Here is a 70,454-nt window from a genome sequence, read left to right on the forward strand (position 1 = left end):
CCAGGACGTGTCTAGCCCGTCTCAATCAGTTCCAATCAGCCAGACCCCAGCAGAAAGCTGACCTACCAGTCTGAATGTCTTGTCCCTGGTTGACAATGCATGTCATCGTGAGCAGTTGAGCAACCTTAGTATATCATTTGCATATTCTGCTTTGATTGGTTGAACAGATGACCAGTTGAGTGGACACTTCACATATTATGCTTTTATTATATAGGTTTTATTTCATACAGGAAGGGAGAGAGAAACATCAATGTTGAGAGAGAATCATACATCGGTTGCCTCCTGCACTCCTTCTACTGGCGATCGAGCTTCCAACCAGAGTGTGTGCCCTTGACCTTCAGAGTCCAGAGTCCAACCCTCTATCCAATGAGCAAAACAAGCTAGGGCTCATTGGTTAATACTTTTCTAGGCCCTGATCAGGAATCGAACCGTGATCTCCAGGTTCATAGGTCGTCCCTCAACCACTGAGAAACACCAGCTTGGCTCAAAATGCTTTTATTGATGTGAGAGAGAGGGAGACAGACAGCGAGACAAAGAGACAGAGAGAGAGAGAAAAAGGAGGAAGAAGAAGAACGACAAGAAGAATAAGAATAAGAACAAGAAGAGAGAGAGAGAGAGAGAGAGAGAGAGAGAGAGAGATTAATGTGCCCTCTCACCAGGGGGTGGCAGATAGAAGAGAAAAGCTTATTAAAATGGTGAACAGAACTATACTCGTTCCACCAGAAGGCCAGCAGGACTGGGGCTTAGGTTGACAAGAGCCAGGGACACCATCTCATGTCCTAGGAGTTGTTTATCAGCTCAAGCATCATTTCCTCCACTCCATCCACCTTGATGTGGTATATGATACGCCAGAACCGGCCCATGGTGTCCAGGTACTGGTTGCCAAGCTGGAGTGTCCACCTCGAAGGCATGGAGCTCGATATCTCCGGCCTGGTGGTGAATGCGATATGCCCACTCGGGATGTCTTCTTGGAGCAACCTTACTTGCAGGACACCTCCTTTCTCCAGGACAAAATGCAGCCACGTGCGATGCTTATCGTCCTTGTACAGCGAGGGCCCACGGATCCTCAGGAAGTTAGGGTGCAAGGTGAGGTGCACATTGGACGGGAGCTCGGCCATGACCCCTCCGTGGTCCAAGGAGCAACAGCCACAGCTTCTCAGAGCCTCTCACTACTTCGGTCCTGGTATGGAAAGACAGGAGATGGTATCTCCAAACGCATTTTACCTCGGCTTTTATCTTTATGGTTTTTACGGTTGTGTTTGTGGTTGCCTTTGGTTTATTTTGCAAATTTATAAATCTCAATTGTTCTTTCTTTTTAGTTTTAGATCTCTCTTCTCAAACACCATGTACAAAATGTACTTAATGTAAAATATGATTCTATGAATATAACATGGTTGTATGGAATTTTTAAACACTTTTGAAATGACAGTTGACATAGAAAATTAGGTTCATTTCAGGGGTACACCCCAATGATAAGACATTATATAATGGACTAAGAAATCATGCAATTAATGTCATACCCATCTGACATCATACACCGTTATTATAATAGTACTGGAGCCTCATTGCACCAATTTTATGGACTTAGGGGAGTACCGCAGCCAACCCTGCTGCCTCCCCCTGTCCAGGACCCCTTGAGGGCAGTCCAACTGACAGCTTAGGCCCACTACAGTGCTGCCGTGGAGGCTCCCACTCCCCCCCTGTGCTCATCAGCTGTGAGCCTGGCTTTGGCTGAGCAATGCTCCCCCTTTGGGAGCAGACTGACTACCGGTGGACAGCCTCTGCCATTTTTTGATTTGCATATTAGCCTTTTATTATATAGGATTGACTCAATGCTCGACTTGACTGTACCATGACTATTCCTTCGTTTTTTTCCAGTATAGTTTTACTGATTTCAGAGAGGAAGGGATAGGTAGAGAAAGTGAAAGATCAATGATGACAGAGAATCACGGATTGGTTAACTCCTGCATGCCCCCTACTGGGGATCAAGACTGTAACCTGAGCATGTGCCATCACTGGGAATCGAATCAACATCTCCTGGTTCCCAGGTTTAAGGTAAACAACTGAGCCATGCCACCCGGGCTCTTTTCATTTCTTTCCTTTTCTTTCCTTTCCTTTTTTTCTTCATTTCTTTCCTCTTATTTTTTCTTAATTAAAACTTTGTAGTTGGTTCAACTTTTCTTTTAGTCCTGACAACACCACCTTCTTTCTGATCATCTCAGAGGGAACTCACAAACCATAGAACAAGCCACCCCGACCATATAATATGCTTTACCTTTAACAGCTGGCAGAGGAACAAGGCTAAGGTCTGCGTCCAGCTGAGCTTCTTAACAGCGGTCTTGCTTCTCAAGTGCTGGTGAGAGAGGCAAGATCAAAATAATCAGGGAGAGACAGACACCTGGGATAGCTTGTCTGGAAAACAGGAAGCAGAATGAGAGGTGAAACAGCACGTAGGATTACTGAGGTCTCATGACATCACTTATAGAATGATCTCTCCCTTACCCAAACCTCAGCCATTCTCTTGGCAAGAGCTGTATGGTTTTGCTGCTAAACTCACTTCAGTCCACAAAGTCCAATTTCCTCCCTCAGATTAGACTCCATCCCCAATCCTTCCTCCTCCTCCTGCTCCTTCTCCTCTCATCCATCATTTTCTTACCTGCTCTTCTTGCTCTGAAGGCAAAGCACAGTTCTTGGCTCCTTTTTTCTGTGACCAGTCTCTGCTTCCCCCGGTCACCTGCAGAAGAAAGAACATGGCCATGATCCACCTCTTCCATGGAGTCCACGTCTAGGAATGTGTCCAGAAAAACAAGGTTCTCCTGACTCACACTCCAGAAACCAGACCCGTGATACAGGTGGTGGTGAGGAAGGAAAGAGGTTTATTCAGGAGCCAGCATGCTGAGAAGAAGGTGGAAGCTCGTCCCAAATCCTATCTGCAGATCTCAGTGCAGGTAGAGGCTTTTATAAGGAGTGAGAGGCCAAACAGAGCAAAGAGGTCAGTGGGCGTTGCTTGAGAATTTCCATACGTGCCCAGAGGCACAGTCTAATCTGATAAGGATCTTGCAAGTGGTCAGGTGTCGGTCCAGTGTACGTCATCCTATCCTTTGCCCTCCAGGTTCTACGGTTGAAGGTCAACAAATCTCCCAGAACTGGGAAGGGCAGAGTTCATATCTTGTAAAATTAGTTCCTTGGATTGTAATACAAACATGTTGTTTACCTACAAGCTTCATTATTAGTCAGAGTCTGCATTAACAGGAACAATGTGGTAAGAATGGTGAGGTGAGTTGTAAATGCCACTGTGTCGAATGCTGAGATGCTTGGTTCTTCGTCCAGGCATTTGAACACTTTGCAAAAGGCAAATTGGCTCTGGATAGTTTGGCTAAGTGGATAGAGTATTGCCCTGCGATTTGAAAGGTTCCGGGTTCAATTTCCTACAAGGGCACATGCCCATGTTGTGGACTTGATCCCTAGTGAGGGACTTGCAGTAGGCAGCCGATCCATGATTCTCTCATCATGGATGTTTCTAACTCTCTCCCTCTCCCTTCCTCTCTGAAATTAATGAAAATATATTTGAATAAAAAGGCCAACACTCTATCCACTGAGCCAAGCCAGCTCAGGGGCTAGTTCAAATTTTAATAGATTTCCCACCTGGTATGTTAAACAAAAAAATAGTAAACTGTTTTAAAACAATATGCATTTAATCTGGATCCAATACTTGCATATTATTTTTTCAATGTTTTTATTGACTCAGATAGGAAGGAAAAGTGAGAGTGAGAGAAACATCCATGATGAGAGAGAAGAACGGATCAGCCGCCTCCCACACACCCCCTACTGGCGATCAAGCATTCAACCCGGGCATGTGCCCTTGACGGGGAATCAAACCCTGATCTCCTGGTTCAAAGGTCTATGCTCAGCCACTCCACCACCCCGGATGGGCCCAAAGTGCAATATTTTGAATATGAGAAACACACCTTAGAAACACATTTTTCACGCTCCCCAGTCCTCAGCCTTAAAGGTCTGAATTTGCATTTGTAAACACTTTCCTGCAAGAGGAGAATTTATGTTTTTAAGAAATTTTTTAATTGTTTTTCTACAGAGGAAGGGAGAGGGAGAGAGAGTAAGGAACATCAATGAGAGAAAAACATCCATCAGCTGCCTCTTGCACACTCCCTACTGGGGATATGCCCACAGACAAGGTACATGCCCTTGACCGGAATCCAACCTGGACCATTCAGTCTGCATGCTGTCGCTCTATCCACTGAGTCAAACCAGTTAGGGCCTGCCAAAGGAGAATATAAATAGCAGTCAGGGATCTCTTTAATGCAACCATGGATGCCTTGAAATGGATTTCTGGGGCTCCCTCCAGCTCCCTCTCCAAGCCGCCTCTCTCTGGTGCGATGGTAGATGAATTTTATGATAACTGGGCTTTGTTTGGGGCTGCTCAGTGCTAAACTCAAATAGAAACCCAAATTCATTCAGAGCTAGATGCTATAGCCATACACAGAGCCGACTCGAGCCTTCAGGAGACGAGCCCAGGCATCCGTAGTAATTCCTCAAAGGAAAGAGATGATGAGCATAAATCACCAGTAATCCACAAACATTCGCTCCTCTTTTTTTTTGAGAGGGTCTTATAGGTTGATGAACCTCAGGAGATCAAAAAATGAGAATGCTGGTCATTGAAATGAAAACTATTTCCAGTGACGTCTTCGAGCCTTGTCTACCGAGGCTGGGCTAATATTTTCAGGCTTAAGGTCTTTTTCCTTTTCTTTGTCTGTTTAATATATTTTTTTCTAGGGGCCTGCTGCACGAATTCATGCACCAGGGTGGTGCCTTGGCCTGGCTTACGAGGATTGGCCGAAAGTGGCTCTCTGACATACTCCAAGGATTCCCAGATTATGGGAGGGCACAGGACAGACCAAGGGACACCACTGGTGCACTATCAGGTACAGGGTGGGATGAGGGAGTTTAGCCAGCTGAGGAGGGACCATGGGAGGGCTCCAGGATGTGTCGAGCCCGTCTCACTCAGTTCCAATCAGCCAGACCCCAGCAGAAAGCTGACCTACCAGTCTGACTGTCTTGCCCTGGTTGCCAATGCATGTCATGGCGAGCAGTTGAACAACCTTACTATATCATTTGCATATTCTGCTTTGATTGGTTGAACAGATGACCAGTTGAGTGGACACTTTGCATATTATGCTTTTATTATATAGGTTTTATTTCATACAGGAAGGGAGAGAGAAACATCAATGTTGAGAGAGAATCATACATCGGTTGCCTCCTGCACTCCTCCTACTGGCGATCGAGCTTCCAACCAGAGTGTGTGCCCTTGACCTTCAGAGTCCAGAGTCCAACCCTCTATCCAATGAGCCAAACAAGCTAGGGCTCATTGGTTAATTCTTGGGTGTGCCCTGACCAGGAATGGAACCCTGACCTCCATGTTCATAGGTCGTCCTTCAACCACTAAGAAACACCAGCTTGGCTCAAAATGCTTTTATTGATCTGAGAGAGAGGGAGACAGACAGCGAGACAAAGAGACAGAGAGAGAGAAAAAGGAGGAAGAAGAAGAACAAGAATAAGAATAAGAACAAGAACACAGAGAGAGAGAGAGAGAGAGAGAGAGAGAGAGAGACATCAATGTGCCCTCTCACCCAGGGCGTGGCAGATAGAACAGAAAAGCTTATTAAAATGGTGAACAGAACTATACTCGTCCCACCAGCAGGCCAGCAGGACTGGGGCTTAGGTTGACAAGAGCCAGGGACACCATCACATGTCCTAGGAGTTGTTTATCAGCTCAAGCAACATTTCCTCCACTCCATCCTCCTTGATGTGGTGTACGATGCACCAGAACTGGCCCATTGAATCCAGGTACCGGCTGCCAAGCTGGAGTGACCACCACGAAGGCATGGAGCTCAATGTCCGGGGGCTGATGGTGAGTGCGATATGCTCATTCGTGATGTCTTTCTGGAGCAACCGTACTTGCAGGACACCTCCTGTCCTCAGGACAAAATGCAGCCACATGCGCTGGTTATCATCCTTGTACACTGAGGGCCCACGGATATTCAGGTAGATAGGGTGCAAGGTAAGGTGCACCTTCGACGGGAGCTCGGCCATGACCCCTCCGTGGTCCAAGGAGCAAAAGCCACAGCTTCTCAGAGCCTCTCGCTACTTCGGTCCAGGTATCGAAAGACAGGAGATGGTATCTCCAAACGCATTTTACCTCGGCTTTTATCTTAATTGTTTTTACCGTTGTGTTTGTGGTTTCCTTTGGTTTATTTTACAAATTTATAAATCTCAATTCTTCTTTCTTTTTAGTTTTATAAGTACTGCACGGTAACCGATTGCACCACTGGAGCTCCTCTTTTTAGTTTTAGATCTCTCTTCTCAAACACCATGTACAAAATGTACTTAATGTAAAATATGATTCTATGAATATAACATGGTTGTATGGAATTTTTAAACACTTTTGAAATGACAGTTGTCGTAGAAAATTAGGTTCAATTCAGGGGTACACCACAATGATAAGACATTATATAATGGACTAAGAAATCATGCAATTAATGTCATACCCATCTGATATGTTACACCGTTATTATAATAGTACTAGAGCCTCATTGCACCAATTTTATGCACTTAGGGGAGTCCCACAGCCAACCCTGCTGCCTCCCCATGTCCAGGACCCCTTGAGGGATGTCCAACTGACGGCTTAGGCCCCCTTCAGTGCTGCCGTGGAGGCTCCCACTCCCCCCCCTGTGCTCATCAGCTGTGAGCCTGGCTTTTGGCTGAGCAATGCTCCCCCTTTGGGAGCGAACTGACCACCGGTGGACAGCTCCTGCCAGGAGAATCTTCTCCCAGTGGTCAGAGCGTGTCATAGCAATCAGTCGTTCTGCCATTTTTTGATTTGCATATTAGCCTTTTATTATATAGGATTGACTCAATGCTCTACTTGACTGTACCATGACTATTCTTTCCTTTTTTTTTAGTATAGTTTTACTGATTTCAGAGAGGAAGGGATAGGTAGAGAAAGTGAAAGATCAATGATGACAGAGAATCACGGATTGGTTAACTCCTGCATGCCCCCTACTGGGGATCCAGACTGTAACCCGGGCATGTTCCATCACTGGGAATCGAATCAACATCTCCTGGTTCCTAGGTTTAAGGTAAACAACTGAGCCATGCCACCCGGGCTCTTTTCATTTCTTTCCTTTTCTTTCCTTTCCTTTTCTCTTCATTTCTTTCCTCTTATTTTTTCTTAATTAAAACAGTGTAGTTGGTTCAACTTTTCTTTTTGTCCTGACAACACCACCTTCTTTCAGGTCATCTCAGAGGGAACTCACAAACCATAGAACAAGCCACCCCAAGCATATAATATGCTTTACCTTTAACAGCTGGCAGAGGAACAAGGCTAAGGTCTGCGTCCAGCTGAGCTTCTTAACAGCGGTCTTGCTTCTCAAGTGCTGGTGAGAGAGGCAAGACCAAAATAATCAGGGAGAGACAGACACCTGGGATAGCTTGTCGGGAAAACAGGAAGCAGAATGAGAGGTGAAACAGCACGTAGGATTACTGAGGTCTCATGACATCACTTATAGAATGATCTCTCCCTTACCCAAACCTCAGCCATGCTCTTGGCAAGAGCTGTATGGTTTTGCTGCTAAACTCACTTCAGTCCACAAAGTCCAAATTCCTCCCTCAGATTAGACTCCATACCCAATCCTTCCTCCTCCTCCTGCTCCTTCTCCTCTCATCCATCATTTTCTTACCTGTTCTTCTTCCTCTGAAGGCAAAGCACCGTTCTTCGCTCCTTTCCTCTGTGACCAGTCTCTGCTTCCCCCAGTCACCTGCAGAAGAAAGAACATGGCCATGATCCACCTCTTCCATGGAGTCCACGTATTAGGAATGTGTCCAGGAATACAAGGTTCTCCTGACTCACACCCCAGAAACCAGTCCCGTGATACAGGTGGTGGTGAGGAAGGAAAGAGGTTTATTCAGGTGCCGGCAAGCTGAGAAGAAGGAGGAAGCTCGTCCCAAATCCCATCTGCAGATCTCAGTGCAGGGAGAGGCTTTTATAAGGAGGGAGAAGCCAAACAGAGCAAAGAGGTCAGGGGGCGTTGCTTGAGAATTTCCATACGTGCCCTAAGGCACAGTTTAATCTGATAAGGATCTTGCAAGTGGTCAGGTGTCTGTCCAGTGTGCGTCATCCTATCCTTTGCCCTCCAGGTTCTACGGTTGAAGGTCAACAAATCTCCCAGAACTGGGAAGGTCAGAGTTCATATCTTGTAAAATTAGTTCCTTGGATTGTAATACAAACATGTTGTTTACCTACAAGCTTCATTATTAGTCAGAGTCTGCATTAACAGGAACAATGTGGTAAGAATGGTGAGGTGAGTTGTAAATGCCACTGTGTCGAATGCTGAGATGCTTGGTTCTTCTTCAAGGCATTTGAACACTTTGCAAAAGGCAAATTGGCTCTGGATAGTTTGGCTAAGTGGATAGAGTATTGGCCTGCGAATGGAAGGTTCCTGGGTTCAATTTCCTACAAGGGCACATGCCCATGTTGTGGACTTGATCCCTAGGGAGGGACTTGCAGTAGGCAGCCGATCCATGATTCTCTCATCATGGATGTTTCTAACTCTCTCTCTCTCCCTTCCTCTCTGAGATCAATAAAAATATATTTGAAAAAAGAAGCGCCGACACTCTATCCACTGAGGCAAACATGCTCGGGCTCTATGTCGTCTTTAAATGACTACCCACCTGGTATGTGAAACCAAAAAAAATAATAAACTATTTTAAAACCATGTGCATTTAATCTGAATGCCACACTTGCTTAATATTTTTAAAATGGTTTTATTGTCTCAGTGAGGAAGGAAAAGGAGAGGGAGAGAAGCATCAATGATGAGAGAGAATCACGGATAGGCCGTCACCCAACGCTGCCTACTGGGGATCGAACCCGCAACCTGGGCATGTGCCCTTGACCAGGAATCGAACCGTGACCTTCTGGTTAATAGGTCCACACTCAGCCACTGAACCACTCTGGCTGGGCTCGAAGTGCAATATTTTGAATATGAGAAACACACCTTAGGAACACAACCTTCACACTCCCCAGTCGTCAGGCTAAAAGGTCTCAATGTGCATTTGCAAACACTTTCTTGCAAGAGGAGAATTTAATCAGCAGTCAGTGATCTCTTTAATGCAAGCATGGGTGACCAGAGCCACCCTCCCACTTCCCATCTTGGGTGCAATGCTAGATAAATTATATGATCGCTGGGATTTGTTTGGGGATGTTTAGTGCTAAACACAATTAAAAACCCAAATGCATCCAGAACTAGACGCTAAAGCCACACATAGAGCCGGTTCGAGCCTTCAGGAGATGAGCCCTGTCATCCCTCATAATTCCTCAAAGGAAAGCGATGAAGAGCATAAAATACCCGTAATCCCCCAAACATTCTTTTTTTGGAGAGGGTAGTATCGGTTGATGAACCTCAGGAGATCAAACAATGAAAATGCTGGTCATTGAAATGAAAACTATTTCCTGTGATGTATTTGAGCCTTGCCTACTGGGGCTGGGCTATTATTTTCAAGCTAAAGGTCTTTTTATTTGTCTTTCCCTGTTTAATATATTTTTACAAGAAGCCCTGTGCACAAATTTGAGCACCAGTGTGGTGCCTGGGCTTGGCCTGCGTGGATCGGCTTAAAGTGGCACTCTGATATCCCCTGAGGTATCCCACAAAAAAAGAGGCCACAGGCCTGGCCAAGGGACCCCACTGGTGCAACATTAGATCTGGGAAGGGACTTGGGAGGTTGTCCAGCTGGGGAGGGATCTTGGGAGGGCTCCAGAGCATGTCCAGGCTGTCTCACGCAGTCTCGATTAGCCAGACCCCAGCAGCAAGTTCACCTACCAGTCTGAATGTCTTGTCCCTGGTGGTCAAAGCATTTCATAGTGAGCAATTGAGCAACATTAGTATATGATTTGCATATTATGCTTTGATTGGTTGAACAGATGACTGGTCGACTGGACACTTAGCATATTAGGCGTTTATGATATAGGATTGATTTCATAAAGGAAGGGAGCCTGAAACATCAATTATGAGAGAGAAGCATACATCGGGAGCCTCCTGAACACCCCCTACTGGGGATCGAGCCCACAACCAGAGCATGTGCCCTTGACCAGAATCGAACCTGGGACCTTCCAGAGTCCACAGTCTAACCCTCTATCCACTGAGACAAACAAGCTAAGGCTCATTGGTTAATTCTTTTCTACGCCCTGACCAGGAATCGAACCATGATCTCCAGGTTCATAGGTCCTCCCTCAAACACTGAGAAACACAAGCTCGGATGAAAATGCTTTTATTGATCTGAGAGAGAGTTAGAGAGACAGCGAGAAAAAGAGACAGAGAGAGAGAGAAAAAGGAGGAAGAAGAAGAAGAACGACAAGAAGAACAAGAATAAGAACAAGAATAAGAGCAAGAAGAGAGAGAGAGAGAGAGAGAGAGAGAGAGAGAGAGAGATCAATGTGCCGTCTCACCCAGGGCGTGGCAGATAGAACAGAAAAGCTTATTAAAATGGTGAACAGAACTATACTCATCCCACCAGCAGGCCAGCAGGACTGGGGCCAAGGTTGACAAGAGCCAGGGACACCATCACATGTCCTAGGAGTTGTTTATCAGCTCAAGCAACATTTCCTCCACTCCATCCTCCTTGATGTGGTGTACGATGCGCCAGAACCGGCCCATCGAATCCAGGTACCGGCTGCCAAGCTGGAGCGACCACCACGAAGGCATGGTGCTCGATGTCCAGGGGCTGATGGTGAGTGCGATATGCTCACTCGTGATGTCTTTCTGGAGCAACCGTAATTGCAGGACACCTCCTGTCCTCAGGACAAAATGCAGCCACGTGCGCTGGTTATCATCCTTGTACACTGAGGGCCCACGGATATTCAGGTAGATAGGGTGCGAGGTGAGGTGCACCTTCGCCGGGAGCTCGGCCATGACCCCTCCGTGGTCCAAGGAGCAACAGCCACAGCTTCTCAGAACCTCTCGCTACTTCGGTCCTGGTATGGAAAGACAGGATATGGTATCTCCAAACGCATTTTATCTCGGCTTTTATCGTTATGGTTTTTACGGTTGTGTTTGTGGTTGCCTTTGGTTTATTTTGCAAATTTTAAAATCTCAATTCTTCTTTCTTTTTAGTTTTATAAGTACCGCACGGTAACCGATTGCACCACTGGAGCTCCTCTTTTTAGTTTTAGATCTCTCTTCTCAAACACCATGTACAAAATGTACTTAATGTAAAATATGATTCTACGAATATAACATGGTTGTATGGAATTTTTAAACACTTTTGAAATGACAGTTGACATAGAAAATTAGGTTCATTTCAGGGGTACACCCCAATGATCAGACATTATATAATGGACTAAGAAATCATGCAATTAATGTCATAGCCATCTGACAAGATACACCATTATTATAATAGTACTAGAGCCTCATTGCACCAATTTTATGGACTTAGGGGAGTCCCACAGCCAACCCTGCTGCCTCCCCCTGTCCAGGACCCCTTGAGGGCAGTCCAACTGACAGCTTAGGCCCACTACAGTGCTGCTGTGGAGGCTCCCACTCCCCCCCTGTGCTCATCAGCTGTGAGCCTGGCTTTTGGCTGAGCAATGCTCCCCCTTTGGGAGCAGACTGACCACCGGTGGACAGCCTCTGCCATTTTTTGATTTGCATATTAGCCTTTTATTATATAGGATTGACTCAATGCTCTACTTGACTGTACCATGACTATTCTTTCAGTTTTTTTAGTATAGTTTTACTGATTTCAGAGAGGAAGGGATAGGTAGAGAAAGTGAAAGATCAATGATGACGGAGAATCACGGATTGGTTAACTCCTGCATGCCCCCTACTGGGGATCAAGACTGTAACCAGGGCATGTGCCATCACTGGGAATCGAATCAACATCTCCTGGTTCCCAGGTTTAAGGTAAACAACTGAGCCATGCCACCTGGGCTATTTTCATTTTTTTCCTTTTCTTTCCTTTCCTTTTTTCTTCATTTCTTTCCTCTTATTTTTTCTTAATTAAAACAGTGTAGTTGGTTCAACTTTTCTTTTTGTCCTGACAACACCACCTTCTTTCTGATCATCTCAGAGGGAACTCACAAACCATAGAACAAGCCACCCCGAGCATATAATATGCTTTACCTTTAACAGCTGGCAGAGGAACAAGGCTAAGGTCTGCGTCCAGCTGTGCTTCTTAACAGCGGTCTTGCTTCTCAAGTGCTGGTGAGAGAGGCAAGACCAAAATAATCAGGGAGAGACAGACATCTGGGATAGCTTGTCGGGAAAACAGGAAGCAGAATGAGAGGTGAAACAGCACTTAGGATTACTGAGGTCTCATGACATCACTTATAGAATGATCTCTCCCTTCCCCAAACCTCAGCCATTCTCTTGGCAAGAGCTGTATGGTTTTGCTGCTAAACTCACTTCAGTCCACAAAGTCCAAATTCCTCCCTCAGATCAGACTCCATCCCCAATCCTTCCTCCTCCTCCTGCTCCTTCTCCTCTCATCCGTCATTTTCTTACCTGTTCTTCTTGCTCTGAAGGCAAAGCACCGTTCTTCGCTCCTTTCCTCTGTGACCAGTCTCTGCTTCCCCCAGTCACCTGCAGGAGAAAGAACATGGCCATGATCCACCTCTTCCATGGAGTCCACGTATTAGGAATGTGTCCAGAAAAACAAGATTCTCCTGACTCACACTCCAGAAACCAGTCCCGTGATACAGGTGGTGGTGAGGAAGGAAAGAGGTTTATTCAGGAGCCTGCAGGCTGAGAAGATAGGGGAAGCTCGTCCCAAATCCTATCTGCAGATCTCAGTGCAGGCAGAGGCTTTTATAAGGAGTGAGAGGTCAAACAGAGCAAAGAGGTCAGTGGGCGTTGCTTGAGAATTTCCATACATGCCCACAGGCACAGTCTAATCTGATAAGGATCTTGCAAGTGGTCAGGTGTCGGTCCAGTGTACGTCATCCTATCCTTTGTCCTCCAGGTTCTATGGTTGAAGGTCAACAAATCTCCCAGAACTGGGAAGGGCAGAGTTCATATCTTGTAAAATTAGTTCCTTGGATTGTAATACAAACATGTTGTTTACCTACAAGCTTCATTATTAGTCAGAGTCTGCATTAACAGGAACAATGTGGTAAGAATGGTGAGGTGAGTTGTAAATGCCACTGTGTCGAATGCTGAGATGCTTGGTTCTTCTTCAAGGCATTTGAACACTTTGCAAAAGGCAAATTGGCTCTGGATATTTTGGATAAGTGGATAGAGTATTGCCCTGCGATTTGAAAGGTTCCGGGTTCAATTTCCTACAAGGGCACATGCCCATGTTGTGGACTTGATCCCTAGTGAGGGACTTGCAGTAGGCAGCCGATCCATGATTCTCTCATCATGGATGTTTCTAACTCTCTCCCTCTCCCTTCCTCTCTGAAATCAATGAAAATATATTTGAATAAAAAGGCCAACACTCTATCCACTGAGCCAAACCAGCTCAGGGGCTAGTTCAAATTTTAATAGATTTCCCACCTGGTATGTTAAACCAAAAAAATAATAAACTGTTTTAAAACAATATGCATTTAATCTGGATCCAATACTTGCATATTATTTTTCAATGTTTTTATTGACTCAGATAGGAAGGAAAAGTGAGAGTGAGAGAAACATCCATGATGAGAGAGAAGAACGGATCAGCCGCCTCCCACACACCCCCTACTGGCGATCAAGCATTCAACCCGGGCATGTGCCCTTGACGGGGAATCAAACCGTGATCTCCTGGTTCAAAGGTCTATGCTCAGCCACTCCACCACCCCGGATGGGCCCAAAGTGCAATATTTTGAATATGAGAAACACACCTTAGAAACACATTTTTCACGCTCCCCAGTCCTCAGCCTTAAAGGTCTGAATTTGCATTTGTAAACACTTTCCTGCAAGAGGAGAATTTATGTTTTTAAGAAATTTTTTAATTGTTTTTCTACAGAGGAAGGGAGAGGGAGAGAGAGTAAGGAACATCAATGAGAGAAAAACATCCATCAGCTGGCTCCTGGTCACTCCCTACTGGGGATATGCCCACAGACAAGGTACATGCCCTTGACCGGAATCCAACCTGGACCATTCAGTCTGCACGCCGTCGCTCTATCCACTGAGTCAAACCAGTAAGGGCCTGCCAAAGGAGAATATAAATAGCAGTCAGGGATCTCTTTAATGCAACCATGGATGCCTTGAAATGGATTTCTGGGGCTCCCTCCAGCTCCCTCTCCAAGCCGCCTCTCTCTGGTGCGATGGTAGATGAATTTTATGATAACTGGGCTTTGTTTGGGGCTGCTCAGTGCTAAACTCAAATAGAAACCCAAATTCATTCAGAGCTAGATGCTATAGCCATACACAGAGCCGACTCGAGCCTTCTGGAGACGAGCCCAGGCATCCCTAGTAATTCCTCAAAGGAAAGAGATGATGAGCATAAAACACCAGAAATCCCCCAAACATTCACTCTTTTTTTTTAGAGGGTCTTATAGCTTGATGAACCTCAGGAGATCAAAAAATGAGAATGCTGGTCATTGAAATGAAAACTATTTCCAGTGACGTCTTCGAGCCTTGTCTACCGAGGCTGGGCTAATATTTTCAGGCTTAAGGTCTTTTTCCTTTTCTTTGTCTGTTTAATATATTTTTTTCTACGGGCCTGCTGCACGTATTCATGCACCAGGGTGGTGCCTTGGCCTGGCTTACGAGGATTGGCCGAAAGTGGCTCTCTGACATACTCCAAGGATTCCCAGATTATGGGAGGGCACAGGACAGACCAAGGGACACCACTGGTGCACTATCAGGTACAGGGTGGGATGAGGGAGTTTAGCCAGCTGAGGAGGGACCATGGGAGGGCTCCAGGATGTGTCGAGCCCTTCTCACTCAGTTCCAATCAGCCAGACCCCAGCAGAAAGCTGACCTACCAGTCTGACTGTCTTGCCCTGGTTGCCAATGCATGTCATGGCGAGCAGTTGAACTACCTTACTATATCATTTGCATATTCTGCTTTGATTGGTTGAACAGATGACCAGTTGAGTGGACACTTCACATATTATACTTTTATTATATAGGTTTTATTTCATATAGGAAGGGAGAGAGAAACATCAATGTTGAGAGAGAATCATACATCGGTTGCCTCCTGCACTCCTCCTACTGGCGATCAAGCTTCCAACCAGAGTATGTGCCCTTGACCTTCAGAGTCCAGAGTCCAACCCTCTATCCAATGAGCCAAACAAGCTAGGGCTCATTGGTTAATTCTTGTGTGTGCCCTGACCAGGAATGGAACCCTGAACTCCATGTTCATAGGTCGTCCTTCAACCACTAAGAAACACCAGCTTGGCTCAAAATGCTTTTATTGATCTGAGAGAGAGGGAGACAGACAGCGAGACAAAGAGACAGAGAGAGAGAGAAAAAGGAGGAAGAAGAAGAACGACAAGAAGAACAAGAATAAGAATAAGAACAATAACAGAGAGAGAGAGAGAGAGAGAGAGAGAGAGAGAGAGAGAGACATCAATGTGCCCTCTCACCCAGGGCGTGGCAGATAGAACAGAAAAGCTTATTAAAATGGTGAACAGAACTATACTCGTCCCACCAGCAGGCCAGCAGGACTGGGGCTTAGGTTGACAAGAGCCAGGGACACCATCACATGTCCTAGGAGTTGTTTATCAGCTCAAGCAACATTTCCTCCACTCCATCCTCCTTGATGTGGTGTACGATGCGCCAGAACTGGCCCATTGAATCCAGGTACCGGCTGCCAAGCTGGAGTGACCACCACGAAGGCATGGAGCTCAATGTCCGGGGCCTGATTGTGAGTGCGATATGCTCATTCGTGATGTCGTTCTGGAGCAACCGTACTTGCAGGACACCTCCTGTCCTCAGGACAAAATGCAGCCACGTGCGCTGGTTATCATCCTTGTACACTGAGGGCCCACGGATATTCAGGTAGATAGGGTGCAAGGTGAGGTGCACCTTCGACGGGAGCTCGGCCATGACCCCTCCGTGGTCCAAGGAGCAAAACCCACAGCTTCTCAGAGCCTCTTGCTACTTCGGTCCTGGTATCGAGAAAGACAGGAGATGGTATCTCCAAACCCATTTTACCTCGGCTTTTATCTTAATTGTTTTTTACCGTTGTGTTTGTGGTTTCCTTTGGTTTATTTTACAAATTTATAAATCTCAATTCTTCTTTCTTTTTAGTTTTATAAGTACTGCACGGTAACCGATTGCACCACTGGAGCTCCTCTTTTTAGTTTTAGATCTCTCTTCTCAAACACCATGTACAAAATGTACTTAATGTAAAATATGATTCTATGAATATAACATGGTTGTATGGAATTTTTAAACACTTTTGAAATGACAGTTGTCGTAGAAAATTAGGTTCAATTCAGGGGTACACCACAATGATAAGACATTATATAATGGACTAAGAAATCATGAAATTAATGTCATACCCATCTGATATGTTACACCGTTATTATAATAGTACTGGAGCCTCATTGCACCAATTTTATGGACTTAGGGGAGTACCACAGCCAACCCTGCTGCCTCCCCCTGTCCAGGAGCCCTTGATGGATGTCCAACTGAGAGCTTAGGCCCACTTCAGTGCTGCCGTGGAGGCTCCCGCCCCCCCACGCCCCCGTGCTCATCAGCTGTGAGCCTGGCTTTTGGCTGAGCAATGCTCCCCCTTTGAGAGCGGACTGACCACCGGTGGACAGCCTCTGGCATGAGATCTGCCCCCAGTGGTCAGTGGGTGTCATAACTACCAGTCGCTCTGCCATTTTTTGATTTGCATATTAGCCTTTTATTATATAGGATTGACTCAATGCTCTACTTGATTGTACCATGACTATTCTTTCCTTTTTTTTTAGTATAGTTTTACTGATTTCAGAGAGGAAGGGATAGGTAGAGAAAGTGAAAGATCAATGATGACAGAGAATCACGGATTGGTTAACTCCTGCATGCCCCCTACTGGGGATCAAGACTGTAACCCGGGTATGTGCCATCACTGGGAATCGAATCAACATCTCCTGGTTCCTAGGTTTAAGGTAAACAACTGAGCCATGCCACCCGGGCTCTTTTCATTTCTTTCCTTTTCTTTCCTTTCCTTTTCTCTTCATTTCGTTCCTCTTATTTTTTCTTAATTAAAGCTGTGTAGTTGGTTCACCTTTTCTTTTAGTCCTGACAACACCACCTTCTTTCTGGTCATCTCAGAGTGAACTCACAAACCATAGAACAAACCACCCCGAGCATAGAATATGCTTTACCTTTAACAGCTGGCAGAGGAACAAGGCTTAGGTCTGCGTCCAGCTGAGCTTCTTAACAACGGTCTTGCTTCTCAACTGCTGGTGAGAGAGGCAAGACCAAACTAATCAGGGAGAGACAGACACCTGGGATAGCTTGTCGGGAAAACAGGAAGCAGAATGAGAGGTGAAACAGCACGTAGGATTACTGAGGTCTCATGACATCACTTATAGAATGATCTCTCCCTTCCCCAAACCTCAGCCATGCTCTTGGCAAGAGCTGTATGGTTTTGCTGCTAAACTCACTTCAGTCCACAAAGTCCAATTTCCGCCCTCAGATTAGACTCCATCCCCAATCCTTCCTCCTCCTCCTGCTCCTTCTCCTCTCATCCATCATTTTGTTACCTGTTCTTCTTGCTCTGAAGGCAAAGCACCATTCTTTGCTCCTTTTTTTCTGTGACCAGTCTCTGCTTCCCCCTTTCACCTGCAGAAGAAAGAACATGGCCATGATCCACCTCTTCCATGGAGTCCATGTATTAGGAATGTGTCCAGAAAAACAAGGTTCTCCTGACTCACACTCCAGAAACCAGTCCCGTGATACAGGTGGTGGTGAGGAAGGAAAGAGGTTTATTCAGGTGCCGGCAAGCTGAGAAGAAGGAGGAAGCTCGTCCCAAATCCTATCTGCAGATCTCAGTGCAGGCAGAGGCTTTTATAAGTAGTGAGAGGCCAAACAGAGCAAAGAGGTCAGTGGGCGTTGCTTGAGAATTTCCATACGTGCCCACAGGCACAGTCTAATCTCATAAGGATCTTGCAAGTGGTCAGGTGTCTGTCCAGTGTGTGTCATCCTATCCTTTGCCCTCCAGGTTCTACGGTTGAAGGTCAACAAATCTCCCAGAACTGGGAAGGTCAGAGTTCATATCTTGTAAAATTAGTTCCTTGGATTGTAATACAAACATGTTGTTTACCTACAAGCTTCATCATTAGTCAGAGTCTGCATTAACAGGAACAATGTGGTAAGAATGGTGAGGTGAGTTGTAAATGCCACTGTGTGGAATGCTGAGATGCTTGGTTCTTCTTCAAGGCATTTGAACACTTTGCAAAAGGTAAATTGGCTCTGGATAGTTTGGCTAAGTGGATAGAGTATTGACCTGCTAATTGAAGGGTCCCGGGTTCAATTTCCTACAAGGGCACATGCCCATGTTGTGGACTTGATCCCTTGTGAGGGACTTGCAGTAGGCAGCCGATCCATGATTCTCTCATCATGGATGTTTCTAACTCTCTCTCTCTCCCTTCCTCTCTGAGATCAATAAAAATATATTTGAAAAAAGAAGCGCCGACACTCTATCCACTGAGGCAAACATGCTCGGGCTCTATGTCGTCTTTAAATGACTACCCACCTGGTATGTGAAACCAAAAAAAATAATAAACTATTTTAAAACCATGTGCATTTAATCTGAATGCCACACTTGCTTAATATTTTTAAAATGGTTTTATTGTCTCAGTGAGGAAGGAAAAGGAGAGGGAGAGAAGCATCAATGATGAGAGAGAATCACGGATAGGCCGTCACCCAACGCTGCCTACTGGGGATCGAACCCGCAACCTGGGCATGTGCCCTTGACCAGGAATCGAACCGTGACCTTCTGGTTAATAGGTCCACACTCAGCCACTGAACCACTCTGGCTGGGCTCGAAGTGCAATATTTTGAATATGAGAAACACACCTTAGGAACACAACCTTCACACTCCCCAGTCGTCGGGCTAAAAGGTCTCAACGTGCATTTGCAAACACTTTCTTGCAAGAGGAGAATTTAATCAGCAGTCAGTGATCTCTTTAATGCAAGCATGGGTGACCAGAGCCACCCTCCCACTTCCCATCTTGGGTGCAATGCTAGATAAATTATATGATCGCTGGGATTTGTTTGGGGATGTTTAGTGCTAAACACAATTAAAAACCCAAATGCATCCAGAACTAGACGCTAAAGCCACACATAGAGCCGGTTCGAGCCTTCAGGAGATGAGCCCTGTCATCCCTCATAATTCCTCAAAGGAAAGCGATGAAGAGCATAAAATACCCGTAATCCCCCAAACATTCTTTTTTTGGAGAGGGTAGTATCGGTTGATAAACCTCAGGAGATCAAACAATGAAAATGCTGGTCATTGAAATGAAAACTATTTCCTGTGATGTATTTGAGCCTTGCCTACTGGGGCTGGGCTATTATTTTCAAGCTAAAGGTCTTTTTATTTGTCTTTCCCTGTTTAATATATTTTTACAAGAAGCCCTGTGCACGAATTTGAGCACCAGTGTGGTGCCTCGGCTTGGCCTGCGTGGATCGGCTGAAAGTGGCTCTCTGATATCCCCTGAGGTATCCCACAAAAAAAGAGGCCACAGGCCTGGCCAAGGGACCCCACTGGTGCAACATTAGATCTGGGAAGGGACTTGGGAGGTTGTCCAGCTGGGGAGGGATCTTGGGAGGGCTCCAGAGCATGTCCAGGCTGTCTCACGCAGTCTCGATTAGCCAGACCCCAGCAGCAAGTTCACCTACCAGTCTGAATGTCTTGTCCCTGGTGGTCAAAGCATTTCATAGTGAGCAATTGAGCAACATTAGTATATGATTTGCATATTATGCTTTGATTGGTTGAACAGATGACTGGTCGACTGGACACTTAGCATATTAGGCGTTTATGATATAGGATTGATTTCATAAAGGAAGGGAGCCTGAAACATCAATTATGAGAGAGAAGCATACATCGGGAGCCTCCTGAACACCCCCTACTGGGGATCGAGCCCACAACCAGAGCATGTGCCCTTGACCAGAATGGAACCTGGGACCTTCCAGAGTCCACAGTCTAACCCTCTATCCACTGAGACAAACAAGCTAAGGCTCATTGGTTAATTCTTTTCTACGCCCTGACCAGGAAACGAACCATGATCTCCAGGTTCATAGGTCCTCCCTCAAACACTGAGAAACACCAGCTCGGATGAAAATGCTTTTATTGATCTGAGAGAGAGTTAGAGAGACAGCGAGAAAAAGAGACAGAGAGAGAGAGAAAAAGGAGGAAGAAGAAGAAGAACGACAAGAAGAACAAGAATAAGAACAAGAATAAGAGCAAGAAGAGAGAGAGAGAGAGAGAGAGAGGGAGATCAATGTGCCGTCTCACCCAGGGCGTGGCAGATAGAACAGAAAAGCTTATTAAAATGGTGAACAGAACTATACTCATCCCACCAGCAGGCCAGCAGGACTGGGGCCAAGGTTGACAAGAGCCAGGGACACCATCACATGTCCTAGGAGTTGTTTATCAGCTCAAGCAACATTTCCTCCACTCCATCCTCCTTGATGTGGTGTACGATGCGCCAGAACCGGCCCATCGAATCCAGGTACCGGCTGCCAAGCTGGAGCGACCACCACGAAGGCATGGTGCTCGATGTCCAGGGGCTGATGGTGAGTGCGATATGCTCACTCGTGATGTCTTTCTGGAGCAACCGTAATTGCAGGACACCTCCTGTCCTCAGGACAAAATGCAGCCACGTGCGCTGGTTATCATCCTTGTACACTGAGGGCCCACGGATATTCAGGTAGATAGGGTGCGAGGTGAGGTGCACCTTCGCCGGGAGCTCGGCCATGACCCCTCCGTGGTCCAAGGAGCAACAGCCACAGCTTCTCAGAACCTCTCGCTACTTCGGTCCTGGTATGGAAAGACAGGATATGGTATCTCCAAACGCATTTTATCTCGGCTTTTATCGTTATGGTTTTTACGGTTGTGTTTGTGGTTGCCTTTGGTTTATTTTGCAAATTTTAAAATCTCAATTCTTCTTTCTTTTTAGTTTTATAAGTACCGCACGGTAACCGATTGCACCACTGGAGCTCCTCTTTTTAGTTTTAGATCTCTCTTCTCAAACACCATGTACAAAATGTACTTAATGTAAAATATGATTCTACGAATATAACATGGTTGTATGGAATTTTTAAACACTTTTGAAATGACAGTTGACATAGAAAATTAGGTTCATTTCGGGGGTACACCCCAATGATCAGACATTATATAATGGACTAAGAAATCATGCAATTAATGTCATAGCCATCTGACATGATACACCATTATTATAATAGTACTAGAGCCTCATTGCACCAATTTTATGGACTTAGGGGAGTCCCACAGCCAACCCTGCTGCCTCCCCCTGTCCAGGACCCCTTGAGGGCAGTCCAACTGACAGCTTAGGCCCACTACAGTGCTGCTGTGGAGGCTCCCACTCCCCCCCTGTGCTCATCAGCTGTGAGCCTGGCTTTTGGGTGAGCAATGCTCCCCCTTTGGGAGCAGACTGACCACCGGTGGACAGCCTCTGCCATTTTTTGATTTGCATATTAGCCTTTTATTATATAGGATTGACTCAATGCTCTACTTGACTGTACCATGACTATTCTTTCAGTTTTTTTAGTATAGTTTTACTGATTTCAGAGAGGAAGGGATAGGTAGAGAAAGTGAAAGATCAATGATGACGGAGAATCACGGATTGGTTAACTCCTGCATGCCCCCTACTGGGGATCAAGACTGTAACCAGGGCATGTGCCATCACTGGGAATCGAATCAACATCTCCTGGTTCCCAGGTTTAAGGTAAACAACTGAGCCATGCCACCTGGGCTCTTTTCATTTTTTTCCTTTTCTTTCCTTTCCTTTTTTCTTCATTTCTTTCCTCTTATTTTTTCTTAATTAAAACAGTGTAGTTGGTTCAACTTTTCTTTTTGTCCTGACAACACCACCTTCTTTCTGATCATCTCAGAGGGAACTCACAAACCATAGAACAAGCCACCCCGAGCATATAATATGCTTTACCTTTAACAGCTGGCAGAGGAACAAGGCTAAGGTCTGCGTCCAGCTGAGCTTCTTAACAGCGGTCTTGCTTCTCAAGTGCTGGTGAGAGAGGCAAGACCAAAATAATCAGGGAGAGACAGACATCTGGGATAGCTTGTCGGGAAAACAGGAAGCAGAATGAGAGGTGAAACAGCACTTAGGATTACTGAGGTCTCATGACATCACTTATAGAATGATCTCTCCCTTCCCCAAACCTCAGCCATTCTCTTGGCAAGAGCTGTATGGTTTTGCTGCTAAACTCACTTCAGTCCACAAAGTCCAAATTCCTCCCTCAGATCAGACTCCATCCCCAATCCTTCCTCCTCCTCCTGCTCCTTCTCCTCTCATCCGTCATTTTCTTACCTGTTCTTCTTGCTCTGAAGGCAAAGCACCGTTCTTCGCTCCTTTCCTCTGTGACCAGTCTCTGCTTCCCCCAGTCACCTGCAGGAGAAAGAACATGGCCATGATCCACCTCTTCCATGGAGTCCACGTATTAGGAATGTGTCCAGAAAAACAAGATTCTCCTGACTCACACTCCAGAAACCAGTCCCGTGATACAGGTGGTGGTGAGGAAGGAAAGAGGTTTATTCAGGAGCCTGCAGGCTGAGAAGATAGGGGAAGCTCGTCCCAAATCCTATCTGCAGATCTCAGTGCAGGCAGAGGCTTTTATAAGGAGTGAGAGGTCAAACAGAGCAAAGAGGTCAGTGGGCGTTGCTTGAGAATTTCCATACATGCCCACAGGCACAGTCTAATCTGATAAGGATCTTGCAAGTGGTCAGGTGTCGGTCCAGTGTACGTCATCCTATCTTTGGCCTCCAGGTTCTATGGTTGAAGGTCAACAAATCTCCCAGAACTGGGAAGGGCAGAGTTCATATCTTGTAAAATTAGTTCCTTGGATTGTAATACAAACATGTTGTTTACCTACAAGCTTCATTATTAGTCAGAGTCTGCATTAACAGGAACAATGTGGTAAGAATGGTGAGGTGAGTTGTAAATGCCACTGTGTCGAATGCTGAGATGCTTGGTTCTTCTTCAAGGCATTTGAACACTTTGCAAAAGGCAAATTGGCTCTGGATATTTTGGATAAGTGGATAGAGTATTGCCCTGCGATTTGAAAGGTTCCGGGTTCAATTTCCTACAAGGGCACATGCCCATGTTGTGGACTTGATCCCTAGTGAGGGACTTGCAGTAGGCAGCCGATCCATGATTCTCTCATCATGGATGTTTCTAACTCTCTCCCTCTCCCTTCCTCTCTGAAATCAATGAAAATATATTTGAATAAAAAGGCCAACACTCTATCCACTGAGCCAAACCAGCTCAGGGGCTAGTTCAAATTTTAATAGATTTCCCACCTGGTATGTTAAACCAAAAAAATAATAAACTGTTTTAAAACAATATGCATTTAATCTGGATCCAATACTTGCATATTATTTTTTCAATGATTTTATTGACTCAGATAGGAAGGAAAAGTGAGAGTGAGAGAAACATCCATGATGAGAGAGAAGAACGGATCAGCCGCCTCCCACACACCCCCTACTGGCGATCAAGCATTCAACCCGGGCATGTGCCCTTGACGGGGAATCAAACCGTGATCTCCTGGTTCAAAGGTCTATGCTCAGCCACTCCACCACCCAGGATGGGCCCAAAGTGCAATATTTTGAATATGAGAAACACACCTTAGAAACACATTTTTCACGCTCCCCAGTCCTCAGCCTTAAAGGTCTGAATTTGCATTTGTAAACACTTTCCTGCAAGAGGAGAATTTATGTTTTTAAGAAATTTTTAATTGTTTTTCTACAGAGGAAGGGAGAGGGAGAGAGAGTAAGGAACATCAATGAGAGAAAAACATCCATCAGCTGGCTCCTGGTCACTCCCTACTGGGGATATGCCCACAGACAAGGTACGTGCCCTTGACTGGAATCCAACCTGGACCATTCAGTCTGCACGCCGTCGCTCTATCCACTGAGTCAAACCAGTAAGGGCCTGCCAAAGGAGAATATAAATAGCAGTCAGGGATCTCTTTAATGCAACCATGGATGCCTTGAAATGGATTTCTGGGGCTCCCTCCAGCTCCCTCTCCAAGCCGCCTCTCTCTGGTGCGATGGTAGATGAATTTTATGATAACTGGGCTTTGTTTGGGGCTGCTCAGTGCTAAACTCAAATAGAAACCCAAATTCATTCAGAGCTAGATGCTATAGCCATACACAGAGCCGACTCGAGCCTTCTGGAGACGAGCCCAGGCATCCCTAGTAATTCCTCAAAGGAAAGAGATGATGAGCATAAAACACCAGAAATCCCCCAAACATTCACTCTTTTTTTTTAGAGGGTCTTATAGCTTGATGATCCTCAGGAGATCAAAAAATGAGAATGCTGGTCATTGAAATGAAAACTATTTCCAGTGACGTCTTCGAGCCTTGTCTACCGAGGCTGGGCTAATATTTTCAGGCTTAAGGTCTTTTTCCTTTTCTTTGTCTGTTTAATATATTTTTTTCTAGGGGCCTGCTGCACGAATTCATGCACCAGGGTGGTGCCTTGGCCTGGCTTACGAGGATTGGCCGAAAGTGGCTCTCTGACATACTCCAAGGATTCCCAGATTATGGGAGGGCACAGGACAGACCAAGGGACACCACTGGTGCACTATCAGGTACAGGGTGGGATGAGGGAGTTTAGCCAGCTGAGGAGGGACCATGGGAGGGCTCCAGGATGTGTCGAGCCCTTCTCACTCAGTTCCAATCAGCCAGACCCCAGCAGAAAGCTGACCTACCAGTCTGACTGTCTTGCCCTGGTTGCCAATGCATGTCATGGCGAGCAGTTGAACTACCTTACTATATCATTTGCATATTCTGCTTTGATTGGTTGAACAGATGACCAGTTGAGTGGACACTTCACATATTATACTTTTATTATATAGGTTTTATTTCATATAGGAAGGGAGAGAGAAACATCAATGTTGAGAGAGAATCATACATCGGTTGCCTCCTGCACTCCTCCTACTGGCGATCAAGCTTCCAACCAGAGTATGTGCCCTTGACCTTCAGAGTCCAGAGTCCAACCCACTATCCAATGAGCCAAACAAGCTAGGGCTCATTGGTTAATTCTTGTGTGTGCCCTGACCAGGAATGGAACCCTGAACTCCATGTTCATAGGTCGTCCTTCAACCACTAAGAAACACCAGCTTGGCTCAAAATGCTTTTATTGATCTGAGAGAGAGGGAGACAGACAGCGAGACAAAGAGACAGAGAGAGAGAGAAAAAGGAGGAAGAAGAAGAACGACAAGAAGAACAAGAATAAGAATAAGAACAATAACAGAGAGAGAGAGAGAGAGAGAGAGAGAGAGAGAGACATCAATGTGCCCTCTCACCCAGGGCGTGGCAGATAGAACAGAAAAGCTTATTAAAATGGTGAACAGAACTATACTCGTCCCACCAGCAGGCCAGCAGGACTGGGGCTTAGGTTGACAAGAGCCAGGGACACCATCACATGTCCTAGGAGTTGTTTATCAGCTCAAGCAACATTTCCTCCACTCCATCCTCCTTGATGTGGTGTACGATGCGCCAGAACTGGCCCATTGAATCCAGGTACCGGCTGCCAAGCTGGAGTGACCACCACGAAGGCATGGAGCTCAATGTCCGGGGCCGGATGGTGAGTGCGATATGCTCATTCGTGATGTCTTTCTGGAGCAACCGTACTTGCAGGACACCTCCTGTCCTCAGGACAAAATGCAGCCACGTGCGCTGGTTATCATCCTTGTACACTGAGGGCCCACGGATATTCAGGTAGATAGGGTGCAAGGTAAGGTGCACCTTCGACGGGAGCTCGGCCATGACCCCTCCGTGGTCCAAGGAGCAAAACCCACAGCTTCTCAGAGCCTCTCGCTACTTCGGTCCTGGTATCGAAAGACAGGAGATGGTATCTCCAAACCCATTTTACCTCGGCTTTTATCTTAATTGTTTTTTACCGTTGTGTTTGTGGTTTCCTTTGGTTTATTTTACAAATTTATAAATCTCAATTCTTCTTTCTTTTTAGTTTTATAAGTACTGCACGGTAACCGATTGCACCACTGGAGCTCCTCTTTTTAGTTTTAGATCTCTCTTCTCAAACACCATGTACAAAATGTACTTAATGTAAAATATGATTCTATGAATATAACATGGTTGTATGGAATTTTTAAACACTTTTGAAATGACAGTTGTCGTAGAAAATTAGGTTCAATTCAGGGGTACACCACAATGATAAGACATTATATAATGGACTAAGAAATCATGCAATTAATGTCATACCCATCTGATATGTTACACCGTTATTATAATAGTACTAGAGCCTCATTGCACCAATTTTATGGACTTAGGGGAGTACCACAGCCAACCCTGCTGCCTCCCCCTGTCCAGGAGCCCTTGATGGATGTCCAACTGAGAGCTTAGGCCCACTTCAGTGCTGCCGTGGAGGCTCCCGCCCCCCCACGCCCCCATGCTCATCAGCTGTGAGCCTGGCTTTTGGCTGAGCAATGCTCCCCCTTTGAGAGCGGACTGACCACCAGTGGACAGCCTCTGGCATGAGATCTGCCCCCAGTGGTCAGTGGGTGTCATAACTACCAGTCGTTCTGCCATTTTTTGATTTGCATATTAGCCTTTTATTATATAGGATTGACTCAATGCTCTACTTGATTGTACCATGACTATTCTTTCCTTTTTTTTTTAGTATAGTTTTACTGATTTCAGAGAGGAAGGGATAGGTAGAGAAAGTGAAAGATCAATGATGACAGAGAATCACGGATTGGTTAACTCCTGCATGCCCCCTACTGGGGATCAAGACTGTAACCCGGGCATGTGCCATCACTGGGAATCGAATCAACATCTCCTGGTTCCTATGTTTAAGGTAAACAACTGAGCCATGCCACCCGGGCTCTTTTCATTTCTTTCCTTTTCTTTCCTTTCCTTTTTTTCTTCATTTCTTTCCTCTTATTTTTTCTTAATTAAAACTTTGTAGTTGGTTCAACTTTTCTTTTAGTCCTGACAACACCACCTTCTTTCTGATCATCTCAGAGGGAACTCACAAACCATAGAACAAGCCCCCCCGAGCATATAATATGCTTTACCTTTAACAGCTGACAGAGGAACAAGGCTAAGGTCTGCGTCCAGCTGAGCTTCTTAACAGCGGTCTTGCTTCTCAAGTGCTGGTGAGAGAGGCAAGACCAAAATAATCAGGGAGAGACAGACACCTGGGATAGCTTGTCGGGAAAACAGGAAGCAGAATGAGAGGTTAAACAGCACTTAGCATTACTCAGGTCTCATGACATCACTTATAGAATGATCTCTCCCTTCCCCAAACCTCAGCCATTCTCTTGGCGAGAGCTGTATGGTTTTGCTGCTAAACTCACTTCAGTCCACAAAGTCCAATTTCCTCCCTCAGATTAGACTCCATCCCCAATCCTTCCTCCTCCTCCTGCTCCTTCTCCTCTCATCCATCATTTTCGTACCTGTTCTTCTTGCTCTGAAGGCAAAGCACCGTTCTTCCCTCCTTTCCTCTGTGACCAGTCTCTGCTTCACCCAGTCACCTGCAGAAGAAAGAACATGGCCATGATCCACCTCTTCCATGGAGTCCATGTATTAGGAATGTGTCCAGGAATACAAGGTTCTCCTGACTCACACTCCAGAAACCAGTCCCGTGATACAGGTGGTGGTGAGGAAGGAAAGAGGTTTATTCAGGTGCTGGCAAGCTGAGAAGATAGGGGAAGCTCGTCCCAAATCCTATCTGCAGATCTCAGTGCAGGCAGAGGCTTTTATAAGGAGTGAGAGGCCAAACAGAGCAAAGAGGTCAGTGGGCGTTGCTTGAGAATTTCCATACGTGCCCACAGGCACAGTCTAATCTGATAAGGATCTTGCAAGTGGTCAGTTGTCTGTCCAGTGTGCGTCATCCTAGCCTTTGTCCTCCAGGGTCTAAGGTTGAAGGTCAACAAATCTCCCAGAACTGGGAAGGGCAGAGTTCATATCTTGTAAAATTAGTTCCTTGGATTGTAATACAAACATGTTGTTTACCTACAAGCTTCATTATTAGTCAGAGTCTGCATTAACAGGAACAATGTGGTAAGAATGGTGAGGTGAGTTGTAAATGCCACTGTGTCGAATGCTGAGATGCTTGGTTCTTCTTCAAGGCATTTGAACACTTTGCAAAAGGCAAATTGGCTCTGGATATTTTGGCTAAGTGGATAGAGTATTGACCTGCTAATTGAAGGGTCCCGGGTTCAATTTCCTACAAGGGCACATGCCCATGTTGTGGACTTGATCCCTTGTGAGGGACTTGCAGTAGGCAGCCGATCCATGATTCTCTCATCATGGATGTTTCTAACTCTCTCCCTCTCCCTTCCTCTCTGAGATCAATAAAAATATATTTGGAAATAAAAGGCCGACACTCTATCCACTGAGCCAAACCAGCTCAGGGGCTAGTTCAAATTTTAATAGATTTCCCACCTGGTATGTTAAACCAAAAATATAATAAACTGTTTTAAAACAATATGCATTTAATCTGGATCCAATACGTGAATATTATTTTTTCAATGTTTTCATTGACTCAGATAGGAAGGAAAAGCGAGAGTGAGAGAAACATCCATGATGAGAGAGAATAATGGATCAGCCACCTCCCACACACCCCCAACTGGTGATCAAGCATTCAACCCGGGCATGTGCCCTTGACGGGGAATCAAACTGTGATCTCCTGGTTCATAGGTCTATGCTCAGCCACTCCACCACCCCGGATGGGCCAAAAGTGCAATATTTTGAATATGAGAAACACACCTTGGAAACACATTTTTCACGCTCCCCATTCCTCAGCCTTAAAGGTCTGAATTTGTATTTTTAAACACTTTCCTGCAAGAAGAGAATTTATGTTTTTTAAAATTTTTTTAATAATTTTTCTACAGAGGAAGGGAGAGGGAGAGAGAGTAAGGAACATGGATGAGAGAAAAACATCCATCAGCTGCCTCCTGCACACTCCCTACTGGGGATATGCCCACAGCCAAGGTACATGCCCTTGACCGGAAACCAACCTGAACCATTCAGTCTCCACGCTTTCTCTCTATCCACTGAGCCAAACCAGTTAGGGCCTGCAAAAGGAGTTTATAAACAGCAGTCAGTGATCTCTTTAATGCAACCAGTGATGCCTTGAAATTGATTTCTGGGGCTCCCTCCAGCTCCCTCTCCAGCCGCCGCTCTCTGGTGCGATGGTAGATGAATTTTATGATCGCTGGGCTTTGTTTGGGGCTGTTTAGTGCTAAACTCAAATAACAACCCAAATTCATTCAGAGCTAAATGCTAAAGCCATACACAGAGCCGACTCGATCCTTCAGGAGACGAGCCCAGGCATCCCTGGTAATTCCTCAAAGGAAAGAGATGATGAGCATAAAACACCAGTAATCCACCAAACATTCTCTCTTTTTTTTGAGAGGGTCTTATAGGTTGACGAACCTCAGGAGATCAAACAATGAGAAAGCTGGTCATGGAAATGAAAACTATTTCCAGTGATGTCTTCGAGCCTTGTCTACTGAGGCTGGGCTAATATTTTCAGGCTTAAGGTCTTTTTCCTTTTCTTTGTCTGTTTAATATATTTTTTTCTAGGGGCCTGCTGCACGAATTCATGCACCAGGGTGGTACCTTGGCCTGGCTTACGAGGATTGGCCGAAAGTGGCTCTCTGACATACTCCAAGGATTCCCAGATTATGGGAGGGCACAGGACAGACCAAGGGACACCACTGGTGCACTATCAGGTACAGGGTGGGATGAGGGAGTTTAGCCAGCTGGGGAGGGACCATGGGAGGGCTCCAGGATGTGTCGAGCCCGTCTCACTCAGTTCCAATCAGCGAGACCCCAGCAGAAAGCTGACCCACCAGTCTGAGTGTCTTGCCCTAGTTGCCAATGCATGTCATAGTGAGCAGTTGAACAACCTTACTATATCATTTGCATATTATGCTTTGATTGGTTGAACAGATGACCAGTTGAGTGGACACTTCACATATTACGCTTTTATTATATAGGTTTTATTTCATACAGGAAGGGAGAGAGAAACATCAATGTTGAGAGAGAATCATACATCGGTTGCCTCCTGCACTCCTCCTACTGGCGATCGAGCTTCCAAGAAGAGTGTGTGCCCTTGACCTTCAGAGTCCAGAGCCCAACCCTTTATCCAATGAGCCAAACAAGCTAGGGCTCATTGGTTAATTCTTGTGTGTGCCCTGACCAGGAATCGAACCATGGTTCTCCAGGTTCATAGGTCGTCCTTCAACCACTAAGAAACACCAGCTTGCCTCAAAATGCTTTTATTGATCTGAGAGAGAGGGAGACAGACAGCGAGACAAAGAGACAGAGAGAGAGAGAAAAAGGAGGAAGAAGAAGAACGACAAGAAGAACAAGAATAAGAATAAGAACAAGAAGAGAGAGAGAGAGAGAGAGAGAGAGAGAGAGAGAGAGACATCAATGTGCCCTCTCACCCAGGGCTTGGCAGATAGCACAGAAAAGCTTATTAAAATGGTGAACAGAACTATACTCGTTCCACCAGCAGGACAGCAGGACTGGGGCTTAGGTTGACAAGAGCCAGGGACACCATCACATGTCCTAGGAGTTGTTTATCAGCTCAAGCATCATTTCCTCCACTCCATCCTCCTTGATGTGGTATATGATACGCCAGAACCGGCCCATGGTGTCCAGGTACTGGTTGCCAAGCTGGAGCGTCCACCTCGAAGGCATGGAGCTCGATGTCTCCGGCCTGGTGGTGAGATCGATATGCCCATTCGGGATGTCTTCTTGGAGCAACCGTACTTGCAGGACACCTCCTTTCTCCAGGACAAAATGCAGCCACGTGCGATGCTTATCGTCCTTGTACAGCGAGGGCCCACGGATCCTCAGGAAGTTAGGGTGCAAGGTGAGGTGCACATTCGACGGGAGCTCGGCCATGACCCATCCGTGGTCCAAGGAGCAACAGCCACAGCTTCTCAGAGACACTCGCTACTTCGGTCCTGGTATCAAAAGACAGGAGATGGTATCTCCAAACGCATTTTACCTCGGCTTTTATCTTAATGGTTTTTACGGTTGTGTTTGTGGTTGCCTTTGGTTTATTTTGCAAATTTATAAATCTCAATTCTTCTTTCTTTTTAGTTTTAGATCTCTCTTCTCGAACACCATGTACAAAATGTACTTAATGTAAAATATGATTCTATGAATATAACATGGTTGTATGGAATTTTTAAACACTTTTTAAATGACAGTTGACATAAAAAATTAGGTTCATTTCAGGGCTATACCCCAATGATAAGACATTATATAATGGATTAAGTAATCATGCAATTAATGTCATACCCATCTGACATGATACACCATTATTAAAATAGTACTAGAGCCTCATTGCACCAATTTTATGGACATAGGGGAGTACCACAGCCAACCCTGCTGCCTCCCCTGTCCAGGGCCCCTTGAGGGCAGTCCAACTGACAGATTAGGCCCACTACAGTGCTGCCGTGGAGGCTCCCACTCCCCCCCTGTGCTCATCAGCTGTGAGCCTGGCTTTGGCTGAGCAATGCTCCCCCTTTGGGAGCGGACTGACCACCGGTGGACAGCCTCTGCCATTTTTTGATTTGCATATTAGCCTTTTATTATATAGGATTGACTCAATGCTCGACTTGACTGTACCATGAATATTCCTTCGTTTTTTTTTAGTATAGTTTTACTGATTTCAGAGAGGAAGGGATAGGTAGAGAAAGTGAAAGATCAATGATGACAGAGAATCACGGATTGGTTAACTCCTGCATGCCCCCTACTGGGGATCAAGACTGTAACCGGGGCATGTGCCATCACTGGGAATCGAATCAACATCTCCTGGTTCCCAGGTTTAAGGTAAACAACTGAGCCATGCCACCCGGGCTCTATTCATTTCTTTCCTTTCCTTTCCTTTCCTTTTTTCTTCATTTCTTTCCTCTTATTTTTTCTTAATTAAAACAGTGTAGTTGGTTCAACTTTTCTTTTTGTCCTGACAACATCACCTTCTTTCTGATCATCTCAGAGGGAAATCACAAAACATAGAACGAGCCTCCCCCAGCATAGAATATGCTTTACCTTTAACAGCCGGCAGAGGAACTATGCTAAGGTCTGTGTCCAGGTGAGCTTCTTAACAGCGGTCTTGCTTCTCAAGTGCTGGTGAGAGAGGAAAGACCAAAATAATCAGGGAGAGACAGACACCTGGGATAGATTGTTGGGAAAACAGGAAGCAGAATGAGAGGTGAAACAGTACGTAGGATTACTGAGGTCTCATGACATCACTTATAGAATCATCTCTCCCTTCCTCAAACCTCAGCCATTCTCTTGGCAAGAGCTGTATGGTTTTGCTGCTAAACTCACTTCAGTCCACAAAGTCCAAATTCCTCCCTCAGATTAGACTCCATCCCCAATCCTTCCTCCTCCTCATGCTCCTTCTCCTCTCATCCATCATTTTCTTACCTGTTCTTCTTGCTCTGAAGGCAAAGCACCCTTCTTGGCTGCTTTTTTCTGTGACCAGTCTCTGCTTCCCCCGGTCACCTGCAGAAGAAAGAACATGGCCATGATCCACCTCTTCCATGGAGTCCATGTATTAGGAATGTGTCCAGAAAGTCAAGGTTCTCCTGACTCACACTCCAGAAACCAGACCCGTGATACAGGTGGTGGTGAGGAAGGAAAGAGGTTTATTCAGGTGCCGGCAACCTGAGAAGAAGGAGGAAGCTCGTCCCAAATCCTATCTGCAGATCTCAGTGCAGGCAGAGGCTTTTATAAGGAGTGAGAGGCCAAACAGAGCAAAGAGGTCAGTGGGAGTTGCTTGAGAATTTCCATAGGTGCCCAGAGGCACAGTCCAATTTGATGAGGATCTTGCAAGTGGTCAGGTGTCTGTCCAGTGTGTGTCATCCTATCCTTTGCCCTCCAGGTTCTACGGTTGAAGGTCAACAAATCTCCCAGAACTGGGAAGGGCAGAGTTCATATCTTGTAAAATTAGTTCCTTGGATTGTAATACAAGCATGTTGTTTACCTACAAGCTTCATTATTAGTCAGAGTCTGCATTAACAAGAACAATGTGGTAAGAATGGTGAGGTGAGTTGTAAATGCCACTGTGTCGAATGCTGAGATGCTTGGTTCTTCGTCCATGCATTTGAACACTTTGCAAAAGGCAAATTGGCTCTGGATAGTTTGTCTAAGTGGATAGAGTATTGGCCTGCGAATTGAAGGGTCCTGGGTTCAATTTTTTACAAGGGCACATGCCCATGTTGTGGACTTGATCCCTAGTGAGGGACTTGCAGTAGGCAGCCGATCCATGATTCTCTCATCATGGATGTTTCTAACTCTTTCCCTCTCCCTTCCTCTCTTAGATCAATAAAAATATATTTGAAAAAAAAAAGGCCGACACTCTATCCACGGAGCCAAACCAGGTCAGGGGGTAGTTCAAATTTTAATAGATTTTCCACCAGGTATGTTAAACCAAAAAAAATAATAAACTGTTTTAAAACAATATGCATTTAATCTGGATCCAATACTTGCGTATTATTTTTTCAATGTTTTTATTGACTCAGAGAGGACGGAAATGCCAGAGTGAGAGAAACATCCATGATGAGAGAGAATAACGGATCAGCCGCCTCCCACACACCCCCTACTGGCGACCAAGCATTCAACCCAGGCATGTGCCCTTGACGGGGAATCAAACCATGATCTCCTGGTTCATAGGTCTATGCTCAACCACTCCACCACCCCGGATGGGCCCAAAGTGCAATATTTTGAATATCAGAAACACACTTTAGAAACACATTTTTCACGCTCCCCAGTCCTCAGCCTTAAAGGTCTGAATTTGCATTTGTAAACACTTTCCTGCAAGAGGAGAATTTATGTTTTTAAAAATTTTTTTAATAGTTTTTCTACAGAGGAAGGGAGAGGGAGAGAGAGTAAGGAACATCAATGAGAGAAAAACATCCATCAGCTGCCTCCTGCACACTCCCTACTGGGGATATGCCCACAGCCAAGGTACATGCCCTTGACCAGAATCGAACCTGGACCATTCAGTCGGCACGCCGTCGCTCTATCCACTGAGTCAAACCAGTTAGGGCCTGCAAAAGGAGAATATAAACAGCAGTCAGTGATCTGTTTAATGCAACCATGGATGCCTTGAAATTGATTTCTGGGGCTCCCTCTAGCTCCCTCTTCAGCCGCCTCTCTCTGGTGCGATGCTAGATGAATTTTATGATCACTGGGCTTGTTTGGGGCTATTTAGTGCTAAACTCAAATAAAAACCCAAATTCATTCAGAGCTAGATGCTAAAGCCATACACAGAGCCGACTCAAGCCTTCAGGAGACGAGCCCAGGCATCCCTAGTAATTCCTCAAAGGAAAGAGATGATGAGCATAAAACACCAGTAATCCCCCAAACATTTGCTCTTTTTTTTGAGAGGGTCTTATAGGTTGACGAACCTCAGGAGATCAAAAAATGAGAACGCTGGTCATTGAAATGAAAACTATTTCCAGTGATGTCTTTGAGCCGTGTCTACTGAGGCTGGCTAATATTTTCAGGATTAAGGTCTTTTTCCTTTTCTTTGTCTGTTTAATATATTTTCTCTAGGGGCATGGTGCACGAATTCATGCACCAGGGTGGTGCCTTGGCCTGGCCTATGAGGATTGACCGAAAGTGGCTCTCTGACATCCCCCGAGGGTTCCCATACTACAGGGGGGCACAGGACAGGCCAAGGGATCCCACCGGTGCACTATCAGATACAGGGTGCGATGAGGAAGTTTAGCCAGCTGGGGAGGGACTATGGGCGTACTCCAGGACGTGTCTAGCCCGTCTCAATCAGTTCCAATCAGCCAGACCCCAGCAGAAAGCTGACCTACCAGTCTGAATGTCTTGTCCCTGGTTGACAATGCATGTCATCGTGAGCAGTTGAGCAACCTTAGTATATCATTTGCATATTATGCTTTGATTGGTTGAACAGATGACCAGTTGAGTGGACACTTCACATATTATGCTTTTATTATATAGGTTTTATTTCATACAGGAAGGGAGAGAGAAACATCAATGTTGAGAGAGAATCATACATCGGTTGCCTCCTGCACTCCTTCTACTGGCGATCGAGCTTCCAACCAGAGTGTGTGCCCTTGACCTTCAGAGTCCAGAGTCCAACCCTCTATCCAATGAGCAAAACAAGCTAGGGCTCATTGGTTAATACTTTTCTAGGCCCTGATCAGGAATCGAACCGTGATCACCAGGTTCATAGGTCGTCCCTCAACCACTGAGAAACACCAGCTTGGCTCAAAATGCTTTTATTGATGTGAGAGAGAGGGAGACAGACAGCGAGACAAAGAGACAGAGAGAGAGAGAAAAAGGAGGAAGAAGAAGAACGACAAGAAGAATAAGAATAAGAACAAGAAGAGAGAGAGAGAGAGAGAGAGAGAGAGATTAATGTGCCCTCTCACCAGGGGGTGGCAGATAGAAGAGAAAAGCTTATTAAAATGGTGAACAGAACTATACTCGTTCCACCAGCAGGCCAGCAGGACTGGGGCTTAGGTTGACAAGAGCCAGGGACACCATCTCATGTCCTAGGAGTTGTTTATCAGCTCAAGCATCATTTCCTCCACTCCATCCACCTTGATGTGGTATATGATACGCCAGAACCGGCCCATGGTGTCCAGGTACTGGTTGCCAAGCTGGAGTGTCCACCTCGAAGGCATGGAGCTCGATATCTCCGGCCTGGTGGTGAATGCGATATGCCCACTCGGGATGTCTTCTTGGAGCAACCTTACTTGCAGGACACCTCCTTTCTCCAGGACAAAATGCAGCCACGTGCGATGCTTATCGTCCTTGTACAGCGAGGGCCCACGGATCCTCAGGAAGTTAGGGTGCAAGGTGAGGTGCACATTGGACGGGAGCTCGGCCATGACCCCTCCGTGGTCCAAGGAGCAACAGCCACAGCTTCTCAGAGCCTCTCACTACTTCGGTCCTGGTATGGAAAGACAGGAGATGGTATCTCCAAACGCATTTTACCTCGGCTTTTATCTTTATGGTTTTTACGGTTGTGTTTGTGGTTGCCTTTGGTTTATTTTGCAAATTTATAAATCTCAATTGTTCTTTCTTTTTAGTTTTAGATCTCTCTTCTCAAACACCATGTACAAAATGTACTTAATGTAAAATATGATTCTATGAATATAACATGGTTGTATGGAATTTTTAAACACTTTTGAAATGACAGTTGACATAGAAAATTAGGTTCATTTCAGGGGTACACCCCAATGATAAGACATTATATAATGGACTAAGAAATCATGCAATTAATGTCATACCCATCTGATATGTTACACCGTTATTATAATAGTACTGGAGCCTCATTGCACCAATTTTATGGACTTAGGGGAGTACCGCAGCAAACCCTACTGCCTCCCCCTGTCCAGGACCCCTTGAGGGCAGTCCAACTGACAGCTTAGGCCCACTACAGTGCTGCCGTGGAGGCTCCCACTCCCCCCCTGTGCTCATCAGCTGTGAGCCTGGCTTTGGCTGAGCAATGCTCCCCCTTTGGGAGCAGACTGACTACCGGTGGACAGCCTCTGCCATTTTTTGATTTGCATATTAGCCTTTTATTATATAGGATTGACTCAATGCTCTACTTGACTGTACCATGACTATTCCTTCGTTTTTTTCAGTATAGTTTTACTGATTTCAGAGAGGAAGGGATAGGTAGAGAAAGTGAAAGATCAATGATGACAGAGAATCACGGATTGGTTAACTCCTGCATGCCCCCTACTGGGGATCAAGACTGTAACCGGAGCATGTGCCATCACTGGGAATCGAATCAACATCTCCTGGTTCCCAGGTTTAAGGTGAACAACTGAGCCATGCCACCCGGGCTCTTTTCATTTCTTTCCTTTTCTTTCCTTTCCTTTTTTTCTTCATTTCTTTCCTCTTATTTTTTCTTAATTAAAACTTTGTAGTTGGTTCAACTTTTCTTTTAGTCCTGACAACACCACCTTCTTTCTGATCATCTCAGAGGGAACTCACAAACCATAGAACAAGCCACCCCGAGCATATAATATGCTTTACCTTTAACAGCCGGCAGAGGAACTATGCTAAGGTCTGCGTCCAGGTGAGCTTCTTAACAGCGGTCTTGCTTCTCAAGTGCTGGTGAGAGAGGAAAGATCAAAATAATCAGGGAGAGACAGACACCTGGGATAGCTTGTCCGGAAAACAGGAAGCAGAATGAGAGGTGAAACAGCACTTAGGATTACTGAGGTCTCATGACATCACTTATAGAATGATCTCTCCCTTCCCCAATCCTCAGCCATGCTCTTGGCAAGAGCTGTATGGTTTTGCTGCTAAACTCACTTCAGTCCACAAAGTCCAAATTCCTCCCTCAGATTAGACTCCATCCCCAATCCTTCCTCCTCCTCCTGCTCCTTCTCCTCTCATCCATCATTTTCTTACCTGTTCTTCTTGCTCTGAAGGCAAAGCACCGTTCTTCGCTCCTTTCCTCTGTGACCAGTCTCTGCTTCCCCCGGTCACCTGCAGAAGAAAGAACATGGCCATGATCCACCTCTTCCATGGAGTCCACGTATTAGGAATGTGTCCAGAAAAACAAGGTTCTCCTGACTCACACTCCAGAAACCAGTCCTGTAATACAGGTGGTGGTGAGGAAGGAAAGAGGTTTATTCAGGAGCCAGCAAGCTGAGAAGAAGGAGGAAGCTCATCCCAAATCCTATCTGCAGATCTCAGTGCAGGCAGTGGCTTTTATAAGGAGTGAGAGGCCAAACAGAGCAAAGAGGTCAGTGGGCGTTGCTTGAGAATTTCCATAGGTGCCCAGAGGCACAGTCCAATTTGATGAGGATCTTGCAAGTGGTCAGGTGTCTGTCCAGTGTGTGTCATCCTATCCTTTGCCCTCCAGGTTCTACGGTTGAAGGTCAACAAATCTCCCAGAACTGGGAAGGGCAGAGTTCATATCTTGTAAAATTAGTTCCTTGGATTGTAATCCAAACATGTTGTTTACCTACAAGCTTCATTATTAGTCAGAGTCTGCATTAACAGGAACAATGTCGTAAGAATGGTGAGGTGAGTTGTAAATGCCACTGTGTCGAATGCTGAGATGCTTCGTTCTTCTTCAAGGCATTTGAACACTTTGCAAAAGGCAAATTGGCTCTGGATAGTTTGGCTAAGTGGATAGAGTATTGACCTGCTAATTGAAGGGTCCCGGGTTCAATTTCCTACAAGGGCACATGCCCATGTTGTGGACTTGATCCCTTGTGAGGGACTTGCAGTAGGCAGCCGATCCATGATTCTCTCATGATGGATGTTTCTAACTCTCTCCCTCTCCCTTCCTCTCTGAGATCAATAAAAATATATTTGAAAAAAAAGGCCGACACTCTATCCACTGAGCCAAACCAGCTCAGGGGCTAGTTCAAATTTTAATAGATTTCCCACCTGGTATGTTAAACCAAAAATATAATAAACTGTTTTAAAACAATATGCATTTAATCTGGATCCAATACTTGCATATTATTCTTTCAATGTTTTTATTGACTCAGAGAGGAAGGAAAAGGGAGAGTGAGGAAACATCCATGATGAGAGAGAATAACGGATCAGCTGCCTCCCACACACCCCCTACTTGCGATCAAGCATTCAACCCGGGCATGTGCTCTTGACCAGGAATCGAACCGTGACCTTCTGGTTAATAGGTCCACACTCAGCCACTGAACCACGCCGGCTGGGCCCGAAGTGCAATATTTTGAATATGAGAAACACACCTTAGAAACACAACCCTCACGCTCCCCAGTCCTCAGGCTTAAAGGTCTCAATGTGCATTTGCAAACACTTTCCTGCAAGAGGAGAATTTAATCAGCAGTCAGTGATCTCTTTAATGCAAGCATGGGTGACCAGAGCCCCCCTCCTACCACCCATCTTGGGTGAGATGCTAGATAAATTATATGATCGCTGGGCTTTGTTTGGGGATGTTTAGTGCTAAACACAATTAAAAACACAAATGCATCCAGAACTAGACGCTAAAGCCACACATAGAGCCGGTTCGAGCCTTCAGGAGATGAGCCCTGTCATCCCTCATAATTCCTCAAAGGAAAGCGATGAAGAGCATAAAATACCCGTAATCCCCCAAACATTCTTTTTTTGGAGAGGGTAGTATTGGTTGATGAACCTCAGGAGATCAAACAATGAAAATGCTGGTCATTGAAATGAAAACTATTTCCTGTGATGTATTTGAGCCTTGCCTACTGGGGCTGGGCTATTATTTTCAAGCTAAAGGTCTTTTTATTTGTCTTTCCCTGTTTAATATATTTTTACAAGAAGCCCTGTGCACGAATTTGAGCACCAGTGTGGTGCCTGGGCTTGGCCTGCGTGGATCGGCTTAAAGTGGCACTCTGATATCCCCTGAGGTATCCCACAAAAAAAGAGGCCACAGGCCTGGCCAAGGGACCCCACTGGTGCAACATTAGATCTGGGAAGGGACTTGGGAGGTTGTCCAGCTGGGGAGGGATCTTGGGAGGGCTCCAGAGCATGTCCAGGCTGTCTCACGCAGTCTCGATTAGCCAGACCCCAGCAGCAAGTTCACCTACCAGTCTGAATGTCTTGTCCCTGGTGGTCAAAGCATTTCATAGTGAGCAATTGAGCAACATTAGTATATGATTTGCATATTATGCTTTGATTGGTTGAACAGATGACTGGTCGACTGGACACTTAGCATATTAGGCGTTTATGATATAGGATTGATTTCATAAAGGAAGGGAGCCTGAAACATCAATGATGAGAGAGAAGCATACATCGGGAGCCTCCTGAACACCCCCTACTGGGGATCGAGCCCACAACCAGAGCATGTGCCCTTGACCAGAATCGAACCTGGGACCTTCCAGAGTCCACAGTCTAACCCTCTATCCACTGAGCCAAACATGCTAGGGCTCCTTGGTTAATTCTTCTCTGCACCCTGACCAGGAATCGAACCGTGATCTCCAGGTTCATAGGTCGTCCTTCAAACACTGAGAAACACCAGCTTGGCTGAAAATGCTTTTATTGATCTGAGAGAGAGGGAGAGAGACAGCGAGAAAAAGAGAAAGAGAGAGAGAGAAAAAGGAGGAAGAAGAAGAACAACAAGAAGAACAAGAATAAGAATAAGAACAAGGAGAGAGAGAGAGAGAGAGAGAGAGAGAGAGAGAGAGAGAGACATTAATGTGCCCTCTCACCCAGGGAGTGGCAGATAGAACAGAAAAGCTTATTAAAATGGTGAACAGAACTATACTCGTCCCACCAGCAAGCCAGCAAGACTGGGGCCAAGGTTGACAAGAGCCAGGGACCACAACACATGTCCTAGGAGTTGTTTATCAGCTCAAGCATCATTTCCTCCACTCCATCCTCCTTGATGTAGTGAACAATGCGCCAGAACTGGCCCATGGAGTCCAGGTACCGGCAGCCAAGATGGAGCGTCCACCACGAAGGCATGGAGCTCGATGTCTCCGGCCTGCTGGTGAGTGCAATATGCCCACTGGGGATGTCTTCCTGGCGGAACCGTACTTGCAGGACACCTTCTGTCTCCATGACAAGATGCCGCCACGTGCGCTGCTTATCGTCCTTGTACAGCGAGGGCCCACGGATCCTCAGGCAGATAGGGTGCGAGGTGAGGTGCACCTTCGACGGGAGTTCGGCCATGACTCTTCCGTGGTCAAAGGAGCAACCGCCACAGCTTCTCAGAGACTCTCGCTACTTTGGTCCTGGTATCAAAAGACAGGAGATGGTATCTCCAAACGCATTTTACCTCGGCTTTTATCTTAATCGTTTTTACGGTTGTGTTTGTGGTTGCCTTTGGTTTATTTTGCAAATTTATAAATCTAAATTCTTCTTTCTTTTTAGTTTTGGATCTCTCATCTCAAACACCATGTACAAAATGTACTTAATGTAAAATATGATTCTATGAATATAACATGGTTGTATGGAATTTTTAAACACTTTTGAAATGACAGTTGACATAGAAAATTAGGTTCATTTCAGGGGTACACCCCAATGATCAGACATTATATAATGGACTAAGAAATCATGCAATTAATGTCATACCCATCTGACATCATACACTGTTATTATAATAGTACTGGAGCCTCATTGCACCAATTTTATGGACTTAGGAGAGTACTGCAGCCAACCCTGCTGCCTCCCCCTGTCCAGGACCCCTTGAGGGCAGTCCAACTGACAGCTTAGGCACACTACAGTGCTGCCGTGGAGGCTCCCACTCCCCCCCTGTGCTCATCAGCTGTGAGCCTGGCTTTGGCTGAGCAATGCTCCCCCTTTGGGAGCAGACTGACCACCGGTGGACAGCCTCTGCCATTTTTTTATTTGCATAGGATTGACTCAATGCTCTACTTGACTGTACCATGACTATTCTTTCGTTTTTTTTAGTATAGTTTTACTGATTTCAGAGAGGAAGGGATAGGTAGAGAAAGTGAAAGATCAATGATGACAGAGAATCACGGATTGGTTAACTCCTGCATGCCCCCTACTGGGGATCAAGACTGTAACCGGGGCATGGGCCATCACTGGGAATCGAATCAACATCTCCTGGTTCCCGGATTTAAGGTAAACAAATGAGCCATGCCACCCGGGCTCTTTTCATTTCTTTCCTTTTCTTTCCTTTCCTTTTTTCTTCATTTCTTTCCTCTTATTTTTTCTTAATTAAAACTGTGTAGTTGGTTCAACTTTTCTTTTTGTCCTGACAACACAACCTTTTTTCTGATCATCTCAGAGGGAACTCACAAACCATAGAAGCCACCCCGAGCATATAATATGCTTTACCTTTAACAGCTGGCAGAGGAACAAGGCTAAGGTCTGTGTCCAGGTGAGCTTCTTAACACCAGTCTTGCTTCTCAAGTGCTGGTGAGAGAGTAAAGATCAAAATAATCAGGGAGAGACAGACACCTGGGATAGCTTGTCCGGAAAACAGGAAGCAGAATGAGAGGTGAAACAGCACGTAGGATTACTGAGGTCTCATGACATCACTTATAGAATGATCTCTCCCTTCCCCAATCCTCAGCCATGCTCTTGGCAAGAGCTGTATGGTTTTGCTGCTAAACTCACTTCAGTCCACAAAGTCCAAATTCCTTCCTCACATTAGACTCCATCCCCAATCCTTCCTCCTCCTCCTGCTCCTTCTCCTCTCATCCATCATTTTCTTACCTGTTCTTCTTGCTCTGAAGGCAAAGCACCATTCTTTGCTCCTTTTTTTCTGTGACCAGTCTCTGCTTCCCTCTGTCACCTGCAGAAGAAAGAACATGGCCATGATCCACCTCTTCCATGGAGTCCACGTATTAGGAATGTGTCCAGAAAAACAAGGTTCTCCTGACTCACACTCCAGAAACCAGTCCCGTGATACAGGTGGTGGTGAGGAAGAAAAGAGGTTTATTCAGGTGCCGGCAACCTGAGAAGAAGGAGGAAGCTCGTCCCAAATCCTATCTGCAGATCTCAGTGCAGGCAGTGGCTTTTATAAGGAGTGAGAGGCCAAACAGAGCAAAGAGGTCAGTGGGAGTTGCTTGAGAATTTCCATAGGTGCCCAGAGGCACAGTCCAATTTGATGAGGATCTTGCAAGTGGTCAGGTGTCTGTCCAGTGTGTGTCATCCTATCCTTTGCCCTCCAGGTTCTACGGTTGAAGGTCAAGAAATCTCCCAGAACTGGGAAGGGCAGAGTTCATATCTTGTAAAATTAGTTCCTTGGATTGTAATCCAAACATGTTGTTTACCTACAAGCTTCATTATTAGTCAGAGTCTGCATTAACAGGAACAATGTGGTAAGAATGGTGAGGTGAGTTGTAAATGCCACTGTGTCAAATGCTGAGACGCTTGGTTCTTCTTCAAGGCATTTGAACACTTTGCAAAAGACAAATTGGCTCTGGATAGTTTGGCTAAGTGGATAGAGTATTGACCTGCTAATTGAAGGGTCCCGGGTTCAATTTCCTACAAGGGCACATGCCCATGTTGTGGACTTGATCCCTAGTGAGGGACTTGCAGTAGGCAGCCGATCCATGATTCTCTCATCATGGATGTTTCTAACTCTCTCCCTCTCCCTTCCTCTCTGAGATCAATAAAAATATATTTGGAAATAAAAGGCCGACACTCTATCCACTGAGCCAAACCAGCTCAGGGGCTAGTTCAAATTTTAATAGATTTCCCACCTGGTATGTTAAACCAAAAATATAATAAACTGTTTTAAAACAATATGCATTTAATCTGGATCCAATACTTGCATATTATTTTTTCAATGTTTTTATTGACTCAGAGAGGACCGAAATGCCAGAGTGAGAGAGACATCCATGATGAGAGAAAATAACGGATCAGCCGCCTCCCACACACCCCCTACTGGCGACCAAGCATTCAACCCAGGCATGTGCCCTTGACGGGGAATCAAACCATGACCTCCTGGTTCATAGGTCTATGCTCAACCACTCCACCACCCCGGATGGGCCCAAAGTGCAATATTTTGAATATGAGAAACACACTTTAGAAACACATTTTTCACGCTCCCCTGTCCTCAGCCTTAAAGGTCTGAATTTGCATTTGTAAACACTTTCCTGCAAGAAGAGAATTTATGTTTTTAAAAAAATTTTTAATTGTTTTTCTACAGAGGAAGGGAGAGGGAGAGAGTAAGAAATATCGATGAGAGAAAAACATCCATCAGCTGCCTCCTGCACACTCCCTACTGGAGATATGCCCACAGCCAAGGTACATCCCCTTGACCGGAATCGAACCTGGACCATCGCTCTATCCACTGAGACAAACCAGTTAGGGCCTGCAAAAGGAGAATATAAACAGCAGTCAGTGATCTGTTTAATGCAACCATGGATGCTTTGAAATTGATTTCTGGGGCTCCCTCCCGCTCCCTCTTCAGCCGCCTCTCTCTGGTGCGATGCTTGATGAATTTTATGATCGCTGGGCTTTGTTTGGGGCTGTGTAGTGCTAAACTCAAATAAAAACCTAAATTCATTCAGAGATAGATGCTAAAGCCATACACAGAGCCGACTCGAGCCTTCAGGAGACGAGCCCAGGCATCCCTAGTAATTCCTCAAAGGAAAGAGATGATGAGCATAAAACACCAGTAATCTCCCAAACATTTGCTCTTTTTTTCGAGAGGGTCGTATAGGTTGACGAACCTCAGGATATGAAAAAATGAGAACGCTGGTCATTGAAATGAAAACTATTTCCAGTGACGTCTTCGAGCCTTGTCTACCGAGGCTGGGCTAATATTTTCAGGCTTAAGGTCTTTTTCCTTTTCTTTGTCTGTTTAATATATTTTTTCTAGGGGCCTGGTGCACGAATTCATGCACCAAGGTGGTGCCTTGGCCTGGCCTACGAGGATTGGCCAAAAGTGGTTCTCTGACATTTCCCGAGGATTCCCAGATTATGGGAGGGCACAGGACAGACCAAGGGACACCACTGGTGCACTATCAGGTACAGAGTGGGATGAGGGAGTTTAGCCAGCTGGGGAGGGACCATGGGAGGGCTCCAGGATGTGTCGAGCCCGTCTCACTCAGTTCCAATCAGCCAGACCCCAGCAGAAAGCTGACCTACCAGTCTGAGTGTCTTGCCCTGGTTGCCAATGCATGTCATAGTGAGCAGTTGAACAACCTTAGTATATCATTTGCATATTATGCTTTGATTGGTTGTACAGATGACGAGTGGAGTGGACACTTTGCATATTATGCTTTTATTATATAGGTTTTATTTCATACAGGAAGGGAGAGAGAAACATCAATGTTGAGAGAAAATCATACATCGGTTGCCTCCTGCACTCCTCCTACTGGCGATCGAGCTTCCAACCAGAGGGTGTGCCCTTGACCTTCAGAGCCCAGAGCCCAACCCTCTATCCAATGAGCCAAACAAGCTAAGGCTCATTGGTTAATTCTTGTGTGTGCCCTGACCAGGAATGGAACCCTGACCTCCATGTTCATAGGTCGTCCTTCAACCACTGAGAAACACCAGCTTGCCTCAGAATATTTTTATTGATTTGAGAGAGAGGGAGAGAGACAAAGAGACAGAGAAATAGAGAGAGAGAGATAAGAGAGAGAAAGGAGGAGGAGAAAAAGAAGAAAAGAAGAAGAAGATGAAGAAGAAGAAGAAGAAGAAGGAGGAGGAATAGGAGGAGGAGGAGAAGAGGAAGGAGAAGAAGAAGAAGAAGAAGAAGAAGAAGAAGAAGAAGAAGAAGAAGAAGAAGAAGAAGAAGAAGAAGAAGAAGAAGAAGAAGAAAAAGAAGAAGAACAACAACAACAACAGGAACAGGAAGAACAAGAACAGAAGAAAAAGAACAAGAAGCGAGAGAGAGAGAGAGATCAATGTGCCCTCATACCCAGGGGGTGGCAGATAAAACAACAGAGCTTATTAAAAAGGTGCACAGAACTATACACGTTCCATTGGCAGGAAAGCAGGACTGGCGCTGAGGTTGACAATTGCCAGGGACCCCAACACGTGTCCTACAAGTTTTCCATCAAATCAAGGATCATTTCCTCTATGCCATTCTCCTTGATGTTGTGCATGATGTGCCAGAATCGGCACATGCAGTTCAGGTATTGGCTGCCAGGATGTAGCGTCCACATTGAAGGCATGGTGCTCGAGATCAGCGGGCTGGTGTTGAGTGCGATATGCCCACTGGGGAAGTCTTCCTGGCACAACTGTACTTGCAGGACACCTCCTTTCTCCAGGACAAAATGCAGCCACGTGCGCTGTTTCTGGTCCTGGTACAGTGAGGGCCCATGGATCCTCAGGCACATGGGGTGCAAGGTGAGATGCACCTTCTATGGGAGGTCGGCCATAACCCCTCCATGGTCCAAGGAGCAACAGCCACAGCTTCTCAGAGCCTCTCGCTACTTCGGTCCTGGTATCGAAATACAGGGGATCGGGTCTCCAAGTGCATTTTACCTCGGCTTTTATCTTTATGGTTTTTAAGGTTGTGTATGTGGTTGCCTTTGGTTCAAATTTGTAAACCTCAACTTTTCTTTCTTTTCTAGCTTTAGATCTCTCTTCTAGAACAAACTGTACTAATCGTACTTAATGTAAAATATTACTCTGTGAATATAACAGGGTCCTATATAATTTTTAAACACTTTTTTAAATGACAGTTGACATAGAACATTAGGTTCATTTCAGGGGTACGCCCCAATGATTAGACATGATATAATGGACTAAGAAATAATGCAATTAATCTTATTCCCATTTCACACCATACACAGTTGTGATAATATAACTAGAAACTCAGTGCCCCAAATTTATGAACTCAGGGAGGTCCCTCAGCCAACCGAGCGGCCTCTCCAAGTCCGGAAACCCTTGATGGATGTCCAACTCACCGCTTAAGCCCGCTTCAGTGCTTCCGTGGAGGCTCCCACTACCCCCCTGTGCTCGGCAGCTGTTAGCCTGGCTTTTGGCTGAGCGGTGCTCCCCCTTTGGGAGCGCACTGACCATCTGTGGACAGATCCTGCCATGAGTATCTGCCCCTGGTGGTCAGTGTGTGTCATAGGGACCAGTGGTTCTACTGTTTTTTATTTGCATATTAGCCTTTTATTATATAGGATTGACTCAATGCTCTACTTGACTGTGCCATGACTATTCTTTCGTTTTTTTCATATAGTTATACTGATTTCAGAGAGGAAGGGAGAGGGAGATAAATAGAAAGATCAATGATGAAGGGAATCACGGATTGGTTGCCTCCTGCATGTCACCTACTGGGGATCAAGACTGTAACCCGGGCATGTGCCATGACTAGGAATCCAATAGACATCTCCTGTTTCCTAGGTTTAAGCTAAACAACTGAGCCATGCCAGCCGGGCTGTTTTTAATTTCTTCTCTTTCCTTTTCTTTTCTTTTCTTTTCTTCTTTTCTTTTTTTCTTAATTAAAACTTTGTAGTTGGTTCAACTTTTCTTTTTGTCCTAACAATAGCACCTTCTTTCTTATCATCTCAGAGGGAATTCACAAACCATAGAATAAACCACCTCATGCAAATAATATGCAAATAATATGCTTTACCTTTAACAGCTGGCAGAGGAACAAACCTAACTTCTGCATCCTGTTGGGCTTCTTAACTGCGGTCTTGCTTCTCAAGTGCTGGTGAGAGAGGAAAGACCAAAATATTCAGGGACAGGCAGTTGCCTGGTATAGCTGATCAGGCAAACAAGGAGCAAAGAGACAGGTTAAACAGCAGGTACGATTCCTGAGGTCTCAGAACATCACTTATAGAATGATCTCTCCCTTCCCCAAATCTCAGCCATGCTCTTGGCAAGAGCTGTATGTTTTGCTGCTAAACTCATTTCAGTCCACAAAGTCCAAATTCCTCCATCAAATCAGACTCCATCCCGAATCCTTCCTCCTCCCCCTCCTGTCCACCTTTTTCTTACCTGGTCTTCTTTCTCTGAATGCAAAGCACTGTTCTTTGCTCCTTTCCTCTTGACCGGTCTATGCTTCCCCCTGTCACCTGCAGAAGAAAGGACATGACCATGATACACATATTCCCAGGAGTCCATGTACCAGGAATGTGTCCAGAAAAAACAAGATTTCCCTGACTCACAACTCAGTCCTGTGAGACAGGTCGTGTTGAGGAAGGAAAGAGATTTATTCAGGTGCCGGCAACCTGACAAGATGGATGAAGATCGTCCCAAATCCCATCTGCACATCTCAGTGCAGGCATAGGTATTATAAGGATGGATAGGCCAAGCAGAGCAAAGAGGTTAGGGAGCGGGGTTTGAGAATTTCTCTACGTTCCAACAGGCACAGTCCAATCTGAATAGCATTTTGAAAATGGACAGGTGTTGGTCCAGTGTGCATCATTCTAGACTTTATCCTCCTGGTTCTAAGGTTGAAGGTCAGCAAATCTCCCATAACTGGGAAGGTCCGAGGTCATATTTTCTAAAATGAGTTCCTAGGATTCTTATAAAAACATGCTGTTTATCTACAAGCTTCATTATTAGTCAGAGTCTGCATTTACAGGAGCAATTTGGAAAGAATGGTTAGGTGAGTCATAATTCCCACTGTGACATGAATTCTGAGATGCTTCGTTCTTCTTCAAGGCATTTGCACCCTTTGAAAAAGTCAAATTGGCCCTAGCCGGTTATCTCTGTGGGTAGAGTGCTGCCTAGGAATTGAAAGGTCCCAGGTACCATTCCCTTTCAAGGGCACATGCCCAGTTTGTGGGCTTGATCCCCAGTGAGGGACGTGCAGGAGGAGCCGATCCATGATTCTCTCATCAGGGATGTTTCTGACTCTCTCCGTCTCCATTCCTCTTTGAAGAAAAATAAAAATAAAATACAACTCCTAGCTCAATGAACTGGACTGAGGCAAACTCTTCCCCAATTAGGAAGGAAAGATGAATGGGGCCATAAGGGAATGTCAGACATCTGCCTGTTGGCATTTAGGAGAAGCAAAAGAAAAAGAAAAAAGAAAAAATTGGAGAAAAAAACATAGTTCAAATGTCGCCCTCATACTGCCCTCGAAGGAATCGAGGCCAAAAGGGTCACGAGACAGAGTGTCTGCAGTGCGACACATGACAGATCTTGAGGTGTGGCTCTTTTATAAATAAATATATGTAGTTTTTATTGATTTTAGAGAGGAAGGGAGACAGAGATAGAAACATCAGTGATGATGAGAGAGAATCATGTACCGGCTGCTTCCGGCACGGACCCCACTGGGGATGGAGCCCACAACCCGGGCATGTGCCCTTGACTGTAATCAAACTCGGCACCCTTCAGTCCGCAGGCCGACACTCTTTCCACTGGGCCAAACTAGCCCAGGGGCTAAGTCGTCTTTAAATGACTACCCACCTGGTATGTTAAACCATAAAAATAATAAACTATTTTAAAACAATGTGCATGCCATCTGAATGCAGCCTTTGCTCATACTTTTTTAAATGATTTTATTGACTCAGAGAGGAAGGGAAATCGAGAGGGAGAGAAACATCATGATGAGAGAGAATGACGGCTTTAGCATCTAGCTCTGTGTGCATTTGGGTTTTTAATTGTGTTTAGCACTAAACAGCCCCAAACAAAGCCCAGCGATCATAAAATTCCTCTACCATCACCCCAGCGAGAGGAGGCTGGAGGGGGAGCAGAAGGGAGTCCCAGAAATCAATTTCAGGACATCCATGGTTGCATTAAAGAGAATCATGGATCGGCCACCTCCCACACGCCCCCTACTGGCGATCGAGCCTGAAACCTGGGCTTCTAGTAAAAATATATTAAACAGAGAAAGAAAAAGAAAAAGACCTTAAGCCTGAAAATATTAGCCCAGCCCTGGTAGACAAGGCTCCAAGACATCACTGGAAATAATTTTCATTTAATTGACCAGCGTTCTCATTGTTTGATCTCCTGAGGTTCGTCAACTGATACTACCCTCTCCAAAAAAACACACGAATGTTTCGGGGAATTCGTGCACAAGTGTGGTGTCTTGGCTTGAACTGCGGGGATCGGCCGAAACTGGCTGTCTGACATCTCCCGGGGGGGGGTCCCAGATTGCGAAAGGGCACAGGCCAGGCCAAGGCACCCCACCAGTGCCACATTAGGTCTGTGGAGGGACACGGGAGGTTGGCCAGCTGGTGAAGGACCATGGGAGGGCTCCATAGTGTGTCCAGCATGTCTCACTCAGTCCCGATCACCCAGCACGCAACATCAAGCTGACCTACCAGTCAGAATGTCTTGTCCCTGGTGGTCAATGCATGTCATAGTGAGCAGTTGAGCAACGTTAGTATATCATTTGCATATTATGCTTTGATTGTTTCAACAGATGACCAGTCGAGTGGACACTTAGCACATGAGGCTTTTATTATATAGGATTGATTTCATACAGGAAGGGAGCGAGAAATATCAATGATGAGAGAGAATCATACATCGGGTGCCTCCTGCATGCCCCCTACTGGGGATTGAGCCCACAATCAGAACATGTGCCCTTGACCAGAATCGAACCTGGGACTTTCCAGAGTCCACAGTCCAACCCTCTATCCACTGAGCCAAACAAGCTAGGGCTCATTGGTCAATTCTTGTCTGTGCCCTGACCAAGAATCGAACTTTGACCTCCGGGTTGGTAGGTCGTCCCTCAACCACTGAGAAACACCAGCTTGGCTCAATATGCTTTTATTGATTTGAGGGAGAGGGATAGAGACAGAGAGGCAGAGAGAAAGGAGATGAAGAAGAAGAAGTACAAGAACAAGATAAGAGAGAGAGAGAGAGAGAGATCAATGTGCCCTCGCACCCAGGGGGTGGCAGATAGAAAAACAGAGCTTATTAAAAAGATGATTAGAACTATACACGTCCCACCGGCAGGCCAGCAGGTCTGGGGCTCAGGTTGACAAGAGCCAGGGACTCCATCACATGTCCTACAAAGAGTCTTCCATCAGCTCAAGTATCATTTCCTCCACACCATTCTCCTTGACGTGGTGCACGATACGCCAGTACCGGCACATGGAGTCCAGGTACTGGTCGCCAGGGTAGAGCGCCCACAGCAAAGGGATGGTGCTGGAGGTCAGCGAGCTGGTGGTGAGTGGGATATGGCCAGTTGGGATGTCTACCTGGAGAAAACGTACTTGCAGGACACCTACTGTGTCCATGAGGAAATTCAGCCACGTGCGCTGGTTCTCGTCCTCATACAACAAGGGCCCACGGATACTCAGGTAGCTGGGGTGCGAGGTGAGGTGCACCTTCAATGGAAGCTCGGCCATGACTCCTCCGTGGTCCAAGGAGCAACAGCCACAGCTTCTCAGAGCCTCTCGCTTTTCGGTCCTGGTATCGAAAGACAGGGGATGGTGTCTCCAAACGCATTTTACCTCGGGTTTTATCTTTATGGTTTTTACAGTTGTGTTTGTGTTTGCCTTTGGTTTATTTTGCAAATTTATACATCTCAACTTTTCTTTCTTTTTTAGCTATAGATCTCTCTCCTAGAACAAACTGTACAAAACGTACTTAATGGAAAATATGACTCTATGAAGGTAACGTGGTCCTATAGAATTTTAAAACCATTTTTTAAATGACAGTTAACATAGGACCTTAGGTTCATTTCAGGGGTACACCCCAATGATTAGACATTATATATTAGACTAACAAATCATGTAACTGATCTCATACCGATCTGACACCATACACAGTTATTATAATACTACGGACCCGATGCACAAAAATTTGTGCACTGGAGGGGGGTCCCTCAGCTCAGCTTGCCCCCTTTCACATACTGGGAGTTCTCAGGGTATGTACTACTACCTGCTCCCTGATTCCCTTGGAGAGCGGGCCTAAGCCACAGTCTGGCCTCCCTTTGTGGGAGGTGACCAGGCTGATCAGGGGAAGGCACCAGCCCCATCACCCCGCTGTTGCAGCCACTGCCAGTCACCGCAGCCACCAAGGTGTTTTCATCAACACGGACTCTAGTCCCTTTACCATGAAAAAATGACAACTTTCTTTTGGCATTTTCAAGATGTGTCTTTCATAGGATATGACATTTCTTTCTTTCTTTCTTCTCACCTGGGGATATGTTTCCATTGATTTTTAGAGAATGTGGAAGAGAAAGGGAAAGACAGAGAGAAACATCAAAGTGAGAGGAACACTTTGATTGGTTGCCTCCTGCATGAGCCCTGACCTGGGCCGGAGCCAGGGAGGAGCCTGCAACCTAGGTACATGCCCTTGGTCAGAATTGAACCCAGAATCTGCGTTGGGCAGGCCGAGGCATTATCCACTGAGCCAAACCGGCTAGGACAGGAGATGACATTTCTTAACCCTCCAGCAGCAGACCTTCCTTTTTTTCTCCAGGAGTGTGGTAAAAAAAAACCCTAGATCACTTTTTGGACTCTTATTACCCAAGTTACTAAGAATATAACCAGTGGAATACAGGGAGCTTAGCCAATCAGCAGTCAGAAAAGGTGTTTCCTCTGTAGTTCACACCAATTGCTGGTTTGGCCCCTGCCCAAGCCAAAGGCCTCTGGCGAGTCACTAGCCCTGGGACAGGACACCCCCAGCTCCCAGCCGCCGTGGCCATCAAGGATCGCTGGCTGGCTGTGCCCTGGCCTGGCTGCCACCACCATCAAGGATCACTGGCTGGCTCCTCCCCGGCCCAAGCCTAAAGCCTCTGGCCAAGGCTTTAGGCCAGGGCCGGGGCACCCCCAGCTCCCCGCTGCTGCCGCCATCAAGGATCGCTGGCTCAAGGATTGCTGGCTGGCTGCATCCCGGTTCCCGCTGCTGTCGCCATCAACGATCGCAGGCTGGCTCCTCACCGGCCCAAGCCTAAAGCCTCAGGCCGAGGTTTTAGGCCTGGGCTGGGGCACCCCCAGCTCCCTGCCACCACCAACATCAAGGATCGCTGGCTGACCCCACCCCGGTTCCCCTGTCATCGCTGCCATCAACCATCGCTGGCTCAAGGATCACTGGGTGGCTCCTCCCTTACCCAGGACTAAAGCCTCAGTCCATGGCTTGGAGCCGACATATGCAGATTAGCCGCCATCTTGGCTGGCGATTAATTTGCATATCTCCCTGATTAGCCAATGGGAAGGGTAGCGGAGGTATGGCTAATTACCATGTTTCTCTATTATTAGATAGGATTACAAGAAGATTAGTGCACAAAATTTATGCAATCAGGGGGGTCCCTCAGACAACCCTGCAGCCACTCACAGTCTGAGACCCCTTGAAGGATGTCCAACTGATGGCTTAGGTCAGCTTTAGTGCTGCCTTGGAGACTCCCACCACCGCCCTGTCCTCAGCAGCTGTGAGCCTGGCGTTGGGCTGAGCAGCACTCTCCCTGTGGGAGTGCACTGACCACCAATGGACAGCTCCTGCCATGAGCATCTGCTCCCGGTGGTCAGAATGTGTCATAGCATCCAGTCGTTCTGCCGTTTTGTTGATTTGCATATTAGCCGTTCATTATATAGGATTGACTCAATGCTCTACTTTACTGTGCCATGACTATTCTTTCTTTTTTTATATAGTTTTACTGATTTCAGAGAGGAAGGGAGAGGGAGAGAAAGTGAAAGATCAAAGATGACCGAGAATCATGGATTGGTTGCCTCCTGCATGCCCCCTACTGGGGATCAAGACTGTAACTCGGGCATGTGCCATGACTGGGAATCGAATCGACATCTACTGGTTCCTAGGTTTAAGCTAAACAACGGAGCCATCACAGCTGGGCTCTTTTCATTTCTTTCCTTTTCTTTTATTTTCTATTCTATACTTTTCTTTTCTTTTCTTTTTTTCTTAATTAAAACTTTTTAGTTGGTTCAACTTTTCTTTTTGTCCTGACAACACCACCTTCTTTCTGATCTTCTCAGAGGGAACTCACAAACCATAGAACAACCCACCCCATGCAAATAATATGCTTTACCTTTAACAGCCGGCAGAGGAACAAAGCTAAGGTCTGCGTCCAGGTGGGCTTCTTAACAGTGGTCTTGCTTCTCAAGTGCTGGTGAGAGAGAAAAGACCAAAATAATCAGGGAGAGAAAGACACCTAGGATAGCTTGTTGGGAAAACAGGAAGCAAAAGGACAGGTGAAACAGTACGTAGGATTCCTGAGGTCTCATGACATCACTTATAGAATGATCTCTCCCTTCCCCAAACCTCAGCCATGTTCTTGGCAAGAGCTGTATGGTTTTGCTGTTAAATTCACTTCAGTCCACAAAGTCCAAATACCTCCCTCAGATTAGACTCCATACCCAATCCTTCATCCTCCTCCTCCCATCCATCATTTTTGTACCAGTTCTACTTGCTCTGAAGGCAAAGCACCGTTCTTCGCTCCTTTCCTCTCTGACTAGTCTCTGCTTCCCCCTGTCGCCTGCAGAAGAAAGAACATGGCCATGATGCACCTGTTCCATGGATCCCATGTACCAGGAACGTGTCCAGAAAAAACAAGGTTTCCCTGACTCACACCCCAGAAACCAGTCCAGTGAGACAGGTGGTGGTGAGGAAGAAAAGAGGTTTGTTCAGGTGCCGGCAACCTGAGAAGATGGGGGAAGCTCATTCCAAATTCCATCTGCACATCTCAGTGCAAGCAGTGGTTTTTATAAGGAGGGAGAGGCCAAACTGAGCAGAGAGGTCAGGGAGCAGGGCTTGAGAAGTTCTCTACGTGCCCACAAGCACAATCCAATCTGATAAGGATCTTGCAAGAGGTCAGGTGACGTCAGTGTGCGTCATCTGAGACTTTGTCCTCCTGGTTCTAAGGTTTAAGGTCATCAAATCTCCCAGACTAGGAAGGTCAGAGTTCATATCTTCTAAATTAGTTCCTAGGATTCTTATACAAACATGCAGTTTATCTACAAGCTTCATTATTAGTCAGAGTCTGCATTTACAGGAACAATGTTGAAAGAATGGTGAGGTGAGTTGTAATTCCCACTGTGACATGAATGCTGAGATCCTTCATTTTCTTCAAGGCATTTGCACCATTTGAAAAAGTCAAATTGGCCTGCCAGGTTTGGCTCAGTGGATAGGGTGTTGGCGTGCGAAAGGAAGGGTCCCTGGTTCGATTCACAGTCAAGGGCACATGCCCAGGTTTTGGGCTTCATCTCCAGTGAGGGACGTGCAGGAGGCAGCCGATCCATGATTCTCTCATCATGGATGTTTCTAACTCTCTCCCTCTCCTTTCCTCTCTGAAAAAAAACAACAATTCACAGCTCAAGGACCTGGACTGAGGCAAACTCTTCCCCAAATAGGAAGGAAAGATGAATGGGGTCCTAAGGAAATATCAGACATCTGCCTGTTGGCATTTAGGAGAAGCAAAAGAAAAAGAAAAAATTTTAGAAAAAAAACATAGTTCAAATGACACCCTTATAATGCCCTCGAAGGAATCGAGCCCAAAGGGGTCATGAGACAATGTCCGCAGTGCGACACATGACAGATCTCAAGGCCTGGCTCTTTTATAAATAAGTATATCTAGTTTTTATTGATTTTAGAGAGGAAGGGAGAGAGAGATAGAAACATCAGTGATGATGAGAGAGAATCATTGACCGGCTGCCTCCTTCACGGACCCCACTGGGGATGGAGCCCACAACCCGAGCCTGTACCCTTGACTGGAATTGAACCCGGGACTCTTCAGTCCACAGGCCGACGCTCTATCCACTGAGCAAAACGAGCACGGGCTCTAGGTCGTCTTTAAATGACTACCTACCTGGTATGTTAAACCAAAAAAATAATAAACTATTTTAAAACAATGTGCAAGCCATCTGAATGCAGCCATTGCTAGTATTTCTTTAAATGATTTTATTGACTCAGAGAGGAAGGGAAATCGAGAGGGAGAGAAACATCATGATGAGAGAGAATCATGGCTTTAGCATCTAGCTCTGTGTGCATTTGGGTTTTTAATTGTATTTAGCACTAAACAGCCCCAAACAAAGCCCAGCAATCATAAAATTCATCTCTAATTGGACCAGAGAGAGGAAGCTGGAGGGGGAGCCGGAGGGAGCTCGAGAAATCAATTTCAGGACATCCATGGTTGCATTAAAGAGAATCAGGGATCGGCCGCCTCCCACAAGGCACCTACTGGTGATCCAGCCTGAAATCTGGGCCTCTAGTAAAAATATATTAAACAGAGAGAGACAAAAAAAAGACCTTAAGCCTGAAAATATTAGCCCAACCCCGGTAGACACGGCTCAAAGACATCACTGGAAATAGTTTTCATTTCAATGACCAGAGTTCTCATTGTTTGATCTCCAGAGGTTCGTCAATCGATACTACCCTCTCCAAAAAAAGAAAAAATGTTAGGCTGATTATGGGTGTTTTATGCTGATCATCTCTTTGCTTTGAGGAATTAGGAGGAATGCCAGGGCTAGTCTCCTGAAGGGTCGAATTGGGTCTATATGGCTTACCATCAAGGTATGGATTCATTTGGATTTTTAGTTGTGTTTAGCAGTAAACAGCCCCAAACAAAGCCCAGCGATCATAAAATGCATCTAGCATCGCACCAGAGGGAGGCGGCTGAAGAGGGAGGTGGAGGGAGCCCCAGAAATCAATTTCAGGGCATCCATGGTTGCATTAAAGAGATCGCTGACTGCTGATTAAATTCTTCTCTTGCAGGAAAGTCTACGGAAATGCAAATTGACACCTTTAAGGCTCAGTAGTGGGGAGCTTAAGCAATGTATTTCTAACGTGTGTTTCTCATATTCAGTATATTTCACTTCCTGCCCAGCTGGTGTGGTTCAGTGGCTGAGCGTGGACCTATCAACCAGGAGGTCACAGTTCAATTACCTGTCAAAGGCACATGCCTGGGTTGTGGACTCGATCCCCAGTAAGGGGCGTGTGGGAGGTGGCCGATCCGTGATTCTCTCTCATCATGGATGTTTCTCTCCCTCTTGCGTTTCCTTCCTCTATGTGTCAATAAAAACATTTAAAAAATATTAAGCAAGTGTTTCATTCAGATGAAATGTACATTGTTTTCAAATAGTATATATATTTTTTTGGTTTAATATACCAGATGGGTAGTCATTTAAAGACGACCTAGCGCCCAAACTGGTTTGGCTCAGGGAATAGAGCGTCGGCCTTTTTAAAAAAATATATTTTCATTGATTTCATAGAGGAAGGGAGAGGGAGAGAGTTAGAAACATCAATGATGAGAGAATCATGGATAGGCTGCCTCCAGCATGTCCCTCACTGGGGATCAAGCCCACAACCTGGGCATGTGCCCTTGACCGGGAATCAAACCTGGGACCCTTCAGTTCGCAAGCCGATACTCTATCCACTGAGCCAAACTGTCTTGAGCGTATTTGACTTTTTCAAAGTGAGGAAACACCTTGAAGAACAATGAAGCATCTCACCATTCATATCACAAAAATTACATGAATTCATGGGAATTACAACTCACCTCACCATTCTTTCCACATTGTTCTTGTAAACGCAGACTATGACTAAAAATGAATCATGTAGATAAACAGCATGTTTGTATAAGAATCCTAGGAACTAATTTTACAAGATATGAACTCGGACCTATAAGGAAGCTTGTAGGTAAACAGCATGTTTGTATAAAATTCCTAGGAACTCATTTTAGAAGTTATGAACTCTGACCTTTCTAGTTCTGGGAGATTTGATGACCTTCAACCTCAGAACCAGGAGGACAAAATCTAGGATGATGCACACTGGACCGTCACCTGACCCCTTCAAGATCCTTATCAGATTGGACTGTGCCTGTCGTCACATAGAAAACTTCTCAAGCCCCGCCCCCTGACCTCTTTGCTCTGTTTGGCGTCTCCCTCCTTATAATAGCCTCTGCCTGCACTGAGATGTGCAGATGGGATTTAGGACTAGCTTCCTCCATCTTCTCAGGTTGCCCGCTCCTGATAAACCTCTCTCCTTTCTCACCACCATCTGTCTCACGGGACTGGTTTCTGTGGCGTGAGTCAGGGGAACCTTGTTTTTCTGTACACATTCCTGGTATATGGGATCCTGGGAATATGTGTATCATGGTCATGTTCTTTCTTCTGCAGGTGACAGGGGGAAGCAGAGACCGGTCACAGAGGAAAGGAGCGAAGAACGGTTCTTTGCCTTCAGAGCAAGAAGAACAGGTAAGAAAAAGATAAATGGGAGGAGGAGGAGGAAGAAGGATTGGGGATGGAGTCTGATCTGAGGGAGAAATTTGTACTTTGTGGACTGAAGTGAGTTTAGCAGCAAAACTATACAGCTCTTGCCGAGAGCATGACTGAGGTTTTGGAAGGGAGAGAACATTCTCTAAGTGATGTTATGAGACCTCAGGAATCCTACATGCTCTTTCACCTGTCACTTTGCTTCCTGTTTTCCCGATCATCTATCCCAGGTATCTATCTGTCCCTGAATCATTTGGTCCTGCCTCTTTCACCATCACTGGAGAAGCAAGACCGCTGTTAAGAAGCCTACCGGGACGCTGACATTAGCTTTGTTTTTCTGCCAGCTGTTAAAAGTAAAGCATATTATTTGCATATTATTTGCATGGGGTGGGTTGTTCTATGGTTTGTGAGGTCCCTCTGAGATGATCAGAAAGAAGGTGATGGGTCAGGACAAAAAGAAATGTTGATCCAAGGACAAAGTTTTAATTAAGAAAAGAAAAAAAGAAAAGAAAGGTAAGAGGCTTGCCAGTGTGGCTTAGTTATTTAGCTTCAACCGAGGAACCAGGAGAACAGAGTTTGATTCCCCGTCAGGGCACATGCCCGGGTTACAGTCTTGATCCCCAGTAGAAGGTGTGCAGGAGGCAATCAATACATGATTCTCTGTCATCATTGATCTTTTTTTCTCTTTCTCTCCCTCTCACTTCCTCTCTGAAATCAGTAAAACTATATGAAAAAAAGGAAAGAATAGTCATGGCACAGGAAAGGAGAGCATTGAGTCAATGTAATTCTATATAATAAAATGCTAATATGCAAATCAAACCAATGGCAGAACACCTGGCTGCTATGACACACACTGACCACCGGGGCAGATGCTCATGTCAGGAGCTCTCCACTGGTGTTCAGTTCACTCCCACAAGTTGAGCACCGCTCAGCCAAAATCCAGGCTCACAGCTGCCGAGCACAGGGGTTGGTGAGAGCCTCCACGGTAGCACTAAAACGGGCCTAAGCCGTCAGTTGGACATCCTCATTGGGTCTTGGACTGCGAGAGGCTGCAGGGCTGACTGAGGGACACCCCCCAAGTGCATGAATTTTGTGTACTGAGCCTCTAGTAATATTACAATAACAGTGTGTGGTTTCAGATGGGTATGAGATTAATTTCATGATTCCTTAGTCCATTATATCATCTCTAATCATTGGGGTGTAGCCCTGAAATGAACCTAATGTTCTATGTCAACTGTCATTTAAAAAATGTTTTAAAAATTCTAGATGACCATGTTACCTTCACAGAGACATATTTTACTTCAAGTATGTTTTGTACAGTTTGTTCTAGAAGAGAGATCTAAAGCTAAAAAGAAAGAAAAGTTGATATTTAAAAGTTTGCAAAATAAACCAAGGTAACCACAAACACAAACAAAAAAAACATAAAGATAAAAGCCGAGGTAAAATGTGTTTGGAGACCCGATCCCCTCTCTTTCGATACCAGGACCAAAGTAGCAAGAGGCTCTGAGAAGCTGTGGCTGTTGCTCCTTGGACCACGGAGGGGTCATGGCTGAGCTCTCATTGAAGGTGCACCTCTACTCGCACCCCACCTGCTTGAGGGTCCATGGGCCCTGGGTGTATGAGGATGAGAACCAGCGCACGTGGCTGTATCACTTCACGGAAACAGGAGGTGTCCAGCAAGTACTGTTGCACCAGGAAGACAACCCCACTGGGCATAGCGCGACCACCAAAAGCCTGCTCACCTCGAGCATCATGCCTTTGTTATGGACGCTCCACTCTGGAAGCAAGTACTCGGACAACTTGCACCGGTTTTGGCGCATCGTGCACCACATAAGGGTGGATGGAGTTGAGGAAATGATCCTTGAGCTGATGGAAGACGCCTAGGACACGTGATGGTGTCCCTGGCTCTTGTCAACCTGAACTCCAGTCCTAATGGCCCGCCGGTGGGACGACTATAGTTCTATTCACCTTTTTACTAAGCTCTGTTGTTCTATCTGCCATCCACTGGGTGCGAGGGCACATTGATGTCTCTCTCTCATACCCACGTGCGAGAGATTTCTTTCTTCCTCTTCTTAATCTTCTAATTCTCCTCCTCCTCCTCCTCCTCCTCCTCCTCCTCCTTCTTCTTCTTCTTCTCCCCCATTCTCTCTGTCTCTATCTGTCTCTCTCCCTCTCACTTAAATCAATAAAAGCATTTTGAGCCAAGTTGGTGTTTCTCAGTGGTTGAGGGACGACCTATGAACCTGGAGGTCACTGTTCGATTCCTGTTATGGGCACAGACAAGAGTTTACCAATGAGTCCTAGCTAGTTTGGCTCAGTGGATAGAGGGTTGGACTGTGAACTCTGGAAGACCCCAGGTTCGATTCAGGTCAAGGGCACATGCTCTGGTTGTGGGCTCTATTCCCATTAGGGGGCATGCAGGAGGCACCCGATGTATGATTCTCTCTCATCATTGATGTTTCTCACTCCCTTCCTGCATGAAATCAATCCTATATAGTAAAAGTCTAATATGCTAAGTGTCCAGTCGAGTGGTCATCCGTTCAACCAATCAAAGCATAATATGGACTCCCTGGAAATAGTTTTCATTTCAATGACCAGCGTTCTCATTGTTTGATCTCTGAGGTTCGTCAACCGATACTACCCTCTCCAAAAAAAAGAACGAATGTTAGGGTTGTTATGGGTGTTTTATGCTGATCATCTCTTTCCTGTGAGGAATTTCCAGGGATGCCAAAGCAAGTCTCCTGAGGGCTCGAATCGGGGCTGTATATGGCTTACCATCAAGCTCTGGATGCATTTTGGTGTTTAGTTGTGATTAGCACTCAACAGCCCCAAACAAAGCCCAGCGACCATAAAATTCATCTAGCATCGCACCAGAGAGTGGCAGCTGGAGAGGGAGCCGGAGGGAGTCCCAGAAATCAATTTCAAGGCATGCATGGTTGCATTAAAGAGATCACTGACTGCTGATTAAATTCTCCTCTTGCAGGAAAGTGTTTGCAAATGCAAATTGAGACCTTTAAGGCTGAGGACTGGGGAGCGTGAGGGATGTGTTTCTAAAGTGTGTTTCTGATATTCAAAATATTGCACTTCGGGCCCAGCCGGAGTGGTTCAGTGGCTGAGTGTGGACCTATCAACCAGGGGGTCACGGTTTGATTCCTGGTCAAGGGCACATGCCAGGGTTGCGGGCTCGATCGCCAGTAGGGGGCGTGTGGGAGGCGGCCGAACCATGACTCTCTCTTCATCATTGATGTTTCTCTCCCTTGTGCTTTCCTTCCTCTCTGTGTCAATAAAAACATTTAAAAAATGTTAAGCAAGTGTTGCATTCAGATGAAATGCACATTGTTTTCAAATAGTATATATATTTTTTGGTTTAACATACCAGATGGGTACTCATTTAAAGACAATCTAGTGCCCGAACTGGTTTGGCTCAGGGAATAGAGCGTCGGCCTTTTTTTTTCAAATATATTTTCATTGATTTCAGAGAGGAAGGGAGAGGGAGAGAGTTAGAAACATCCATGATGAGAGAATCATGGATAGGCTGTCTCCTGCAAGTCCCTCACTGGTGATCAAGCCCACAACCTGGGAATGTGCCCTTGACTTATAATCAGTCCAGGGACCCTTAAGTTCCCAGGCCGACACTCTATCCACTGAGCCAAACCTTCTAGGGTCTATTTGACTTTTTCAAGGGAGGAAAAGCCTTGAAGAAGAACGAAACATCTCAGCATTCATATCACAGTAATTACATGAATTCATGTAATTCATGGGAATTACAACTCACCTCACCATTCTTTCCACATTGTTCCTGTAAATGCGGACTATGACTAAAAATGAATCATGTAGATAAACAGCATGTTTGTTTAAGAATCCTAGGAACTAATTTTATAAGATATGAACTCTGACCTTCCCAGTTCTGGGAGATTTGATGAACTTTAACCTTAGAACCAGGAGGACAAAGTCTCGGATGACACACACTGGACCATCACCTGACTCCTTCAAGATCCTTATCAGATTGGACTGTTCCTGTCGGCACATAGAGAACTTCTCAAGCCCCGCCCCCTGACCTCTTTGCTCTGTTTGGCCTCTCGCTCCTTATAAAAGCCTCTTCCTGCTCTGAGATGTGCAGAAGGGATTTGGGATGAGCTTCCTACATCTTCTCAGGTTGCCCGCTCCTGATAAACCTCTCTCCTTTCTCGCCACCACCTGCCTCACGGGACTGGTTTCTGGGGTGTGAGTCAGGGGAACCTTGTTTTTTCTGGACACATTCCTAGTACATGGACTCCCTGGAATATGTGTATCATGGCCATTTTCTTTCTTCTGCAGGTGACAGGGGAAGCAAAGACCAGTCACAGAGGAAAGGAGCGAAGAATGGTGCTTTGCCTTCAAAGCAAGAAGAACACATAAGAAAAAGATGGATGGGATGGAGGAAGAGGATGGACTGAAGATAGAGTCTGATCTGAGGAAGGAATTTGGGCTTTGTGGAGTGCAGTTAGTTTAGCAGCACAACCATAAAGCTCTTGCCGAGAACATGGTTGAGGTTTGGGGAAGGGAGAGATCATTCTATAAGTGATGTCATGAGACCTCAGGAATCCTACGTGCTCTTTTACCTATCACGCTGCTTCCCATTTGCCCGATCAGGTATCCCAGGTAAATGTCTGTCCCTGAATATTTTGATTCTACATCTCTAAACAGCACCTGAGAAGTAAGACCATTGTTAAGAAGCCCACGTGGATGCTGACATTAGCTTTGTTCCTGTATCAGCTGTTAAAGGTAAAGCATATTATTTGCATATTATTTGCATATTATTTGCATGGGGTGGCCTGTTCTATGGTTTGTGAGTTCCCTCTGAGATGATCAGAAAGAAGGTGGTGTTGTCAGGACAGAAAGAAAACTTGAACCAACTACAAAGTTTTAATTAAGAAAAGAAACAGGAAAGAAAAGAAAAGAAAGGGAAAGAAAAGAAAAGAAAAGAAAAGAAAAGAAAAGAAAAGAAAAGAAAAGAAAAGAAAAGAAAAGAAGAGAAAAGACAAGAAAAGAAGAGTAAAGAGACCGGCCGGAGTGGCTCAGTTGTTTTGCTTAAACCTAGGAACCATAAAACATTGATTTGATTCCCTGTCAGGGAACATGCCTGGGTTACTGTCTTGATCCTCAGTAGGGGGCATGCAGGAGGCAAACAATGCGTGATTCTCTGTCATCATTGATCTTTCACATTCTCTCCCTCTCCCTTCCTCCCTGAAATCAGTAAAACTATATGGGAAAAAAAACGAAGAATAGTCATGGCACAGAAAAGTAGAGCATTGAGTCAATCCTATATAATAAAAGGCTAATATGCATATTAGCCAAATCGACCAAATGGCAGAACATCTGCTCACTATGACACACACTGACCAGTTGGGGCAGATGTTTATGTCAGGAGCTGTCTACTGGTAGTCAGTGCACTCCCACAGGTGGAGTGCCCCTAAGCTACAAGCCAGGCTCCCAGCTGCCAATCATAGGGGTTGGTGGGAGCCTCCACGGCAGCACTAAAGCGGGCCTTAGCCGTCACTTGGACATCCCTCAAGGGGTCCCAGACTGGGAGAGGCCCCAAGGATGGCTGAGGGACCCTCCAGAGTGCATTGATTTTTATGCACTGTGCATCTACTAATATTATAATAACTGTGTATGGTGTCAGAGGGGCATGAGATTGATTGCATGATTTCTTAGTCCATTATATAATGTCTAATCATTGGGGTGTACCCCTGAAATGAACCTAATGTTCTATGTCAACTGTCATGTAAAAAATGTTTTTAAATTTCCATAGGACCATGTTACCTTCATAGAGTCATTTTTTACCTTAAATATGTTTTGTACAGGTTTTTCAAGAAGAGAGATCTAAAGCTAAAGAATAAAGAAAAGTTGATAGGTATAAAATTGCAAAATAAACCAAAGTCAAACACAAACACAACCGTAAAAACCATAAAGATAAAACCCGAGGTAAAATGCGTTTGGAGACCCCATCCCCTGTCTTTCGATACCAGGACCGAAAAGCGAGAGGCTCTGAGAAGTTGTGGCTGTTGCTCATTGGACCACAGAGGGGTCATGGCCAAGCTCCCATCGAACGTTCACCTCACCTCGCACCCCATCTACCTCAGTATCTGTGGGCCCTTGTTGTATGAGGACGAGAACCAGGGCATGTGGCTGAATATCGTCATGGACACAGTAGGTGTCTTGCAAGTACGGTTTCTCCAAGTAGACATCCCAAGTGGCCATATCGCACTCACCACCCGCTCGCTGACCTCGAGCACCATCCCTTTGCTGTGGATGCTCTACCCTGGTGACCAGTACCTGGACTCCATGTGCCGGTTCTAGTGCATCGTGCACCACGTCAAGGATAATTGTGTGGAGGAAATGATACTTGAGCTGATGGAAGACTCGTAGGACATCTGATAGGTTCCCTGGCTCTTGTCAACCTGAACCCCAGTCCTGCTGGCCTGCCGGTGGGATGTGTATAATTCCCTTCAGCTTTTTAATAAGCTCTGTAGTTCTATCTGCCACCCCCTGGGTGCAAGGGCACATTGATCTCTCTTTCTCTCTCTCTCTCTCTCTCTCCCTCCTCTCTCTTTTCTTGTTCTTGTTCTTCTTCTTCTCTTCTCATTTCTCTCTGTCTCTCTGTGTCTCTCTGTCTGTCTCCCTCTCCCTCAAATCAGTAAAAGCATATTGAGCCAAGCTAATGTTTCTCAGTGGTTGAGGGACGACCTATCAACCCGGAGGTCACAGTTCGATTGTTCGTCAGGGCACAGACAAGAATTAAACAATGAGCCCTAGCTATTTTGGCTCATGGATAGAGGGTTGGACTGTGGACTCCGGAAGGTCCCAGGTACAATTCTGTTCAAGGGCACATGCTCTGGTTGTGGGCTTGATCCCAAGTAGGGGGCGTGCAGGAGGCACCCAATGTATGATTCTCTCTCATCATTGATGTTTCTCGCTCCCTTCCTGTATGAAATCAATTCTATTTAATAAAAGCATCATATGCTAAGTGTCCAGTCGACTGCTCATCTATTCAACCAATCAAAGCATAATATGCAAATGATATACTAACGTTGCTCAACTGCCCACTATGACATCCATTGACCAATAGGGACAAGACATTCAGACTGGTAGGTCAGCTTGCTGTTGGGTGCTGGCTGATCGGAACTGAGTGAGACATGCTGGACACACTCTGGAGCCCTCCCATGGTCCCTCCCCAGCTGGCCAACCTCCCATGTCCCTCCACAGACCTAATGTGGCACCGGTGGGGTGCCTTGGCCTGGCATGTGCCCTCTCGCAATCTGGGACCCCTCGGGGGATGTCAGAGAGCCAGTTTCGGCCGATCTCCGCAAGCCAGGCCGAGGCACCACACAGGTACACGAATTCCCCCAAACATTCGTGTGTTTTTTTGGAAGAGGGTATTATTGGGTGACAAACCTCAGGAGATCAAACGATGAGAACGCTGGTCATTGAAATGAAAAATATTTCCAGTGATGTCTTCGAGCTTTTTCTACTGGGGCTGGGCTAATATTTTCAAGTTTAAGGACTTTTTGTTTGTCATTCTCTGTTTACTATATTTTTACTAGAGGCCCGGTGCACGAATTCATGCACCAGTGTGATGCCTCATCCTGACCTGCGGGATTGGGCCGAAACTGGCTCTCCAACATCCCCCGAGGTGTCCCAGATTATGAGAGGCCACAGGCCAGGTTAAGGGACCCCACCGTTGCACCATTAGGCCTGGGAAGGGACAGGGGAGGTTAGCCACCTGGGGAGGGACCATGTGAGGGGTCCAGGGTGTGTCCAGCATGTCTCACTCAGTCCCCATCAGCCAGATCCCAGCAACAAGCTGACCCTCCAGTCTGAATGTCTTGTCCCTAGTGGTCAAAGCATGTCATAGTGAGCAGTTGAGCAGTCTTAGTATATCTTTTGCATATTATGCTTTGATTGGTTGAACAGATGACCGGTCGACATGACACTTAGAATATTAGGCTTTTATTATATAGGACTGATTTCATTCAGGAAGGGAGCGAGAAACATAATTGATGAGAGAGAATCATACATCGGGTGCCTCCTGCACGCCCCCTACAGGGGATAGAGCCCACAACCAGAGCCTGTGCCCTTGACCAGAATTGAACCTGGGATTTTCCAGAGTTCACAGTCCAACCCACTATCCACTGAGCCAAACAAGAGAGGGCTCATTGGTTAATTCTTGTCTGTGCCCTGACCAGGAATTGAACCATGACCTCCGGGTTCATAAGTCATCCCTCAAGCACTGAGAAACACCAAGTTGGCTCAAAATGCTTTTATTGATTTGAGTGAGAGGGAGAAAGACAGAGAGATACAGGGAGACAAAGAGAGAGAGAGAGAGAGAGAGAGAGAGAGAGAGAGAGAGAGAGAGAGAGAAAGGAGGAGGAGGAGGAGACGAAGGAGAAGAAGAAGAAGAAGAAGAAGAAGAAGAAGAAGAAGAAGAAGAAGGAGGAGGAGGAGGAGGAGGAGGAGGAGGAGGAGGAGGAGGAGGAGGAGGAGGAAGAGGAGGAGGAGGAGGAGGAGGAGGAGGAGGAGGAGGAGAAGGAGAAGGAGAAGGAGAAGGAGAAGGAGAAGGAGAAGGAGAAGGAGAAGGAGAAAAAGAAAAAGAAGAAGATGAAGAACAACAACCAGAAGAATAAGAACGAGAAGAGAGAGAGAGAGATCAATGTGCCCTTGCACCAGGGGTTGGCAGATAGAAAAATGGAGATAATAAAAAGTTGAACAGAACTATACACGTCCCACCAGCAGGCCAGCAGGACTAGGCCTCAGGTTGACAAGAGCTAGGGACACCATCAGGTGTCCTAGGCATCTTCCATCAGCTCAATGATCCTTTCCTCCATTCCATCCACCTTGACGTGGTGCACGATGTGCCAGAACCGGTACATGTGGTCCACGTACTGGCTGCAAGAGTGGAGCATCCACATCAAAGGCATGGTGTACGAGGTCAGAGGGCTGGGGGTGAGATTGATATCCTCACTGGGGATGTCTTCCTGGTGCAACCGTACTTGCAGGACATCTTCTGTGTCAATTATGAGGTGCAACCATGTGTGACGGTTCTCATCCTCATACCACGAGGGCCCACGACTCAGGCGGACCAGGTGCTAGGTGAGGTGCACCTTCGACGGGAGCTCGGCCATGACCCCTCCGTGGTCCAAGGAGCAACAGCCACAGCTTCTCAGAGCCTCTCGCTACTTCAGTCCTGGTATCGAAAGAGAGGGGATGGGGTCTCCAAATGCATTTTAACTCGTCTTTTATCTTTATGGTTTCTATGGTTGTGGTTGTGGTTGCCTTTGGTTTATTTTGCAAATTTATAAATCTCAACTTTTCTTTCTCTTTAGCTTTAGATCTCTCTTCTCAAACAACCTGTACAAAACGTACTTCATGTAAAATATGATTCTATGAAGGTAACATGTTCCTATGGAATTTTAAAAATATTTTTTTAAATTACAGTTAACATAGAACAATAGGTTCATTTCAGGGGTACACCCCAAAGATTAGACTTTATATAATGGGCTAAGAAATCATGCAATTAGTCTCATACCCATGTGACAACATACACAGTTATAATATTACTAGAGGCTCGGTGCCCAAAAATCTATGCACTCTGGGAGGTCCCTCAGCTAACCCTGGGGCCGCTCCCAGTCTGGGAACCCTTGAGGGATGTCTAACTGATGGCTTAGACCCGCTTTAGTGCTTACGTGGGGGCTCCTACCAACACCTGTGCTTGGCAGCTGTTCGCCTGGCTTAGGGCTGAGTGGTGCTCCCCTGTGGGAGTGCACTGACCACCGGTGGACAGCTCCTGCCATGGGTATCTTCCCCCGGTGATCAGTGCGTATCAGAGAGACCAGTCGTTCTGCCGGTTTTTGATTTGCATATTAGCCTTTTATTATATAGGATTGACTCAATGCTCTACTTGACTGTGCCATGACTATTCTTTCGTTTTTTTCATATAGTTTTACTGATTTCAGAGAGGAAGGGAGAGGGAAAGATAGAGAAAGATCAATGATGACAGAGAATCATGGATCTGTTGCCTCCTGCATGCCCCCTACTGGGGATAAAGACTTTAACCCTGGCATGTGCCATGACTGAGAATCAAATCCACATCCCCTGGTTCCTAGATTTAAGCTAAACAACTGAGCCATGCCAGCCAGGCTCTTTTCTTTTTTTCTTAATTAAATCTTTGTAGTTGGTTCAACTTTCTTTTGGTCCTGACACCACCACCGTTTTTCTGATCATTTCATAGGGAACTCACAAACCATAGAACAACCCACCCCATGCAAATAGTATGCTTTACCTTTAACTCCTGGCAGAGGAACAAAGCTAACGTCTACATCCAGTTGGGTTTCTTGACAGTGGTCTTGCTTCTCAACTGCGGGTGAGAGAGGCAAGACCAAAATATTCAAGGACAGACAGATACTGAGATAGCTGATCGGGAAAACAAGAAGCAAAGAGTCAGGTGAAATAGCAAGTAGGATTCCTGAGGTCTCATAACATCACTTATAGAATGATCTCTCCCTTCCCCAAACCACAGCCATGCTCGTGGCAAGAGTTGTATGGTTTTTCTGCTAAACTCACAAAGTCCAAATTCCTCCCTCAGATCAGACTCCATCCCCAATGCTTCTTCCTTCTCCTCGCATCCATTTTTTCTTACCTGTTCATCTGGCTCTGAAGGCAAAGCACTGTTCTTTGCTCCTTTCCTCTTTGACTGGTCTTTGCTTCCCCCTGTCACCTGCAGAAGAAAGAACATGGCCATGATACACCAGTTCCATGGAGTCCTTGTACCAGGAATGTGTTCAGAAAAAACAAGGTTCTCCTGACTCACACCCCAGAAACCAGTCGGTGAGACAGGTGGTGGTGACGAAGGAAAGAGGTTTATTCAGATGCCGGCATCCTGAGAAGATGGTTGAAGCTCATCCCAAAACACATCTGCACATCTCAGTGCAGGCAGAGGCTTTTATAAGGAGGGAGAGGCCAAACAGAGCAAAGAGGTCAGGGGGCGGGGCTTGAGTAGTTTTCTACTAGCTGACAGGCACAGTCAAATCTGATATGGATCTTGCAAGTGGTCAGGTGATGGTCCAGTGTGCATCATCCTAGACTTTGTCCTCCTGGTTCTAAGGTTGAAGGTCATCAAATTTCCCAGAACTGGGAAGTTCAGAGTTCATATCTTGTAAAATTAGTTCCTAGGATTATTATACAAACATGCTGTTTATCTACCAGCTTCATTATTATCAGAGTCTGCAATTACAGGAGTAATTTGGAAAGAATAGTTTGGTGAGTCATAATTCCCACCTTGACATAAATGCTGAGATGCTTCGTTCTTCTTCAAGGCATTTCCACCCTTTGAAATAGTCAAATTGGCACTAGCCAGTTTGGCTCAGTGGATAGTGTTTGCCTTGGTACTGAAGGGTCACTGGTTTGATTCCCAATTAAGAGCACATGCCCAAATTGTGTTCTTGATCCCCAGGGAGGGACTTGTAGGAGGCAGCTGATCCATGATTCTCTCATCATGGATGTTTCTACCTCTCTCCCTCTCCTTTCCTCTCTGAAAAAAAATTAAATACAACTCCCAGCTCAATGACCTGGACTGAGGCAAACTCTTCCCCAGTTAGGAAGGAAAGATGAATGGGGTGCTAAGGGAATGTCAGACATCTGCCTGTTGGCATTTAGGAGAAGCAAAAAAAAAAAAGGAAAATGAAAAAATGGAAGGAAAAAAACATAATTCAAAAGTCACCCTCATACTGCCCTCGAAGGAATCGAGACAGAGTGTCTGCAATGCGACACGTGACAGATTTCAAGGCATAGGCTCTTTTATAAAAAAATTTTATACATATTTTTTATTGATTTTAGAGAGGAAAGGAGAGAGAGATAGAAATATCAGTGATGATGAGAGAGATTCATGGACCTGCAGCCTCCTGCACACCTCCACTGGTGATTGAACCGGCAACCCAGGCATGTGCCCTTGACTGGAATCAAAATCGGGACCCATCAGTCCACAGGCCAACGCTCTATCCACTGAGCCAAAAAAGCCAGTGCTCATCGGTTAATTCTTGTCTGTGCCCTGACCAGGAATCAAACTGTGACCTCCGGGTTCATAGTGTGTCCCTGAACCACTGAAAAACACCAGATTGAATCAAAATGCTTTTATTGATTTGAGAGAAAGGGGGAGAGACAGAGAGACACAGAGAAAAAGGAGTTGAGAAGAAGAACAAGATCAAGAAAAGAGAGAGACGAGAGAGAGAAAGAGAGAGAGAGAGAGAGAGAGAGAGAGACATCAATGTGCCCTCGCACACTGGGGGTGGCAGATAGAACAACAGAGCTTAGTAAAAAGGTGCACAGAACTATACACATCCCACCGGGGGGCCTTCAGGACTGGGGCTCAGGTTGACAAGAGTGAGGGACCCCATCACATGTCCTGTGAGTTGTCTATCAGCTCAAGCATCATTTCCTCCACTCCATCCTCCTTGATGTGGTGCACGATACGCCAGAACCGGTACATGGAGTCCACGTACTTGCTGCCAGCGTAGAGGATCAACATAAAGGGCCTGGTGCTCGAGGTCAGCTGGCTGGTGGTGAGTGCGATATGCCCAATGGGGATGTCTTCCTGGCGCAACATTACTTGCAGGACACCTCCTGTCTCCATGAGGAGATGCAGCCAAGTGCGCTGCTTATCGTCCACGTACACCGAGGGCTCATGGATCATCAGGCAGATGGGGTGCGAGTTGAGGTGCACCTTCGACGGGAGCTCGGCCATGACCCCTCCCTGTTCAAAGGAGC

At 45.8% G+C, this 70,454-nt stretch overlaps 8 protein-coding genes and 3 pseudogenes across 8 annotated transcripts; 1 reads left to right on the forward strand and 10 right to left on the reverse strand.

Annotated features, from left to right (window-relative positions):
* Positions 1-779: 779 nt before the first annotated feature.
* Positions 780-1,118, reverse strand: LOC139000484 (T-cell leukemia/lymphoma protein 1A-like). The gene has a single exon (XM_070402648.1). It carries the CDS (start codon positions 1,116-1,118, stop codon positions 780-782), a length of 339 nt encoding a protein of 112 aa, XP_070258749.1.
* A 4,651-nt stretch (positions 1,119-5,769) lies between these two features.
* LOC139000485 (T-cell leukemia/lymphoma protein 1A-like) lies at positions 5,770-6,108 on the reverse strand. Its single transcript, XM_070402649.1, has one exon. The coding sequence runs from the start codon at positions 6,106-6,108 to the stop codon at positions 5,770-5,772; it is 339 nt and encodes a 112-aa protein (XP_070258750.1).
* Positions 6,109-10,640: 4,532 nt separating this feature from the next.
* Positions 10,641-10,979, reverse strand: LOC139000486 (T-cell leukemia/lymphoma protein 1A-like). Its single transcript, XM_070402650.1, has one exon. It carries the CDS (start codon positions 10,977-10,979, stop codon positions 10,641-10,643), a length of 339 nt encoding a protein of 112 aa, XP_070258751.1.
* Positions 10,980-20,566: 9,587 nt separating this feature from the next.
* On the reverse strand, positions 20,567-20,905 carry LOC139000488 (T-cell leukemia/lymphoma protein 1A-like). Its single transcript, XM_070402651.1, has one exon. It carries the CDS (start codon positions 20,903-20,905, stop codon positions 20,567-20,569), a length of 339 nt encoding a protein of 112 aa, XP_070258752.1.
* A 4,712-nt stretch (positions 20,906-25,617) lies between these two features.
* LOC139000489 (T-cell leukemia/lymphoma protein 1A-like) lies at positions 25,618-25,956 on the reverse strand. The gene has a single exon (XM_070402652.1). It carries the CDS (start codon positions 25,954-25,956, stop codon positions 25,618-25,620), a length of 339 nt encoding a protein of 112 aa, XP_070258753.1.
* Positions 25,957-30,735: 4,779 nt separating this feature from the next.
* LOC139000490 (T-cell leukemia/lymphoma protein 1A-like) lies at positions 30,736-31,074 on the reverse strand. Its single transcript, XM_070402653.1, has one exon. It carries the CDS (start codon positions 31,072-31,074, stop codon positions 30,736-30,738), a length of 339 nt encoding a protein of 112 aa, XP_070258754.1.
* A 4,643-nt stretch (positions 31,075-35,717) lies between these two features.
* Positions 35,718-36,056, reverse strand: LOC139000491 (T-cell leukemia/lymphoma protein 1A-like). Its single transcript, XM_070402654.1, has one exon. The coding sequence runs from the start codon at positions 36,054-36,056 to the stop codon at positions 35,718-35,720; it is 339 nt and encodes a 112-aa protein (XP_070258755.1).
* Positions 36,057-40,473: 4,417 nt separating this feature from the next.
* On the reverse strand, positions 40,474-40,812 carry LOC139000492 (T-cell leukemia/lymphoma protein 1A-like). The gene has a single exon (XM_070402655.1). It carries the CDS (start codon positions 40,810-40,812, stop codon positions 40,474-40,476), a length of 339 nt encoding a protein of 112 aa, XP_070258756.1.
* Positions 40,813-50,492: 9,680 nt separating this feature from the next.
* Positions 50,493-50,834, reverse strand: LOC139000493 (protein p13 MTCP-1 pseudogene; annotated as a pseudogene).
* An 8,364-nt stretch (positions 50,835-59,198) lies between these two features.
* Positions 59,199-59,537, forward strand: LOC139000494 (protein p13 MTCP-1 pseudogene; annotated as a pseudogene).
* Positions 59,538-70,083: 10,546 nt separating this feature from the next.
* Positions 70,084-70,431, reverse strand: LOC139000496 (T-cell leukemia/lymphoma protein 1A pseudogene; annotated as a pseudogene).
* Positions 70,432-70,454: the final 23 nt, after the last annotated feature.

Source organism: Myotis yumanensis, unplaced genomic scaffold (genome assembly GCF_028538775.1).
Source record: "Myotis yumanensis isolate MYYU_CA2020_CCGP unplaced genomic scaffold, mMyoYum1.0.hap1 SCAF_24, whole genome shotgun sequence".
NCBI lineage: Eukaryota > Metazoa > Chordata > Mammalia > Chiroptera > Vespertilionidae > Myotis > Myotis yumanensis.

Bases quoted from the DNA above. Each gene is read 5' to 3' on its own strand.
- LOC139000489 (XM_070402652.1), bottom strand. From the start codon at position 25,956: ATGGCCGAGCTCCCGTCGAAGGTGCACCTTACCTTGCACCCTATCTAC.
- LOC139000492 (XM_070402655.1), bottom strand. From the start codon at position 40,812: ATGGCCGAACTCCCGTCGAAGGTGCACCTCACCTCGCACCCTATCTGC.
- LOC139000488 (XM_070402651.1), bottom strand. From the start codon at position 20,905: ATGGCCGAGCTCCCGGCGAAGGTGCACCTCACCTCGCACCCTATCTAC.
- LOC139000491 (XM_070402654.1), bottom strand. From the start codon at position 36,056: ATGGCCGAGCTCCCGTCCAATGTGCACCTCACCTTGCACCCTAACTTC.
- LOC139000486 (XM_070402650.1), bottom strand. From the start codon at position 10,979: ATGGCCGAGCTCCCGGCGAAGGTGCACCTCACCTCGCACCCTATCTAC.
- LOC139000490 (XM_070402653.1), bottom strand. From the start codon at position 31,074: ATGGCCGAGCTCCCGTCGAATGTGCACCTCACCTTGCACCCTAACTTC.
- LOC139000484 (XM_070402648.1), bottom strand. From the start codon at position 1,118: ATGGCCGAGCTCCCGTCCAATGTGCACCTCACCTTGCACCCTAACTTC.
- LOC139000485 (XM_070402649.1), bottom strand. From the start codon at position 6,108: ATGGCCGAGCTCCCGTCGAAGGTGCACCTTACCTTGCACCCTATCTAC.